This window comes from Dendrobium catenatum, unplaced genomic scaffold (genome assembly GCF_001605985.2).
Source record: "Dendrobium catenatum unplaced genomic scaffold, ASM160598v2 fragScaff_scaffold_416, whole genome shotgun sequence".
NCBI lineage: Eukaryota > Viridiplantae > Streptophyta > Magnoliopsida > Asparagales > Orchidaceae > Dendrobium > Dendrobium catenatum.
Genome location: NW_021318878.1, coordinates 183,791 through 242,633, shown reverse-complemented (window position 1 = coordinate 242,633; position 58,843 = coordinate 183,791). Strand labels below are relative to the sequence as shown.

General features: G+C 36.7%; 1 pseudogene; it reads right to left on the bottom strand.

Annotated features, from left to right (window-relative positions):
• Positions 1–9,905: 9,905 nt before the first annotated feature.
• On the bottom strand, positions 9,906–28,315 carry LOC110114397 (annotated as a pseudogene).
• Positions 28,316–58,843: the final 30,528 nt, after the last annotated feature.

The window sequence follows — 58,843 nt, the reverse complement described above, 5'->3', positions numbered from 1 at the left end:
GTCCGAGCACGTGATCAACTTCTTCACCCACAATGTCGTCTACAGATTTGGTGTGCCACGCCGCATAATCTCATACAACGGAACTGCTTTCAAGAGTACAAAAATCTGTAAGTTTGTTGATCGGCACAAAATTGATTGGCGGTACTTTTCCATTTACTATCCAAGAGCAAATGGCTTAGATGAAGCCTTCAATAAAACATTGGTGAAATTGCTAAAGAAGATTCTCTCTAAGAACAAAAGAGAGTGTCATAAGAAAATGGTAGAACCATTATGGGCGTATCGTACGACTTACAAAATGTTGACCAAAGCCACTCCTTACTCTCTAGTGTTCGGAGTTGAGGCCGTACTACCACTAGAAGTTGAACTTCCATCTCTTCGAGTTGCTGTCCATAATGAGCTTACTCAAGAATAAAATGCTCGTCTAAGAATGGAAGAGCTCGATGCACTCGATGAAATTATGTTACAAGCTCAGCAGAACCTGGAGATCTACCGAGCAAGAATGACAAAATCTTTTGATCGAATGGTGCGTCCTCGATCATTTCAGGAAGGTGAATTGGTCCTGGTGCAAAGAAGGCCAATCATCCCGCACAGAAAAATTGGTGGCAAATTCATATCCAACTGGGAAGGACCTTTCGTTATCGAGAAGATATTTCAAGGAGGAGCATATCAACTGATCAATCTGAATGGTCAAAGGCCCATGCCGCCGATCAATGGCCGATACATGAAGAAATACTATGCATGAATTGCTCAAGCAGATGTAATGTTTAATACGCTATACTTTCATACACGTTTATTTTTGTTTATACCCTCTATTTTAAAATTCTCGTGTCATGAGAACATATTTCAAAATTCCCCATCAAACTGGGGGCATTTTAAATATTTATTCAGGTCGACATCGTGCTGCGTGCCGAGATCCCCAAACAAATATTTAAAATCTCAAGATTTTAATTCTATCCTGAATGTCCCTATGAGACAGGGGGCATTTTAAATATTTATTCGAGTCGAAATCGCGCTGCATGCCGAGATCCCCGAATAAATATTTAAAATTATCAATTCAAATGTTACTTTATGCTAAAGAATACAAAGATTTCTTTTTCAAAGCATATGCAGGTGATTTTTCCAAAGATCGAGACAACACCTTCTCAAACAAACCAAGATTCAAAGGTCAAGAAAGAGACTTTTGAAACTACGCACTCCTACAAAATTGAGCCGGAAAAGCTTGAAGTCTTTCAACAGCCTGAAGCTTAAGGTTTGAATGGGTGTAACAGGTCGGATCCAACAAGCCCAAATATGGCCGGATCGCTGGCAGCTCCGTCTACGCAACAAGCCATAAGAAAGGCCGTAGTAGCAGAACCCCCACTTCATCAACCCGTCAGTAGGGACTGTAGGAAGCACGAAGGCAAATTTGACTCGACCAGTTCAAGTGATTGTAGTCTGCAAAGTTCTCCAAAATGACTGGAGAATCAAAGTTCCAGTGGAAGGATGAGTCTCGAGCAACTACAGAATATTCGTAGGCTCCAAAATCTAAAACCGCGAAGGATGACTCCAAATCTGTCAACTTCAGCAAAATCAGCATTGGGGAACGCAACTCCCATAGCTCAAGTCTGAAGCCTGAATGCGTGTAAAAGGTCGGATCCAACAAGCCCAAATCTGGCCAGATCGCTAGCAGCTCCATCTACTCAACAAGCCATAAGAAAGGCCGTAGTAGAGGAACCCCCATCTCAGCAACCAGAGGACGAAGAGCTGTCAAATCCCAGCTCTCCCGATCTGATAAACTCAAGTAATTCAGATTAGAGTCTTCTCAAGCGGTTAAAGATTAAGATACTACCTACATTCGGTGTTATCAACTGAATCCAAAACCTACAAATCTGTAAAGCACAAAGCGAGGATCGAAGGAATTTTTCTTCAACAAGTCCGTCAAAGCACAAAGCAAAAGGACCGAAGAAAACTATCCCAAAGTTTAAGAAAAGCATATGACTGAACTAAGAGGATTTCGTCATCAACAATTCCGTTACACACAAAGCTCTGGACCGATGACTTTTCGTCGTCGACCTAATACGAACCTAAGGGTTTAGGTCATTGGCATCTACTCTTTCATCAAGCCCGACAAAGCTAGAAGCAAAGGGCAGAAAGAAGACAAATCTTCTGACAAGTCATCAAAGACAAATCAGACAACCCTTCACCAAGTCCGCAGCACAAAGCACACGACAGAAGGATCAAGATCTCAGGGCTCCAATCAAAGCTACAAAATGAGCACCCTAGATGACATTTACAAATGTCCCTAAAGACTGGGGGCATTTTAAATATTTATTTGGGTCGACATCACGATGCATGCCGAGATCCCCAAATAAATATTTAAAATTTCATCAAGATACAACCAGATGATAGAAGAATCTTGAGCATATGTTATCCGCTAGCATCAATCTACAAAGTGATGCATCTAAAAGAGCCGTGGAGAAAGAAAGTTAGTGTGACATCCGAACGAAATTTTGGAGATCCACTAAAAGAAAATTCAAGTGTGACATCCAAATAAATTTTGGAGATCTACTAAATGAAACCCTAATGTGACATGTAGAACAAACATCTAGAGATCCACAGGGTCAATCAGCATACAACAAACGTGGCCCGCTCCAGACGCCTATCACATTTGTTGGGGGGAATTTGTTGACCAATAATAAACAAAAAAAAAGAAAGAGAGATCAAATCCCTTACCTGCCGCAGCATGCCGCACGATCTCGCACGACTGCCTTCTGTTCGGTCGCCACTCCTCGCACGACTCGACGTCGGCCTCACACTGCGATCGCTCGCCGAGCTTGGCGTCGTTAAAAGCGAATAGGAAGAGGCCTTCGCCTCTCTTCTCCGATCCCGGCTCGGCCTCGTTCCGCTCCAACTTCCCTCGAATCTTTCTCCCGATCTCCCTTCCCTGTTCGCAAATGCCCTTACCTCCGGGCGACTGAGCCCGCCGAGCTCCGTCGCCTCTCCGAACCCCTGTGCAGTGCGCTTCTCTCTTCGGCAACTCCGTCTAAACAAATAGAGAGAGAGAAGAGAGAAAGAGTAGATCTCCTACCTTCCTGTCCAAGCCGACGGTCTTCCCCGCCTCCTAGCGTGGTCGACCCGCTCCTTTCCACGCTTCCCTTCCTGTCAAAATCGAAAGTTGCAACTTTTGATCGGGCGGGGAAGATAACGGGAGTCTGCTTGCTGCTATAGGTAACTTTCTCACCTTGGCCTTCTTCGGCCAAAATAAAAAAAAAAGAGAGACCTTTTTTGTTTGTTAATTAATTATATATAATTATTAATTATTTTTAATTAGTTAATTATAGTTATAATTAATTAATTAATTATTATAATTAATATTTATTAATTAATTATAAATTATAATTATTTGGTTAATTATGATTATCTCGATTAATTTAAATTAATTATAATTTAATTAATAATTATAATTAATTTACTAAATATACATTAATTATAATGTAATAATTAATTTATATTATAATTAATTAATTATTACAGTAATTAATATTAATGTATAATTAATAATTAAGAAGCATGCCTCGCTCCTTGCCTCGGTCCCCGAGCCTCCGCCATCCCCCGGTTCCGCCGGCCCTGACAGGTATTAACCCTAATTACGATTTCTCTCTCGACGTTAGCGACGAACTAGCAAACCCCCGAGGCGCCCACGGGCGTGTAGGGAGGAAGTAGTGCGATGCCTACGACGAGGCGGAATCGCCTAGATTCTTTTCTCAATGCCAGCAACGGTGCCGGCAAACCCCCGAGCGCTCAAGTAGCGTTTACGAGGTGGAAACCGCGGTGCGATCCCTCGCAACGATTTAAGAATCCCTCTCAAAGCCTGCAACACGAACAGGCAAACCCCCGAGGCACCAAGTAGGCGTTTATGGTGGGAAAGCCGGTGCGACGCTTGCGGCGAAGGGGATAAAAAAAAATGTATTCTTTATTTTCAAGTAAGTACGCGCCCGAACGCCCCACAGTTGGTGCTGAGGGGGGAATCTGCTTTTTTCTGACTCGTGCTCCACACCTTAAACGCTTCACGTAGGCGGGCGGGGATTTTTGATTTAAAATATGCAACAGCCGGGTGTCATTTTTGAATCTACCTGAACGCGCTCACGTAGTGTCGAGGGGAAGGTTGCCTCTTGGTTTTTCCCTAAACGGGGGAGACGCCGGGAGGCTGCGAAATTCAGACTGAGGCATCGTGAACTTGAACAGAATTTTGGTCTATATTGTAGGCAAGTTTTGGACATAAGAAAGAACAAAAGCCTGCATTCAAATGAACATGGAACAGTGAACTGTCGATATTGGTTTTTGAACCTGATGCAGATCAAAAGATCAAATGGATTTTCTAAAATCAAGGTCCAATTAAAAATTCAAGACAGAACTGAGAATCAAATTCCAAATCAAAATTGAAATCAAAGCAATTCAATAATGAATTTGAAATATAACTTGCAACGGACTGGCAGAAGACTTTTGAACTAAGTGTATGGACATGCAATCAAACTCAAACCAGACTTGATTTGCACATCAAATAGGATTCACATATTTGAACATCAAGCAGAAACAATATATAGATGAGAGCGAAGCAACTCAAATTGAACTCAAGTGGGATTCCAAACTTGTCATGAGTATAAAAAGAACTTGAACTTTCAAGAACAACAACACAAGACCTCATGCTTACAAGTAAAGAATGTAGTAACTCTTCAACAGTCTCTAGACTTGGGTGCATCGTATCTGCAAGAATGAAATGCACGAATATCCATGCACTATTGAAATCTCCTACAACAATTCCTACAAACGCCTGTTGATTGAGAAGGCAATGTTGGAGGATCGGCAATCAGGACCCTTCCTACAAACAAGTACAATAACCACCTGAGATTGGTGAATGGTGGTTTCAATGCCAAAGCAAGGACTCTCCTACGAATACTACTAAGAGGTCATAGCAGATCATCACAAACCTCCAGCAAATAAATACCTGTGGATACAACAGTGTGTATGTCGTATGTAAAATGAAACACTGTGGACACAAGTACATCTCCTACGAATGGTTCCAGGAGCTCTTAGTGAATACAGACGGGTCTCCGCAAATACTTACAAGTCTCTTGTGGATAACAGCAGTGGATACCTCGTAGGCACAACGAACCACTGTGGGCACAAGTACAATCAACAACCCACCTGAGATTGGTGAAAGGTGGACACAATACTGATGCCAATGGGTCTCCTACAAATACCTCCAGGAGGTCGTAGTGAGTACAACGTTCTTTGCAAATGGCTACAAAACTTGTGGATAACAACAGTGGGTATATCATAGGCACGATGAACCACTGTGGGCACAAGTATGAATATCACCTATGACAACGGTGATCAAGATCTTCAAGTATTTTGGTACAATACCACCCGATGTACGAAAAACTCTACTACACTAAAGATCGTTGAAAGGAGTTTTCTCAAAGTGAAGCAACAATCAGTGACTTCAAGGTCCAAAGAAATTCCTTCCCGTGAATGAGAAAGGGGGAGTCAGTATCCAGTCCAATACTCCAAGTTCAGGAAGACCCTTCCCCGGTGAATGAGAAAGGGGGAGGAAAATCAAAATGCCTCCCCGGATCTGCAACACTGATACAAGCAGACAGAAGGCATCTACGATCTACAATCTAACGCCATGCGATCTGCAAAACTGATACAGCAGACAGAAGGCGTCTACAACATTCATATTCGGCCTTTAAGGCCTTCAACAAAGAAAGTTCATGAACAAAGGCATGAAGCCTACAGAACCCGATCCTTCTATACGGATCAATAGGAGTCGACAGGGTTCGAACTATCAAATAGATACATGGTTGTAGCGACCGGTGTATTTGTTTAAATACATTCTTTTAGGCTTCAATGCCTAAAAACCAAGAAAATTCATGAACAAGGCACGAAGCCTACGAGAAACCGATCTCGAGCAAAGCTTGATCGAGTTGACAAGGTTCAATCAACAAATGGAATATGACCCCAAAAAACCCGATGATGGCCGTGTGAATGCAGATTTCAACCGAAGGGGTTCATAAAATATTTCAAAAATGCCCTCAAACTTCTACAAAATTCAAGTATTTTTCAAGTGACTTCGAGGTCACCCCGATGATGGCCGTGTTGATTGCTTATCTCAACCGGAGGGATTCTCAAATATTTGCAAATGCCATCCCAAATGTCCAAATTCCAAAGATCCACCAAATATATTCTAAAAATCCAGAATCAATCCAAATTTCAAGATATTTAAAATTGAAATCAAATCATCAGTGCTCAAAACAAAATCCATCCCCTCCCACAACAGTTTGCCGAGGTGGACAAATTCAAATTTACTTCAGCTCACAAAAGAGCTAAATGCCTAGTCGAAAATATCAACTAGGATCCATTCTCAACAATCTCCTGCCAGTAAGGACGTGTACGTGTCCTCTAACGCGCGTCTGCCGCTAAATGGCCACCGCAGGATAACGGTTACGACGCCCGGGGCCCTCTGAACGCGGTGGTTCTCCGCCAAATGGCACCACGATATCTCGATTATAGCCAGAGCCAATACGCTCCTTACTGACATCAAATCCTTGAGATAGTGAATCAATAGAATATGATTGATAGGGCACAAAGCCCTCTGTCAGCTAAGGTGGATTTAAATTTGTCCCCTTAGACAAATTCACCCCGGTCTACAAGGTCCCCTTGGACGAAGCAACCCATGGCTGCCGACAAGGATCCTTCTGTCAGGTTGGGTCGACTACTCCTCTGACTAAGTAGACTAGGGACCACGATGGCCCGTGACGATGGAACATGGGATCTTGATCGGGCCCATCATCCATTCCCCCACCATCCGCTTTAAGTGCAAGATGGTGCAATTTCTATTTAAATATCAAATCTTTCAACCCAAAATCCAAACCTAGTTTCCAAATTCAATTTCTACCAATTCCCAAACCCTTGCTGCTACTATATGCCAGATAACACGTATTCTCTACGTATCTGATTGACGACTAGCCTTAATCGAAAGTTCTCTCTCGTGATCGGGAGGGGTAATTAACTATAGGGGCTTGCACCTATAGGAAACCATAACTCAGATCATAAGTCTCACAAAATGAGGGCGAAATCTCTGGGTAGTGTCTTATCTACAAACCCATCTGCCTTCCAAAATTTACCCCGGAACATAGTTCGTTAAAACTCCCTCGCTGAATAAGAAAATCGAGCGGAGGCCGAGGCCGAATTTTCGGAGCCCACATGTACTCATTGCTTTTCATATGCAATGCGCAATATTTCCTCAAAACATAAGGGCCACAAACCAAAAATTTTAATCGGAAAATTTACAAAACATGAAGTCATGAACTAATCACGCAAAACAAACTAGAAGTTAAATAGTGCTTGGATCCTTATTTTCCATAGAGACAATTGGTCTAAATTTTTATATAGCAGGTGGAGTAAAGAACAACATTTATACCTACAAATCATGGCAGATTAATGCAAAGTTGAATACCTTGCATCTATATGATAAATAAGTTTTATTTTTAACAATATATGATAGTATGCTTCGCATATTTGACATAAATCAGGTTCTGTACACACCATAGTGATATGAGATTATTCTAATAAAAAAAAAATTAAGTGGAGATCTGTAATAACATTTTGAGAGCATCCATTTCAACCAAATAGTTTAGTATCTTACCTTGTATTGTGCAATACAAGCTTCATTAGCATCAGTTGTATCAAGATTGATCCTTGTAGCTCCTCCTATGTAACCACGGCACTCAACAAAACCACACACACGTTTCATAGCAGCGGCACCAAACACCCTTAATCAAACGTGATTTCTTCACCCTTCTTGATATCCTGAATAGCAAACAGGCCAAAGCACATCCACTTTTCAGTTCGAATGTCGGGATCGTAACTCTCTCGAAGCAGCCTCTTCCAACTGCAGCCCAAACCGCCATCTGGAGGGTCTTCACGGCAGGGAACGAACATTAGAACTGGATGACCAAAATCTGGTATAAAGGCTGGTTGAAGTCTGTTGTACAAGGGAAATGGTGGCCAAATCTTTGGATAGATCTCCTCTCTTGAACATAGTATCCAAACAGCAGCTCTCTAATTTAACCGAAATCTACTGCAGCTTGCTTGGTTGGCTTTAGCAAGAGGATGGACCGTGAGGTATATGGCTCCAGGAGACATCTTGGCCGGCCCTAGTTCTCTTGATGGCTGAAATTTGTATAAATCCACCCTGTTTTTGTGGTCGAAACTATAGCAGTTTTTTTTTTTTTTATGGCAAAAACTGCAGTAAATCCATCATGCTTTGGTGCTAAAAACTGCAGCAGATCTAGCATATTTTTATGCTCAATACTGCAGATCCAACATGCATTTCTTCTATGATTTGTGTTGGAAACATTGCACTCAATCCCTGTCTTTAGGTACTGAAGTCGAAAAAGTAACAAATCTTCTTTCTTTTGCTTGGACGAGTAGAGAAGAGGAGAGAGCTGCTGCTTAGAGGCGCAAGAGGAATGGGAATCGCGACGTAGATGGCTCCCTTTGTCTCTTGGCCGGCCCTAGTAGCTTTAAGAACGGATGAGAGAGACAATCTCCTTCTCATTCTCTCGTGAGAATGAGAGGGAGATCCATACCAAAGGGCGGCTGCTTCTTGGAATGGAGGCGTGGAGTGCAAGCAGCCCCCTTGTTGGCCGGCCCTAACAGCCTCAAAACGTGACAGTGAGCTCCTTTCACTAAGGTGGCTGCTAGTGGAATGATATAGCCAGCAAGCCAAATCTAGCCTTCCATTTCCAATCTCCCTCTCATTCTCTCGTGAGAATGAGAGGGAGATCCATACCAAGGGGCGGCTGCTTCTTGGAATGGAGGCGTGGAGTGCAAGCAGCCCCCTTTTTGGCCGGCCCTAACAGCCTCAAAACGTGACAGTGAGCTCCTTTCACTAAGGTGGCTGCTAGTGGAATGGTATAGCCAGCAAGCCAAACCTAGCCTTCCATTTCCAATCCAAAGGTCAAAATTAAGTGCTTGATTTTTGATAGATTAAAGGGCTAAAGTTTAGAGGATTTTGAGGGATATTTAGGCATCAAATTGGTACAAAAGAATTGATAAAACATTGATGTTTGGTAGGCTTAATGTTTTAAATTAATTATTTAAAATTGATTAATGTTAATTGATGTTGATTAGACTTAAACTAAGCCAAGACATGTTAAATCGAGTCAATTGAAGCGGATGTGGATAAAATTTTGTTGGAATTCGTTCAATATAATAAGTAATTGACTCAATTTCAGAATCGATGACGACGTCATCGGGCTTAAATTGGCTCAAATCGAACTAAATATCCTCAAATGTAATGTGTGCAATCATATCGATCTTAATTAATATGTATGCAGTTCAATGTTGATTTCAAAGAAAGATCAACGAGGTCGATCACAAATTATATTGTAAGCGATGATGATTGAAAGGTTAATTAATCGAAATGTAGATCGAAAATTGAATGATTGAAAGTTAATCGGAACTTTGATTAATTGAATGGTTGTTGGTCATTGATTGATGATTATGACCTGGATTTAAATGTTGATTGAATGTTTGATTGAGGATTGAATGGGTCATGCTGACCTCATATAAAAATGAGGTCAACATAGGGTTTAGATTTTTTTTTCCCATACTACATTGATGAGAAATTCAATTTTTGTTTCTTTTGATAAGGGATTGAGTCATGCAACAACAACAACATCAAGCCTTTGTCCCACTACATGGGGTCGGATACATGAATCCTTTTTCGCCATTGTGTCATGATAAAAGTCAAATTTTCATTTAAATCTAATAAAAAAGATCATTTCTAATATTATCTAACCAAATCTTTTTAGGTCTACCTCTACATTTCTTAACATAAGTCAAATCTAATACCTCAACTTTCCTAATAGGGTCATCGGAAGGCCTCCGTTTAATGTGGCCAAACCATCTAAGACGATTCTCTCTAATCTTAACTTCCACAAGAGCTACTCCAACCTTTTCACATAAGGGGTTGAGTCATGGCGATGACCACATAAATTTTCCTTCTATTTTTCATCAGAGTTAAGTAAGAAACTAGAAATTGTTCATTGTAAAAGGCATGTGCTCATATTTCTTAGATAATCCGTATTGAGAATTGATAAAAGAGAAGCATGGAAAAAAGATCCGACTTTCCAACGCACAGAAGCTTGTCCTAATTCCACAGAAAAAGAAAAAGGCTATTAGTAAATCTACATATAATATAATACCTGGCCTTGGATGCCCATCTTCATTGCCACAATGGGGTCCAAAATTACCCCTCTTATAGGGCATCCCATCAGATATGCTGGAATAATTGAAGGTAAAGTTAAATTAAATTAGTCATGTATGCTTCGTTTGGGGTGGCTTTTTAACTGCTTCTTAAGACAGCTTTTTAGTTCAAAAATTTAAAATTTTGTACTGAAAAGTAGTTTTATGATGCAATAATAAAGCCGTCCCAAATGAAACCTTAAACTCACTATTTCAACAAAGAATATTGATTTAAAATTCATGGACTGCTGCACATATTTTATATCACCAAGAGGTCAAATATGCATATGCTATAAGATGGTTGGGATTGTATATCTAGCTTAAAAAGTCACCTGTTAGAACATGCCCTGCTTCATGAACAAGAACTCAGCTCCTGTAAGGAGGCCAAAAGCATAATATTTGTGCAAGACAGGTTCCCCCAAGAAAAACAGCATCAATAGAAGCCAAACCTAATACCGCTGAAATATTAGGCCTTATGTCTTCCTTGAGAGATCAGAAGATTAGCGCCACCTAAAAATTCAAGCAAGATAATCCTAGAGGTTCCAGAAAGACCCCACTTCTTAGGTGCAAGCTTCGAAGCTGTACAAATGACAAATAGATCACTTAGGATTTAAATTATTGCTCACAGGAGTACAATGGTTAAATTCAAAAAGGTAGAAGAGAGTTTAAAGAGGATGATAGGAAATACTTGAGTTCGCAAGTAACCCTAAGGTAATAGTTGAGTTCGCAAGCAATCCTAACCCAAATCGATAAGCAAACAGCAGTGAAATGGCTATTTGTACCAGGAAAATAGCAAAAACCTGCTGTTTACAGCAGGAAATAAGCACAATCCAGGGAAATCTGAGAGAAAAATCGATGCAAGACTTGTATTCTACTAGAAGATGAAACAAAATAGCAAAGATATAATTGTTCTTCGATTTGAGAGGAAGAACTACTCTCCAAATCTCCGGCAACGCCAAGAGCCCAAAGCAAGAAAATCTAGATCTCAAATTCCAATTCAAATTCAAGATTAAAACCTAATTCCCTCATTACTCCCTAATTAAAGCTAAAGGAAGGATATAAATTTCCTAAACACCCTTCTAATTCAAAATTTCCCTCCAAACGAAGTGTTTAGCGCATGCCTGGGCCCACACAATCTCCCCCCCCCCCCCCCCCCCCCGGTTCCGCCTAGTATTGGTCTGCCGTGTGTAGAACCGGACCGGTCCAGGCATAACAGAGGACAGTTTAGCAACTCAAGAAATTATTTAATGAGGGTGTTTAAAAAACTTATTTTAGATGAACATAATAAACCAAATAATGAGGAGCATTATGGACTAAAAAATAAAGCAAAGTTTGCTTTGACAAGACACGTAAAAGCAAAGTTTTAGACCTACATGCGAATTAAGAATAATAATAATATTATAACAAAAAATGACATACTTATAATAAAAATAATTATAAAGAACTGCAAAAAAAGGCAAAAACAAAAATATCATGATAACCAACTATGCAACATCCAATGGATCCTATAAGCTAAAAAAAACTCATTTAGAATGTCTTGCCTGAAGCCTTATGAATACAAGAGAGTAGAAATAGATTTTTCTCCGATTTCTGACCCATCTAGTAAATAGAATCTGGAACTTTTATCAACTAAAATTTCGACACTATGAATGCTCGCAAATGAATTATAAGTTTGCTAAGAATCTTGATTATTACTAAATTCTCAAATTTGAGGGAGCTCAGGTGTTCCTATAGTAGGTTGTTTAGTCTCAATGCTAATACTAGCTAATGATGAAGTACCCATCTTCATAGAACGAGTAGGGACCGGAATAAAATTTGGAAAATTATGAGGGTGAAGATTAGGTGGTTGTCAAATGGTTGAAGGATAAACATTTCATGGTAATAAAGAAGTCAAACTTATATCAAACAATAAAGCTAGGTAGGAAAGTAATGAAGATAGACTACGAAATATTAAGTCAGCTGAAATAATCAATTTGATTTCACACCAAGAAGAACTACCATGAAAGTGATTTTTATGTTAAGACAATTAAAAAATATAGAGAGAGAGCAAATAAAGGTACCCAATATGGGTTTTTATTATCCTTAAGAAGGCATATGATCGAGTTCCACAATGATTGAATTATTATGGAATAAGACAAATGTGTGCGGCAAAGTTATTCTGAAGTTGTTATATATATAGTGCTAAGCAAGTAGTTGGGGAATGACCAAAGACTTACCAATAATAATAGGATCATATTGAGGATCAATATTAAGTCCATGTGATAAAAATCTTCATGTTTATTTATTTCATCAAAAGCATTATATCAAGCAACGATTTGAGCATAACTTTTTATATTTGTATTCATTGGTCTATATTTTATTGGTTATTTATGTAAATAAGAACATGCAAAGATGGTAAGAGCAAGAGGGATATATTTTTACTTCAAAGATTTAGGTTAGTTCATATGATTTGGCACGGAGTCAATCTTGATTCAATTTAGCTTAATTTTCACAATGAATTGTTTCATTGGAATAAAATATATTTTCATTTATTTGCTATGTTAAGGTTGCAAGGCAATGGCTTATAGACTTAATCCCTTGTAATGAATTTGGGTAGTGACTGCTAGACAGTAGAGGACATACTTTACCTTCCAAGCCAGTTTGTTCCTTTAAAATTGTTGGTGTGACCTCTCTTGCTCCATCCATAACTGTAAAGCAAAAAAATATAAAGAAAAAAAATATGAAATAGAACTATTTTAAAAGAAAAATGTCAGTAAACGGAATTGTATACAGTGCCAAGCTATTTTTAGAACCATTGATAAAACAGAAAATGTCCTGCAAACATAAATAGCATTACCATGCCAACATGATCACATATGCCCATAATGAGGAATCGTACAATCTAAGCATCCACGAGGAATGCATGAGCTCCACGAGGTTACATTGCATATTCTTTTAAGGATTTTAGATTTAAAAAGTAAACGCTATCCTTGCGCTTCAGTGCGAAAGAATATGGCTAAGAATAAAAAGAGAAAATAACAACACATGGCTGCTTAACAAGGGATCCGAAATAGGTTGTGAGGTCATTTCTCAAAACAGAAAATATCATAATGGGCAATTGCATTGACTTTGAAACTATCCATTCTCCAACAAAGGACAGACTGACTTAGCGCGATATGGTTATTTGTCGTGAAGAAAAATATATTTAGTGTAAGTTAGAGCACAATTAAGTAGGTTAAACAGACTAATGGAATATGAAAATGTTCCAGAGAACAAGCACACTAATAAAATGTATTTGAAGCCTTAATGTATCTAACTCAAGCGCAATCAACTGTTGCTCCAAGCATGTATATTCACAACAGAAAGCAACCCTTAGTTGTAGCAAAATCAATAAGAAGTTTAACTTTTGTTTGACAGACAAAATTTCATTCTATCTTTTTTTTTTAAAGCAACCAATTCGAGAACCCTCTCCATCCCCAAGGAGTTCCAGCTACTTAAGCATGCATTTCTAAACTCTGAAAATGAAAAAAATATGTCCATAAAGTTTGAGAACTCTTAAGCTATAGGATTTAAGTATACTTCGATTCTCCTGCTTACCATAATACATGTTAACGCCTATTGGCATAGACAACAATTTTCAAGCTTGTTTCTCTCTCAAAATCATATGTTCTTGATTAACGAATTCGTCTTGTTTTTCAATTTTTTTATAAATAAGTCCACTTACAATAATAGACATCCTTTCATGTATCAACTTCTCTTATACTAGCCACTTTTCTTATTGTAGAAATGAAAGGAAATTTAAGCAGAGCATAAATTCCCCCATTTATCAGCTCTATGCATAGTCAAATATGCACCCATATCAAAGATTCTCTCGTAAAAAGGCATCTAAAATATTAAAATATGAGCCATGCTAGACATGGAGTAACATGCAACAAGACTTTATGGTCATAAAATGGCTTTTTTTATTTTAAGCTGCCACACTCTAGCATATTTAGATATTAAAAGCTGTTTCTCATCACAAAAAAATTTATGAAAAACTAAAAGAAAGTTGAAACCAAACATAAGTATGACAACAGTTTGAAAAGCAAAACAATGCAAAGGATGCCCCAAACAAACACTACATCCAATGATATGAATCCATTTGCGCATAGTTTAGTAGTTAACAGTGGATTAATTAGAAGGATTTAATTACCTTAAGACATTATATTCTATAAATACCCATATGGGGAGAACATTGATATGAGAATAATGAAAAAGTTTTCCCATCATTTTTTTTTTCGCTTTTCTTTTTTTCTTTAAAAAAAGATTTCATTGGAAAATATTAGAAATGACCTTTCTTTATTATATTTAAATGAGAATTTGACTTTTAACATGACACGATGGAGAAAAAGGATTCATGTAGCCTACTCATGTAGTGGGATAAAGGCTTTGTTTTTTTATGTTGCTTTCCTTTTTTTTTTCTTTTAGAAATGTTAAATAGTTCAAAATGTTCAATTATGATTGATGATCCAAATATTGGCGCTCTTGTTGAGAAAGCATAATATCACTAATTCAAGAAACCATAAAACATCTGATGAGGGCATCCGACAGTTAAAAGGTGAAAGTTTATCAGAGTAGGGGCTGAAGATCGACGACCATGATTGTACCACTTTATTTTGAGTTATTATTTGTATTTTTGTTTATTTACGCATTTTCTTTTACCCTCACTTGAGCGAGTAGGCTTATGTGACCCCAGGGATTCATGTAGCCGACCCCACGTAGTGGGATAAAGGCTTGATGTTGTTGTTGTTGTTGTTGTTGTTGGCTATTTATAGCTCGCTCCTCTTCTTTTGAGGTGATGGATGATTAGTAAGAAAAAAAATTCAGCTCTTTATTCTTGAGGGCTTTGAGAATTCTTATGAGAGATGAAGTCCCTAGGTGAGAGCAATGTATTACTCACTAGCCGCAGGAAGTGCCCGGGCTCATGGTTTGAAGTCCCTAGGTGAGGGCAAAGTATTACCCATCAGCCGCAGGAAGCGTTCGGGCTCGTGGTTTATCTTCTCCACCGACTCCCTCCCTTTCTCCAAGCCGCCGGCCCGCATCTCCACCATCGTGCCTCCTTTCTCCTAGCTGTAGGCCACCCTCTCTCTGTCATGACCCGGTCGGGTTAGCTCGTAAATACGAGGCGGGAACAGAATCAAACGCTCAAAACAGTTCAATTATCAAATTGCATGTATAAAAAATTTGCTAAAAGACTTCAATAGGAACATAAAAGTGCCTCTAAACTTTTCATTTCATAACAAAAGAGAGTTCATGTACAAGGTGGTTACAAACTTAAACTATTCAATCCAAAACCACCTAAAAGAAAAAGTAACTACAACTAGGAAAACAATATAAGAACCTGTCACCTGGTGCACGACGGCTGTATGTAAACCTCAGGTTGTCACTCATCTTATGTAGCAGGTTCTCCTGAAAAGTATCCCAACACGAGGGAATGAACTAACGCTCAATAGGAATCTCTAATCCTAAACATGCTCATATGTCTTATAAAATGAAATTTATATTTTTAAACTAATGGGGATATGCTTTTATTTCTTTTCCTACACATGCTAACTTTCTTATGTCTTAAGAATGATAGATATTTTATGCATGCCATGTACATGTATAATACTGATCAGGGTGTACTGATCAGGTACACAAACATCTTTTGGTCATTTATTTCTTTTCCTCCTTTGCCCCAAAGGGCCATATTATTCCTGTATTGCTCATAAGAGCCATATTTGTGCTTTTGCACCGTATTTGGTACACCGAAATCAATCATGCACAATCATTTCCATATTCTTTTCATATGAGTATAAATTCTTTCCTTTTCATATAATTTCATATATTTCAAACATGAACTAATGTTTGACATGCATACTAAACATGAAATAAATAAATATGAAGTGATTGTTTAACATGTGTTTTAGACTTGTATTTTAATCATGAAGTAAACATGAAATAAATGAAGTACATATTTAACAGGTATCCATTTCCATAAATCAATTTCATAAGGACATAATATATAAAAGTTATAAAAGCATGAAACGTCATGTGGTCATGTAAGGAAAATGATCATACCTCAAAAATACTATACAAGCATCCACTTCTCCTCTTTATTTGTACTTTTTCTTGTCACAACCTAAAGAAAGTAACACAACATAAATTTCTTGTCGAAATAAACATCTATATTACACTAATCCCCTCTTAAATTCCTCTTATAAGCTCCCTATATTCTTCATACTCATATCCTCAAGATAATTTATCATCATCCCCATACATATTTTGATTTTACATCAATTATTATCGGTTTTACATAAAACCTAAATTATGGAAACCTAAGATTACACTAATTTCATTCCAATTGCTTATAAAATACTCCTCTTTCTTATACATATATATAAGGCATTAAAAATTTCGGAATAAAGCATAAAAATAATTGGGAAATTTTATTTTTTCTCAAAATTTCAATTTCTCTTCATTAGAGACTTCCCTAAACCCTTTGGAATAATATTTGTTAACATGCAAGCTTAAAACCCCTAGATTAGGAAAAGCCCTAATTTGGGAAACCTAAAAAGCTTTAGTACATTTTGCATTTTTCATCATAAAACTTCTTCTTTTAAATTCTCCTAACATTCCTTACAAAAATAAATCAAAAAGGAGAAACCCTAATTTCGGATCCTATGCTTTCCCTTAAGAAATCTTCAAATTTAAGGCATAAAAAGATAGGTATAAGCAAGCCCTAAAGTTTTTCTAAAAAATTCTTCAATAAAACATAAACCCTAAATTTTTCTTCAAGAGAAACTCATGAAAAAAACTAAGGTTCTTTAAGAATAACTTACCTCCTAGCTTCTCCAAGTCTTCCTCTATCTTTTCCCTAAAACATCTTGCCTGAAATCTCGCTGGCCATCGCCCGCCGAGCTCTCCCGTCGCCACTCCTCCCTCTATCTCGCGTGCGGCCGAAGAAATCAACAAGGGACTGAAATGTTCTGTCCCTTAGGCGTGTGAGGGGCTTAAGGAGATGTATGAAGGGAAGTTATGCATGTGCCCCTCATCCTATCACCCTCCCTAATATATCTTGGGTAAAATGGAGAGAATGACTAATTGTTACTTAATCGAACTTCAGCGAATTTTAATTTCAAATTTGCGCAAAATTCGATATAAGTTCTTTATATCGTTTCGATCGAAATTTTGTGATGAATTTAATAAAATTTATTTCATCGAATTCCGACGACATTGAAATTTCGCCTAAGTTCATCGCGGTGCATCGAAATACGTGCGACGCACTCAAACGACGAATTTCGGGTTTTATAATTCTCCCCTCCTAATAAAAATTTCGTTCTCGAAATTTAAAAGAGAGGAAAACAATCATACCTTACACATAGAGATGAAGATAACACTTCCTCATTTCTGACGACTTCTCCCAAGTGACCTTTTTTTCCAAGCCATGATTCTATAGAACTTTAACAAAAGGGATCTCCCTGCTTCTTAGTTGCTTCACACTGAACTCCAAAATACGATCCGGTTCTTCAACATAAGTAAGATCTGGTTGTATGTCCATATCTTCTATTATGATCTTAGAAGGATCATCTGATACAAACTTCCTCAGTGAAGAAACATGAAATACATTATGGACAGCATATGTAGCGGGTAAAGCCAATCTGTAGGTCACCTTCCCAATCCTTTCCACTATCTCAAAAGGACCAATGTAGCGGGGACTGAGTTTGCCAACCTTGCCAAAATGCAGCACACCCTTCATAGGCCTGATCTTAATGAAAATAAAATCTCCTACATTGAATTCCACAAAACGGTGCTTAACATCATAATATTTCTTCTGTCTATCTGGTACTGCTAGCAACCTATCCCTGATCATTCTGATTGTGCTTTTAGCATCATCAACTAAATCTGATCCAATTACTTTCCTCTCACCTGCTTCTGCCCAACAAAGAGGTGTTCTACATTTTCTTCCATAGAGGGCTTCATAAGGGGCCATTCCTATGCTGACTTGAAAATTATTGTTGTAGGCAAACTGTATCAAAGGAATATGAGATTCCCAACTTCCACTAAAATCAAGAATACACAGTCTCAACAAATCTTCAAGAGTTTGAATAGTCTTCTCTGTTTGTCCATCAGTCTGAGGATGGAAGGCTGTACTAAATGTCAATCTGGTGCTCATAGCTTCTTGTACTTTCCTCCAAAGTCTAGAAGTAAATCTATCATCTAGATCAGATACTATGAACTTAGGCACGCCGTATAACTGTACAATCTCAGCCACATACAACATTGCTAGCTTCTCAACTGAATCAGTCAATCAGATAGGAAAAAAGTGAGCAGACTTTGTAAGCCTATCAATGATAACCCAATTAGCATCATGACCCTATCGTGATCGGGGTAAACCTGACACGAAATCCATAGCAATGTCATCCCACTTCCACTCTGGAATTGGTAAGGGTTGAAGTAATCCACTTGGCCTTTGATGTTCAGCCTTTACCAACTAACATGCAATGCACTTAGCAACAAAATCAGCTACACTCCTCTTCAACCCGAGCCACCAAAACAAACCCTTAAGGTCTTGATACATCTTATTACTACTAGGATGAATAGTATAAGCAGAGTGGTGACTTCATAAAGAACATCCTTCCTCAAGTCATCAACATTAGGTATACAAACCTTGCCCTTAAACCAAAGGAGATTGTCTTCATCAAGAATAAAATCCTCTTCATGCCCAGCCTTTCCTAACTGAATGATCTTTACAAAATCTGGATCCTTCCATAAGGCTTCAACTATCTTACTCTTCAAATCAGCTTGCACAGTCAACTAACTCAACCATCCTTATTTTTAGTTGTAAGAAGTAACACTGATAACTCCAATCTATCCATCTCTTCAATCAGCTTCTCTTGTTGAGTTAATAAACTATTTAACTTCACTGGCAATTTTCTACTCAAGGCATCAGCAACAGTATTGGCTATTCCCAGATGATACTGAATGTTTAAATCATAATCATTAAGCAGTTCCATCCATCTCCTCTGCCTCAAGTTCATCACTTTCTGAGAAAAGATATACTTCAGATTTTGGTGATCAGTGGACACTTCACAATGACATCATATAAATAGTGCCTCCAAATCTTCAAGGCAACGACTACTACAGCAAGATCCAAATCGTGGGTTGGGTAGTTCTTCTCATGAATCTTCAATTGCCTAGAAGCATAGGCAACTACTCTCCCATGTTGCATCAAGACACAACCCAAACCCTTCAGCGACGCATCACTGAAAATCTGAAATCCCTCACTGCCCAAAGGAATCGTAAGAATTGGTGCAGTCATCAAACGATTCTTTAACTCTTAAAAAGCTTCCTCACATTGACTGTTCCACTCAAACTTAATGCCTTCTGAGTCAATCTACTCAAAGGTGCAGCAATCTTGGAAAACCCCTCTACAAACCTTCAGTAATAGCCAGCTAAGCCAAGAAAACTCCGTATCTCTGTTATTGTCATAGGTCTTGGCCATTGAGCTATAGACTGTACCTTATGCTGGTTCACAGAAATACCATCTCCACTAATGACATGACCCATAAAAGTCACATTCTTCAGCCAAAACTTGCATTTAGAGAACTTGGCAAACAATTCATTGCCTCTTAGAGTTTGCAATACTGCCTGGAGATGAATGGCATGATGCTCTTCATCACAAGAATAGATAAGAATGTCATCTATGAAGACAATGACAAAACTATCTAACATTGACTGGAAGATCCGATTCATCAGATCCATAAAAGCAGCTGGGGTATTTGTTAGCCCAAAAGGTAACACTGTGAACTCATAGTGTCCATACCTTGAGCTAAATGCTGTCTTAGGGATGTCTTCCTCCTTAATCCTCAACTGGTAATATACAGATCTCAGGTCAATCTTGGAAAAGACTGTGGCTCCCACTAGTTGATCAAACAAGTTATCAATCCTCGGTAAAGGATACTTGTTCTTAATGGTAAGCTTGTTCAACTCCCTATAATCGATACAGAGTCGTATGCTACCATCCTTCTTCTTTACAAAGAGAACTGGTGCTCCCCAAGGTGAAGTGCTAGGGAGAATAAATCCCTTCTCCACTAGTTCTTGCAATTGAGACTTCAACTCCTAAAGTTCCTTAACCGCCATACGATAGGGTGCTTTTGAAATAGGCTCAGCACTAGGTACAAAATCGATTGAGAAATCAATCTCTCTAACATGAGGCATTCCAGGTAAGAGTTCAGGAAACACATCAGGAAAGTCTCTTACCATAGCAATCTCCTTCAAATCTGGCACTTGTTTTGAAGTGTCCCTTACATAAGCTAGAAATCTTGGGTACCCCTTCAAAATTAAACTATAAGCCTTCATAGATGAGATGATCATAGAAGATACACCTCGATCGCCCTGGAAGACAAGTTTCTCTCCTCCAAAAAACTTGATCTTCACCACTTTCTTACTGCAGTCTATGGAGATGAATTGATTAGACATCAAATCCATCCTTAGAATCACATCAAACTCCAATAGAGGTAATACAATCAACACAACATTAAACTCCCTCTCACAAATAGTAAGAAATGTTGAACACATATTCGTAGCAATCATACTAGACCCATCAGGTAGCAAAACTAATAATGTAGTAGGCATAGTGCAGACATCCAATGCATGTTTCTTAATGAACTCCTGACTAATGAATGAATGCGATGTTCCAGTATCAAAAAGTACTCTATTTGGTAAACATTGGACATAAATAATACCTGTAATCACATCAGGTGATTCTTTGGCTTTTTGTTGTGTAATGACATAAATACTTGGTTGCACAACAGGTCTCGCAACTGGATGACTAGGCACTGAAGCAAAATCAGTAGACTCTTGAGCTCTCGGTCTACCAACTGTAGGATGTCTCCCAGTATTCTGCTGAGGTAGAGGAGCACTAGACCTCCCTTCCCTTGGACCCCTTGGGCAGTCCCTAGCCATATGCCCAGACTGATGGCACCAAAAGAAAATATTGGAGCCAGACAAACATTCACCTCTATGCATCTTGCCACACTTGTCACAAGTTCTGGCACTGGAAGAACTCCCACCACTATCAGTTATGATCTTCTTTATACTAGAACCTCCATAATGAGTCTGGAAGCTCCTGGTCTTCTCAAAATTCTTCCTCTTATGTTGGAAATCTCTCCTCTTCTGGACAGTTTAAAAATCAACCTCTATCATCCTTGCTCTTTCAACCAACACAGTATAATATTCAATGCCAAGAGGAATCAGCGGCTGGCGAATTGCATCGCAAAGCCCTAATAAGAATTATAGCACTTGTCCTCAGCACTTGCAATAATCTGAGAGGCATAACGGACAGCATGATAAACTTAGCTTTATACTGCATGACTGTCCGATCACCTTGCACCAGTCGCATAAATCTTTCCTGCATCTGTCTCCTCGTAAAAGGAGGCATGAACAAATCTCTGAAGACTTTCACAAAGTCATCTTATAAGATCTGAGAAGCTGCTCTACCACCAAACTTATCCAATAACTGCCCCCTCTACCATCTCTCAGCCTCCCCATCCAGAGCAAAGGTGGCTAAAGTTACCCTTCGATCATCAGGACAATGCATGCCTTCTAAGATTTTCTCGGTCCTTAAAAGTCAGTTTTCAACATCTACTAGTTCTGCTACTCCAGCAAAAAGAGGTGGTCGCATGTCCTGAAAAATTTTCAAATACTTATCTACATGAGTCTCTCTTTTAGAACTAGACTGGGGCTGCTCCTGGGAATGCTGAATCAAATGTGTCACAGCCACCATCATTTGGGTGAAATTGTCTATGATAGTGCTACTACCACCAGCAGGTTGAACTACAGAGGGTACTGCTAGAACTTCTCTACCAGCTGGATCATTATTCCCGTTAATATTGCCATCAGTGGCATCAAGTTCCTGATCCATAGACCTAAACCAATTAAAAGAAAACCAATTCAATAATCATCACATCATCATACAATCCTAAAATGTCTAAGACTCATCAATCAGCCTAATGACGCTTTATACTAATTCAGATCCTAAACTTGTGCTCTGAAACCACTCTTGTCATGACCCGGCCCGGTTAGCTCGTAAATACGAGGCGGGAACGGAATCAGACGCTCAAAATAGTTCAATTATCAAATTGCATGTATAAAAAATTTGCTAAAAGGCTTCAATTGGAACATAAAAGCGCCTTTAAACTTTTCATTTCATAACAAAAAAGAGTTTATGTACAAGGTGGTTATAAACTTAAACTATTCATGCCAAAACCACCTAGAATAAAAAGTAACTAAAACTAGGAAAACAATATAAGAACCTGTCACCCGGTGCACGACGGCTGTATGTAAACCTCGAGTTGTCAGCCATCTCATGTAGCAGGTTCTCTTGAAAAGTATCCGAACACGAGGGAATGAGCTAACGCTCAATAGGAATCTCTAATCCTAAACATGCTCACATGTCTTATAAAATGAAATTTACTTTTTTAAACTAATTGGGACATGCTTTTATTTCTTTTCCTACACAGTCAATACACCGGGATTAGAGGACACATTGAACCCCTAGGCATTACACAATAGAACTGGAGGACCCGCTTTCTATGCCTAGCTTCGTGTAGCTCAGTCGGCCTGGGGGGTACCACATAGATCACATGAAGGCAAATAGAATGAAAAAGACACCAATTCCCCCTAGGTCCTTAGCCCTCGCGGTGGAAGCACCGCTCAGGTATACAGGGGAATTCAATTCACACTGGAAGGGTAGAACACATTTCAATTTCAGCGGCAACCCAGGGCAGGAGGGAGCAAAGACAAGTACAATGAAGATATTAAGATAAATTCCAATTTATGTATGCCATGTATATGTGTCTTATATATATATATCATGTAATGAATGTCATCTCATATGTTTGCTTATTTATCATATATAACCATATCGAAGAATCAGAGGTGTACTGGTTAGGTACACAAACATCTTTTAGTCATTTATTTCTTTTCCTCCTTTGCCCCAAAGGGCCATATTGTTCCCGTATTGCTCATAAGAGCCATATTTGTGCTTTTGCACCGTATTTGGTACTCCGAAATCAATCATGCACAATCATTTCCATATTTTTTTCATATGAGTATAAATTCTTTCATTTCCATATAATTTCATATATTTCAAACATGAACTAATGTTTGACATGCATCCTAAACATGAAATAAATAAACATGAAGTAATTGTTTAACATGTATTTTAGACTTGTATCTTAATCATGAAATAAACATGAAGTAAATGAAATACATGTTTAATAGGTATCCATTTCCATAAATCAATTTCATAAGGACATAATATATAAAAGTTATAAAAGCATGAAACGTCATATGGTCATGTAAGTAAAAGGATCCTACCTCAAAAATACTATGCAAGCATCCACTTCTCCTCTTTATTTGTACTTCTTGTCACAACCTAAAGAAAGTAACACAACATAAATTTCTTGCCAAAATAAACATCTATATTACACTAATTCCCTCTTATAAGCTTCATATATTCTTCCTACTCATATCCTCAAGGTAATATATCATCATCCCCACACATATTTTGATTTTACATCAATTATTTTCGGTTTTACATAAAACCTAAATTATCGAAACTTAAGAATACACTAATTTCATTCCAATTGCTTATAAAATACTCCCCTTTCTTATACATATATATAAGGCATTAAAAATTTTGGAATAAAGCATAAAAATAATTGGGAAAATTTATTTTTTTCTCAAAATTTCAATTTCTCTTCATTAGAAACTTCCCTAAACCCTTTGGAATAATATTTGTGAACATGCAAGCTTAAAAACCCTAGGTTAGGAAAAGCCCTAATTTGGAAAATCTAAAAAGCTTTAGAACATTTTGCATTTTTCATCATACAACTTCTTCTTTTAAATTCTCCTAACATTCCTTACAAAAATAAATAAAAAAGGAGAAACCCTAATTTCAGATCCTATGCTTTCCCTTAAGAAATATTCAAATTTAAGGCATAAAAAGAAAGGTATAAGCAAGCCCTAAAGTTTTTCTAAAAAAATCTTCAATAAAACATAAACCCTAAATTTTTCTTCAAGAGAAACTCATGAAATAAACTAAGGTTCTTTAAGAATAACTTACCTCCTAGCTTCTCCAAGTCTTCCCCTATCTTTTCCCTAAAAGATCTTGCTGGAAATCTTGCTGGCCACCGCCCGCCGAGCTCTCCCGTCGCCACTCCTCCCTCTCTCTCGCGTGCGGCCGAAGAAATCAACAAGAGACTGAAATGTTCGCTCCCTTAGGCATGTGAGGGGCTTAAGGAGATGTATGAAGGGAAGTTATGCATGTGCCCCTCATCCTATCACCCCTCCCTAATATGTCTTGAAGGGTAAAATGGGAAGTGACTAATTGTTACTTAAACGAACTTCGGCGATTTTAATTTCAAATCCATGCGGAATTCAAAAGTTTTTTATATCGTTTCAGTTGAAATTTCGTGACAAATTTAATAAAATTTATTTCGTCGAATTTCAACGACATTGAAATTTCACCTAAGTTCGTCGCGGCGCATCGAAATGCGTGCGACGCACTCAAACGACGAATTTCGGGTTTTACACTCTCTTCCTCCTAATTTTCGGCCCAACATCCACCTCCCCTCCTAGCCGCCGACCCAAATCCTTCCCCTTCCTCTCACCGCCAGTCTTCACATATCTTCCTTCCTAGCCATCGGCCCTACCCCTAATCCCCTCCTAGCCGTCAGCCACATCTCCCCTCCTTTGCCTCCAAATTTTCTAGTCTTACCACTTTCCTAAAATAGATCATGACAAATTTGGAAGGATACTAATTCAATCTTGAATCAATTTCAAATTTGAATTCTTTCCTAAGTTAACATGAGTTATATTTGGAAAGTTTCTCAATCAAATCAATTTAAATTTGAAATTAAATTACAAGAGATATCGACATTAAATCTCTTTTAATTAAATTGGCTTTGCTTGAAAACTATTTGAAATCTTCCTAACTCCTCCCTCCCTCCTTTAGCCGCCAGCCCTACCTCTCTCCTCTCTAAATCCTATTTCCATTAAGGCTCCTAATTACATTTTCAATCAATGTTTATTAAAAAATTTAAAATCCTTAATTAATTACTTTCCATATGTGTTGCATCTTAAATTAGGAATGATTAATTTCATATTTTAATTCATTTCGAATTTGAAATTCTTTCCTAAAATATGAGAAGTTATATTAGGGAAGTCCCTCCAATCAAGGCCAATTAAATTCAAATTTAATTTAGAGAGTCAATTGCATTAAAGCCTCTTTCTCTATTTAGATTGGCTTTGATTGGCAATCTATCTCAATCCCTTAATTTCCTCCCACATCCCCTCCCCACTCCCATAACCATTTACCCTCTCTCTCTTGCTCCCTCTTTCCCTTTTTGCTCCCTCCAATTAATTCCCCTCGCCCCCCCAATCAATTCCCCCCAAATTAATTTCAGATCTTCTATATGCTGGAACTAATTTCAAATTTTTAATTTTTAATCATGGCTTGCTTTTGGTTCTATATCAACATCATTGCATTGCACGAGCCGATTCAAGATCATCCGAAAAGCCATTTTGCTCTAGATCGCTCTAAACCAAGCTTCTTATGAATCTCATCGACAACACCATTATCTAGCATTAAGAACTTAAGATACCTTCGAAACCATGATTTCTTTATCCAATCTTAGGCTGTTAATTTCAAAGATTTTTTACCCACCTCATCTCCCATGGTTATGAATAGTAGCAACCATCACCATCCAACACCCACACTTTTTTGACCGCAAGCACGCTAATATCACCGTGTTAACCCAATCCCATCAATCTTTGCATCCTCTTTCTTTCAGAATCCACAAAATGCTCCTTCCCACTTGGAGAAATGTGCTGACATCTAAAGTTCCTAGAGAGGATGCCAACCCACTGATGATCTATTCAAGAACCATAACAACAAACACTATCATTATTGTAATATCTTTCTCGATCATTTGCATGTCCAATATCCCATCCTAACCTCGTTGACAACCCGATCCAAATTAGGCAACCAAGGTTCCACCTCTAACAACTCCATCTCCACTAAAACACACACACGATTGCAAACCTCATCATGTGTTGTTGGGACTTTCGTGTCAAGTCTGTGCCAATACTCATCATGCACAACATTCGTTCAAGCTTTTTTTATCCCAGTCACTACTTCACCTTAAGAATCACATAGTTCGCGGGCTCATATCTCAAACTCTAGGAGCATAATTCAATGCAAGCATCTTCTTCCATTTTGGCATACTAATTGCTCGATCTCTTGCAAAAGAGAAACAAGAATGTGCAATCAAATTTTCTTTCTCAAAACCATTGCATCTTCTACCTCATGACCATTTCTTCAAATTTTCTTGCAAAAGTCGATCCTCACGGCATAGTTGTAATATTTCATGGAGAACAATATCAATTGGATCGATGAGCATCATGGAAAAAATAAGGAAAAAATTCCTTCAAACACATTGATTTTAAATGACATGATAAGATGTTTAACGCACATGAAGAACAATTTGAATCACAATTACATCATAAATCAATAATGGAAGAGAGTTTAGTTAGTCATTCAAGAACTTTAAAATAGACATCCCTCATTTCAATGGAGATCGTCAATAAAAATGAATTGTTAAGGTTGCTTAGTTTTTTTTTTTTTAACCACAATCTGTCCAATGCATTGCATTTTATAATTGCCTCATTACATATGGATGGAGAAGCACTTTTGTGCTACCACTGAATGTATTTGAACAAACAAACGATGAGTTATTGGAATTCTTTCAATTAAAATTTCTTCGATGTTTGATCATCTTCTTGAGATCATTGAACATATACTTGAAGATCAACCTTTACATTGTGTTGAAAATGACATCGTAGGCCCGTGTGCTAATGATATTATAGAATAGTGGGATGTGCAAATGCTTATAACAACACAATTGTTGCACAATATTGATCAATTGGAATTTTGGCCAATGATTGGATGCCACATTCATGGTCCTAAGGGATGATGAACTCAAGGATTTCCTCAAATGTCTGTAGGTCAAAGGTTTCTCTGGTGATGCCACTGTTGTTCTAGCACACAAAATTAAACTGCTTGAAAGATTGTGGTTGAATGGATGGTTACTGCCTCATTGTATTGACATGATTGTTTGACATTGAGGACAAGTTCCTTGGCGAGGGGAGTGATGATGTAAATCTGCTTGTTATTAGTTTAGTAGTTAAAAGCGGATAAATTAAGAGGAGTTAATTAGCTTGAGACATTTTATTCTATAAATACTACATTTAGGGAAGATAATGAGTGAATTCCTAGTATCCAACTAAATGGAGGACCCAGTAAACTACACCGTCTTCAAAGCATGTTTCCTAACTTCAAACAAGCAAATGAGCTCGTAAATCAGAATCAAAATAGTAAAGGCAAATCATTCAGCACAAAAGCAAAAAACCAAAAATCAACGTAAGAAGACAACCCAATATCCTTTTGAATGCATCTAAACCTCTTCCCCATTACATGAATAATACTGAAAACAGTAGAAGGAGATTGAATTTTACAAATATTTCTGCATTTTCCAAAATTCTCCAGCAAACCACGATCTTTCAAAAACGCATAAGCGCTTCCTACCAACCTCATATCATCGGCATTGATGCACGTGTCTAACACCTCCCAGTCCTTTTCCAATCTGGGGAGGTCCAGCATATAAGACAACGAAAGGTTCAAGGGGGCATAAGGAAGATAAGCGGATGCAGGAGTTTGGAGAGGATTGGGAACGGTTTCCATGGTTTTCAGAAACCGGAGGGCTCGAATGAGGTCTTTCTCCCTCACGACATCCTCGTACTCTCGCCATTCTCTTATAGCTCTTAAGACCAATGAACGAGACAATTTCGCCGGAACTCTTTGATTTGGGATCGAAAATATAATTGGTTTAGCGATTTTGAAGCCGGGGAGCTCTGAACGATTGCAGAGGGGGAGTGTAGACAAGGCAGGAAGAAGCCATTACGGCGACTTATTGCGGATGAAATAAAATTTATAATAATTGTATATGTAATTAATATCTTAAGTTTTTTGTAAATTAAAGTTGTAAGAGAGCATAATTTTTTTACAAAAAAAAAATCTCAAAAACGAATAACATATGCGCTTTTGTATATTGGGGACCATATCTTAAATGTTCTTTAAATATAATTCACATTTATCTCCTAAAAGATATTCACTCAATTATGTCTCATATTTTATTAATTTAGGGGCTTAAATTACTTAATTTCAACCCATGTCAAATTGAATAGGAATTGGATGTTGACCCAAACGTAATTAGCCACTATACAACTATATTTATAATTGTTTGTATTCGCGACAGTAGAGAAATATAAAGTTTAACGTCTTAACATTGTACAAAAATCTGACACGCAATCAAATAAGAGAGTATGTAGCATTCATAAGAGATCAATATTTTTACGTGGAAAATCCCTAAAAAGGGGGAAAAACCACGAGGTCTAGCCCAGTTCGAATGAATCTACTAGTATAGCAGTCGATTACAAATGAGACCCTTCCTTGGAAGAAGGCCTTAGCTTGATATACATCTTATTAAGTACATTACATGATGGAAACATAAAGAATCACTGTTGATGTGTTTGTTTGGTCGGGAGGATCATAATCTGGTGACGGAGGTCAAAAGAATCGTAGTCGGTGGGCGATGGAGGTCATAAAGACCATTGTCTGGCAACGGAGGTCAGCATGACCGTAGTCAGGGTGCGACGGAGGTCGAAAGGACTGTAATCGGTGGGCGATGTAAGTCAGAAGGACATTTGTCTGACGATGAAGGCCAAAAGGATTGCGTTAGGTAGAAGTTCAACAATGGATTTAAATCCAGCATCGGATAGATTTCCATCAAAAGTCCGATAACCGGTAGAAGTCCAGCATCGTGTAGAAAATTGGCAATGAGTGAAGGTCCGACGTCGGGTAGGAGTCTGACATCTGTTGCTGGCCGAGGAGAACTTCGACATCACTTGGGCGGAGTTTCGGCGTTAGGGGGGAACTTTGTCGTTACTTGGGCAAAATTTCAGTATCCCGTAGACGTTGGGCAGAATTCCAGCGTCCCGTGGAAGTCAGGCAGAATTTTGGTGTCTCGTGGAAGTCAGACAGAATTCTGGTGTCTCGTGGAAGTCAGGCAGAATTTTGGCGTCATTTGGAGTTCGGGCGGAACTCCGACGGTGGTCGAGGAGGAGTTTCTTCCCTCCTAATCTTCTCTCTTCTCTTCTTCCTCTTGCTTTTCCCCTCTCATGAGAAATGAGGGGTCTATTTATGGATTTTCTGGAGCGGCATGGCCCGTAAATAGGTGAGAGATCAAGGGAAAATGTGGAGTGGTTGGATGGACGACTGATATTGAATCCCTTGATCATGTATCGTTCGTCAGGCATTTGAAGGCCTTAATGATATTGGAATTTGGCGATCTTAGGCTCGTTGGATTCGTCTTATCGAGCCCCTCGATTCAACTATAAGCTCATCAAGTTTGGAAACCATTTTGTAACTCAAATTGTGGTACAAACTTTCCAACAGTGCTTCAGGTTCTTGATTTAAACTAATTTGGGCTCGGATTGAGTCGAATTTGGTGTCATTGGGTTTGTATTTCCGAGACGCTCAGTTTTACTGTAAGTTTACTAAAATTAGAGTTCAGGTGATCCCAAATTTAATTTTTGAAGTTTCCAACTTGATTTTTTGCCTCGAGATTTGTGCCCGATCAAGTTAATGTTTCAATGACATATCAGTTGCCACCCTATTTTCGGACGTTGAAGCTCCAGGAGTCAGAAAATATATGTTATAGAACTTCAATTTGATTGAATCGCCAAAAATTGCGCTCCATATATTAAATTCTTGCTCAAACTTGATCATAGAGGCCCCATTGAGCTTCTAAAGTGTCAAAATTGAGTCCGAAATGTCGAAAAACATGTTCGGGGACCCCAAAAAAGTGGAATTTGGACCGTCCAGACAAAATTTGGCCCGAACATGTGTAGGCGGCCAAACCGGCCGGCCGGCGACGCCGCCTGCGGCACCCACGCCGCGCGCCAACAGGCGCATCCACGTAATGACCGCGTGGTTATGTTTTTTTTAAAAAAAATTTTGTGGGGCTCGCCGATTTTTAAAAAATCCAAAAAAAATCGAAAAAAAATCCAAGAAAACTTCAAAAAATTCTAAAAATTTCAAAAAAAAATTGAAATTGTTTTTAAAAATTATGGAAACTTCCAGAAGCTTATCTTTTCCTCCAAAAATACTATAAATACCGCCCAAGGCCAGGGGGAAACTTGCATCTTCTGCTTTTCTTATTTTTTCTCTATGTTAGTTGAGGCTTTTCGTTTTTTTTTTCAGTATGTGACTTTCCCTACTTGATTCGGCGCCCCTCCTCTTGTACAGAAGTTAGAAATTTCCCTTCTTTTTCTCATTTTGGCTTTCTAACAGTTAAGGCATTCCGCTATTTTTCATAGGTGACTTTCCCTACTTAAATCAGCGTCCCTCCTCTTATACAGAGGTTGGAATTTTTCCAATCTTTCTCCTATTTTTCTTCTTGCTTTAGAGGCCTTCCGCTATTTTTCGTAGGTGATTTTCCCTACTTAAATCGGCGCCCCTCTTTAGTGTAGAAGAAAAATTTTTTTCTGCTTGCATTGTCTTCTCCTCTGAAAATCTTCTTACATTTGAGGCATTCCACTTACTTTACATAGGTGACTTTCCCTATGTAAATCGGCGCCCCTCCTCTCATTCAGAAGTTGAAATTTTCTTTTCTTTTTGCTCCCTCGTTCAAGCTTTCTTACAGTTGTGACATTCTGCTATTTTTGTAGGTGATATCCCCTACTCGAATTCAGGGCATCTCTCCGTGTGTAGAAGTTAGTATTTTTGCAGTAGTTTATTTTCTTTCTCCTCCGTCATTCTAACTTTCTTACAGTTGAGGCATGCAACTGTCGGTGATAGGTGACATTCTCCTATCGAGCTTCAGTGCCCCTCTTTTGTATAGAAGGAGATGTTTTTTCTTCTTGTTCCTTATTTGCACTCTTCTTCTTGCATTCGAGGCATTCCACTGTCGGAGATAGGCGACATTCTCCTATCAAGTTTCAATGCCCCTCTATTTTGGAGAAGGAGTCGCGATGAGAGGCTATCTTGACATAAGAAGATCAATTGATTCTTGTATGCGAGGATGATTTGAGAAGATCTGATGGTAATAGTATCCATGAGAAGAATCAGAAGTGATGAGTAGATTGGGAGAATTTTGATGCTATTCGAGAAGAAGTTCATCGACGATAGATGACCAAATTGAAGTTCGTTGGCAGTCAACGATCGAGTGTAGAACTGAAGGAGAGAGTTCGAGGGTGTACTGCAAGTAGCAGTAGAGGGAGAAATTGATGATGGCTGATATGAAGTGAAGGGCCGCCAGCAAATATCAGATGAAGGGCCAATGATGGTGGTAGTCCAGTGGCATTTTGCTAATATAATATGCATCTATACTGAAGTGTACCGACATCAGATATCCTTGAGTCAAGGGGTCGGAGCAGTGTAATATATTAGTGGTCTGGCGACATACATATAGTGTCAACTGAGTTGAGGCCTGATGAAAATCAAATTGTAATCTTTCTTGAAGAAGAAGTTGCTGGAGATGCTTCTGTGTAGAAGAGAAGAAGCCTTTTAAATCCATAGAGGATATTTGACTGTCTTGAAGTTTCTTGTTGCTTTTTTAATAGTAGCTTGTGCAATAGATGTCAATGTATTTTTTAATTTCATCTTCTAGTGAGAATAAATGTACATTTGAATATGAATTTATGTAACTTCATTAATATTGTATATGAAGTTAAGAACTTATCCCTTAGATGAAGCTGAATAGTTATTGAATCTTTGAGACATGCATAATATACTTTTTTAAGGTTTTTTTGCCTGTTAAGAATCTTTGTAGAAGATGTCGAAAGAATCCATCAAGAATATATAATCTGAGGTCGTATGTAAGAGCCCTGCTCGATGACATTAACCTATGTGGATTACCTTTAATCGCATATTTGTTTTACTATTTTCTTGTCATTATTTCGGATTGCTATGTTACTCTAATGTGTAACTCATGCCAGAAGCAAGTCAATAACTATGAAAACTAAAAATCCTCACTTAGTGAAACATTAATCTTATAATTTCATTGCGAAAAAAAAAATCTTAAAAAAAATCCTGCTATTCCATTGTATGTTTCACATCATATTGGTATCAGAGCATGGCTAGCATGCGTTACATGTGCTAGAAGTCATCCTAGGAGCTCACATAACCATGCTTATGTATTGTTGCATACATATCATCACTTAACCTAGTTTAAATTACAGTTATGCTTGTTGTCCACATCATTCCTACACACATCTAGTGAATGCTAGGCAGGTTTCTTAGTTGTTTCGGTGCTGTCCTTAACTTAACAACCTTCCTAACTGCCTAGACCTCTTAAATCCCCTTTGTAGCATGCTGTCCAAAACGTTGTTGCGCCATCTAGTGACCTTTAGGTGAATATGATTAAATGTTTAGGTGTTGTCCTCAACCCAACAACCATCCTAATTGCCTAAATCAATTAAGTCTGTCTTGTAGCTTGCTGGCCAGAAATTTCTTGTATCATATAGCGAGTCATAATTATGTTTCCTCCTTGTAGAGTGTTTTCCCTTACACCCAATATTCTTTAGGTATCACTTAGCGCTTCCTAATGGACCCGATAGAACTTCAAAAGAAGTTGGATGACATTGTTAATCTAGCAGGCTCTATGACTAAAATCATGAAGGAGAAACATGTTGCCTCTCCCCACTCTAGGTACGTGCCCCATTCAGTCGATTATGCTAGTCAGAAGATGTCCCACTCCGCTTATCAACCTAGACCATAGACCAAGACGCAACAACCTCACTTAGAGTCTCATAACCTTCTGTCCACCTTTGATGGTTCCTCGAATCCTTACTACTTTAGGAAATGTGTTAGACAATTAGATGACTATTTTGAATCACGTGATATTCCTAAGTCCCACCATGTTAGCATTGCTAAGTCTTGCATGAACGGTAGTGCTCGTTAATTTTGGATGAGATTGGAAGATCATAAAGAGTCTCGTGGCGAATACCCTACTTCCGATTAGAAAGACATGAGATAAGAACTTGTATTAAAATATATTTCCCCTACTTGTGGCCAACCATCTGATTTTAAGATTAGCTCACCCCCTATTCATCAAACTTTATGGTACAACATTTTCAAAAACCCCACACATAAGTCAGTCCTACTCACTTGTTACACTTCAATCTGATATCGTGACTCCTAGTCCTCACCGAGCGGCAGTTACTCATTTCCCAACCTCTTTGGTTACCCCTAAACCTGTCCGACATACCACTCCCACTCACGTAGTGGCCCCAACACCTAGTAATTTTCATCTAGAACATCACCCTGCCTCTTTTGTTGGGACAACCCGTGGACATCACTGTGGTCGAGACCACCCATCCCCTAGTAACTTCAGGGTTGTTGCCCTACCCTGTAGGTCTTCACTTAGCCTTGATGGCCCCCTCGATTGGGTCTTCTGTTGGATCGGTCCCATGTGACTCCCCACGTGGGCCAACTCCTAGCCATCCCAACCCACCTTGTCTGAGCATGCATCCTCTCTACGTGGTGAAGCCTGATTTACCTCACCACGTGGGTGGCTTTACCACCTTTAAAATTAGTGAGGATTCTAAGACTACCCAACCTTTGGTATCCCCAATATTTGACCCTAGAAGTATAATTGCATCCAAAAGAAGCACTGCAAAGGATAAGTTCCTTGAACCTAAGACTGAGTGCATCCATTTTGTAGATAATAATAATATTATTGATAATGAGGAATTCTTTGAGGATGAAATTGAAGTGATTGAATTTGACTCCCGACATGACTTAAACCCTGATTTAGAAGATTTAGAACCATAAAGCATTGATACCTTAGCCCATCCTGATCCTAATCCCATCAAGGATATCCCGTTGAATAAGGTCTGTCTGGATGATATTGATTTGACCTCGAAAGAAACTGATCTGACCTTGAGCACATTGAGATTAAATTCGGAAGATTCTAATTTAATTATATCTCCTATTGAGTTGACTCCAAATAATTCCGCTTTAATTTTGAATAACACTGATGGTGATGGAGATAATTTTGAGTTAAAAGTGATTCAACTGAATTTACTACCTGATTTAAATGCCGATTTAATTGACCATGAACCCATTGATCTTATGATTATAACTAAACTTGACCCTATTGAGCATATTAATATGAATTCGAAAGACAGTAATTTGAATCTGATTGAGTCGAGCCTAATGGGAAAAATGAGCCTCATGTTTATTAGAATCTATTTTAGGAGTTGCTCCTTTCGATTTACCTTTGAAAGAGAGTGTCTGTCTTGATTGGATTTATCTTATTATTCATCATACCGACTTTAATGATAGAGAGAGTATAAGCTCATACTTTCTTGTCATCTCTCTAACTCTTGTGCCCACATCTATTTTGGACACTTCACCCCATCTTTGAGTCCCATACCTGCTGATGACTCTTTGGATTATTCCATTATGGTTGTGAGTCAGGACCCATCAATGTATCTTATTCCCGAGTCATCCGTTTTTCCCACTATATTCTTTTCCTTCCCTGTTATGGACCATCTCTCTCCTAATTGGATAAATTTGCTAAATTACATTGCTGCCCCTAGGAGACTATCTATGACCCTAGCTGAAACTCCCTATGGAAATGTTCTTTCTGCTAAGGATATCTTCATTGCTCCTACACTAGTTCCCTTAGACATGAACACTTTATGTCCTCTCATTTTGTGACTGATCCATTTTATACCTATCTATATGTGCTTGTGAGTTTGTATGTTTGTGTGTATATTTTATGTCAAAATTATCTTTGTTAAAAACTTTTGTTTGAACCCACAATTCTTGTCAATCATCATGCACATCAGATCTCTTGCATCCACATTTACATCTCATCTTCAGGAATTGCATAAGGAGATTAGTAAGAAAATTTAGTTAAGTAATGCTAATTAGAAGCTTAATGTGGATTTTAAGTAAAGATTTAAAGAATTCAAGGTTGGCGATTTTGTTATGGTACGGATTTGTCCGGAGTGGTTCCTACAAGGAACCTTTAAAAAGTTACATGCTAGAAGCGCAGCCTCGTTCAAAATAATATCCAAGATAAATAGTAACGCTTATGTGCCATACCTTCCCAAAGGTTTCAACTTTAATCCTACATTTAACATCGAAGTTCTAGTAGCCTTTAAGGGACCAGAGTTTAACCCTGCAAATCCAATAAATATTTAGCCTTGTGTGACCATACCTAGTGAGATCCCTAACCTATGTCCACTCCCAAAATTTTCTACTTTACCTAATGCGGAGGAGATGGAAGTAATACTTAGTGATGAAATCATCTCCACTAAAGATCGTGGGTGCCAAAGGTACTTGGTCCAATGGAAAGAGAAATTGGAGATGGATAACACGTGGATGGATCGCGAGGAGATACAGAGATTGGACCCCTACCTACTAGAGATATACGAGAGTTCATGGGATACTTACTCGACGGGGTCGAGCTTTCTCCCACCCGGGGAGAATGATGAGGACATCCACTGGAGATTCCAACGTACTTACCCTTGGCGGAATCATAGATCGATGACTACGATTCATACTCTCTATTTATGATGTTTTAGTGCATTTCTTTTATTTATTTATTTATTTTAGTTATTTGCTTGTACCCCTATGAGGGATGTGTGTATGTTGTAGCCTGAGGGCATTTGTGCCTTTTATATTTTGTGTTTTGGAGGCCTAAATATGAAGGCCTAGTCATTATATTTTTTTTCTAATGATGAGTTATGAAGAAAATTTCAACTTTCTTTGATCTCTTAGTGAGTTCTTGAGAAGAAACCCTAGGTGGGTGAAAGCAATACACATCAACCTTTGGAGGATTCCAAGGTTCACGATTCTATAATCTCTTTGTGAGTTCTTTGTTCTTTTATTTTAGTCTTCATCTTCCTCTTCCCCTATACTGTTGGGAATCCCCACCCTATCTCCCCAAACCGACAGCCTCAACCCCTCCCCTTGACTCCCCATTACCCGCCGCCCCTCCACCTAACAAGTCGTCGGCCACTTTATAAACCCGGGGGCCGTCCCCAGTTTTTACACTGTTTGTACATAGGAAATGCAATCGTATGAGACAATCGAGTACATACAAATTTGAATAATTACAGTTTTGGATGATTTTTCATGTCTTTTATATAAAAGGTCCACTTTAGACTGTCATGCAACCTTTTTTGTCCATTTGTCTTCGTGCAAACTGAAGGGAGATTGAAGGAGAGAGTGAAAAGGAGTGTTTGAAGGAGAGTTCTTACTAATGGAGCATGAAGAGTTCACTTGGTACTAAAAGGCAAGAATCTCCAATTGTGAATTGTGATTACTTCACTCTTTTCTCTTTTCCTTCTAGATTTTTCGTGAAAAGATCTTTCAAGAAGATCCGGTTCTTTACCGACACTTGGAGAATTGTGAAAGGACGAAGGTTTTCTACCTACATTTGGAGAGTGTGAACAGCGGAAGGTTCTCTTCCTACACATGGAGAGTGTGAACAGCGGAAGGTTCTCTGCCTACACTTAGAGAGTGTGAACAGCGGGAGGTACTTTGCCTACACTTGGAGGGTGTAAAAGGATGACGGTTCTCTGCCGCACCGGGTAGTGGTGGAAGAGAGTTTTTGTGAAGGCTTCTCCGCCTTACTGTGGGGGCAAAAGGAGAGACACTAAGTGGTAATAGTGCAATACCTGAAGTGGGAGACTTCAAGGAGTGGATGTATGTCGTGTTTGACCGAACCACTATAAATCTTGTGTCTTTTTATTTTCCACTGCTTTTTTACTTTTTACTTTTCTATTGATCTATGGTTGAAAAAACATTTTAAAAAATTTCATTAAAGTTTTAATCGGTTTAATATAAGAGGAAATTTTTTTAATTAGCAATTCACCCCCGCTCTTGGTTAGCCGTGGAGACATATGCTTAGGTCTAACAACCTAATTCATAATTAACAAGTTTCAACACAAAATCTACGTAGGCTCTAAATCTTCAACCACAAAGGATAAATCCAAATATAATAATTTTAATGGATTCAACATTAGGAAACACATTTCTCGTAGCTCAAGTTTAAAACTTGAATGGGTGTTAAAGCTAGATTAAATATGCCCAAATATGACCAGATTGTTGGCAGCTCCATCTACTCAATATTCCATAAGAAAGACCATAGTAGGGGAAGCCCCATTTTAGCAACCAAATAATGAAGAGCTATCAAATCTTAGCTTGCCCAATCTGACGAACTCAAGCAACTCAGATTAAATTCTCCTCAACTTGTTAAGGATCGAGATATTACCTATATTTGGTACTATAAACTAAAATCTAAAACCTACAAATTCTTCAACAAATCCATAAAGTACAAAGTGACGATCGAAGGAATAATTCTTTAATAAGTCCATCAAAGCACAAAGCAAAGGATTGAAGAAATTATCCCAAGGTTTGTATAAAGTTTAAAGTTTAACTAAGAAGCTTCCGTCATAAAAAAAGTCTGTTATGCACAAAGCTCTGAACCAATGAATTTTAACCACCGACCTGATATAATCCTAATGGGTTTAAGTCACCGACATCTACTCCTTCATCAAGCCTTCCAAAGCAAGAAGAAGGTAGGCAAATCTCCTGACAAGTCAGTGGAGAAAAATTAGATAATTCTCCATCAATGTCCGTAATACAAAGCATATGGTAGAAGGAACCAAAATCTAAAGAATAAAGCTAAAGCCATGAAATGAAGCTTCCTGAATGACATCAAAAAATGCTATAAATATTGGGGGATTTTTAAATATTTATTTGGGTCAATATCGCATCACGTGCCAAGATCCCCAAATAAATATTTAAAATTTTCTGCCAAAATATAACTAGATGATGGGATAATGAAATATCCTCCATAAACTAAATGTATAATTCAAATTTGAACAAGATACAATCAGTACGCAAGGCAACAAAGTTCCACTGGCTGATGAATCTATAAAGCTTGGATAAATTCTGAATAACTCCAATAATTATATAATAAGAATATCACATCCATATATGACTACGACAAAGAAAGATGCGAGCAATTACAAAATTGCTAGAAACTAAAGTGACGATGGTGGAAAAAGAAGAGCAAAAGGTGTCAATGCTACATACTACCATTAATCTATAAAGTGATACTCAAAGAGCCCAAATGCTAAGTACTCTATCACTCCCATGTTGAGTCTAGTGAATAGGTTGTTAAACCTAAGTTAATGTCCCAAGGCTACCAAGAGGGGGGGGGGGGGGGAATTGATATTTTAATTAATTTTTTCCTCTTTTGATAAATTTAATCGAAATTAAACTTTAATGAATTTTTATAAAAAAATTTTTCAACCACAATTTTTAAAACACAAAATTAAATGCAGAAAATAAAAGCAGTAAAATAAAAAAGACACACGATTTATAGTGGTTTGGTACTAACCAAAACCTACATCCACTCCCCCGAGGCACCCCTTGATATTGCACTAATACCAATAGTGTCTCTCCTTTGCGCACCCACAGCAAGGTGGAGAAGCCTTTACAAATACTCTTTTCACCACTACCCGGTGCGGTAGAGAACCGTCGTCCTTTTACACTTTCCCTAGTGTTGGCAGAGAACCGTCATCCTTTTACACTCTCCTAGTGTGGGCAGAGAACCCTTCGTCCTTTCACACTCTCCTAGTGTGGTCAGAGAACCCTTCATCCTTTCACACTCTCTTAGTGTCGGCAGAGAACCGAATCTCCTTGACAGATCTCTTCCCAAGAAATCTTGAAGGAAGAAAGAAAAAGAGTGAAGTAATCTCAAATCACAAGTAGGAAATCTTACCTTTGAACACCATGCAAAGTATTCACGCTCCAGTGGTAGAAATCCTTCTTCGAATGCTCTCTCTCACTCTCTCCTTTACTCTTCTTCCAATAGGCACGAAGATCAATGAGCAAAAATATTAGGTGGCAGTCTAATTTGAACTATATATACAAAAGACAAGAAAAACTGCCCAAAAATTTCAAGTTTTCAGTGGATCGTCCGGTACGATCGTGGATCGTCCTGGACGATTTTACTTAAAGTGTTGGAAACGATCCTAATGTATATTGGTATGAACTATGTTTGTACACGCTCATCGTCTCGTACGAACTAGGTTCGTCCGGTACAAAACGGTTATTACATAGGTCGGTTCCAAAAATTCTACAGCACGTAACCAACTGAGGTAAGTCTATTTAGTTCGTCCTGGGATGAACATGTTTCAACTTGGGATGATTTTAAACAGAGAGTTCCGTCCAGGGACGAAAATTAATTTTGTCCTGTACATTCTCATACAGAGAGTTTCATCCAGGGATAAAAATTTATTTCGTCTTGTACGATCTCATACAGAGAGTTTCGTCCCAGTACGAACCATATTTTTCGTGTGGATGAACAGTGCAAGGTGAGAATCCAGAGACGTTCGTCCTGAGTCGAATATTAATTTCGTCCTGGATGATTAGGACTTAGAAAATTTTCTACCCGCCTGTTCGATACATTGCTCTTCCGAGGGGTTAATTGACATGATCGACCCGTATGAACAAAGTTCGTCCCGTACGATCAGTTCACAAAAATTGTCCCCTAAGAGTGTGTGTTGTGATTTTTCACTCAATTACAATCACTCCCTCTCATTTCAAAACTTATAATTTACAAATGAATAATTTGAAGTCTTCATCGCTTGGAGTTGATTTTCCTAAAATGTTAGTACACACTAGAGCAAAAACAAATCTTCCAAAAAGTGTTTGGAGATATATAAAACAATAATATTTGAAATCATCAAAATAATATAAGTTGCAAGAATGTAAAACATGCAAATAACAACTCTCTCTACATCCCATGGATCTCTACTTCAGAAGAGTTAACATGTCAATCTTATTGCTAACTACAAGTGCATATAAATATTTATAAAGCACAGAGATAGACTCTTGGAGATCTATAGAATGAAAATCTTAGCATGGTATTTAAATAAGCTTTTGGAGATTTGCTAAACAAGAACTTTTATGTGACATTGATAGCAAATATTTGGAAATCCATAGGATCAACCAAGTTACAATAAATGTGATTTGCTTTTGATGCGTACCATATTTATGGGGGGGGGGGCATTTATTGACCTCTAAGTGTTATACAAAAGATATATATATAAAAAGAGAAGCTTAAATCTCTTACCTACCTCTGCCAGATCCCGTGAATCTGACTAAAACCCTGCCTGCCTTGAACTATCGAACCCAAAAATCCTGTGTATCTTCTCTGCTTCATGATCTCTTCCCAGATATCTTGCAAGCTTTCCTTAATCATGCATCCACTTGCATCAATAAAATGAAGATAAAGGGAGGGGATTAGTTCTTCATCTTATCGTTATATTCCCATCCAAGTTCCTTCTCCTAATCTCCACTCTTCTTCTCATAGCCCCATCTCTTCCACTACCAAATCTCAACATCTAAATCCACACCCATTGCTGACTTTACCCCATCCAAACCTATGTTATAGCCCAGATCTCATGACACCTGCAGCCAAAAGAATCCAAATCCATCTTTCTCCCATTCAATCAAGTCTTCGATTGTTTTCATTTTGCCGACTTACCTCACACCACTCTCGTGCCTATCCAGCCACAGATCTCCATCTGCATCTCAACCCACTTCCTTCATATGCTCTTCACCAAGATGGAGCCCAACCCTTATATGTGGCTGGCTTCCTTGTTGACTTCCATAATCTCGTTGCCCCTACCTATAAGAAAAGCTTACCCGTCTCACATCTCTCTGTTTGAACCAACCCAGGAAGATGAACAAGATCTGATGCTTCTCACCTAAGCAGCCAAATCCAATCCTTCATCATCTCGACCCTTAATAAAGAACTCTACCATTAGATCATTCCTTGATCTCTTTGATTCAGGGAGGGAGAGAGAGAGAGAGAGAGAGAGAGAGAGAGAGAGAGAGAGAGAGAGAGAGAGAGACTTCACCGCTATCTTTCGCATACCACATGTCTGTACTGACCTAGCTCCATCTTATCTAAACCATCATCTTCTTTTCATTGCCCTCTCTACCTATACTCAAATCCTCTTCAACTCCATAGCCACTTCCCTACCTGAGATCTCATACCCAACCCCTAGATATATGAACCATTTAATTTTTCTTAGTTATTATTTGTTGTATGTTAATGTTATTATAATTAGTATTATTGGTTTAATATATATGTGTGTGTGTGTGTGTGTGTGCAAAAAAAAAAAAAAGAGAGTTGCCAAAAAAGGAGAGAAAAAATTTCAAAATAGAGAGTGAGAGAGAGGTGGAGGGAGAAAACAAAAAAAGGAGAAAAAAAAAGATATTTTCAAAAAAAAAGAAGGGGATATTATAAAAACACATCATTTTATTCATTCTGTGAGTTGTGTAATCTCCACAAACATAAGAAAATCCATTTCGATGCTTGCAGAGTGGCAAATAGAATTCGTTACGATGCTAACGATGAGGTGGGTAAGCCCCTCCTAAAGTCCTATTTTTGGTATATGTGGCGCACCGAGGGACCCCTTATGCACACTTTTCTCTAGCATGGTGGGAGGGAACTCAATGTAGCGCTTACAATAAGGCAGGCAAAATCCCATGCATGCTTTTCTCTAGCATGATGGGGATGAATATAAGATTTCTCATTTTTGAACAGGTGTCTGAAGACCCATGCAAGCCTTCTCTGGCATGTTGGGATTGAAAGGTTTTGGCCTCTGAGTCATTCAACATCAATCGCACACACTTTTCTCTAGCATGGAGGGAGGCCTAGACTCCTAAACCTTCTTCTAAATAGGGGAGACGCTTGGAGGCTACCAAAATTTTACATGAAAAGATAAGGACCTGAACTCAAAATAATAGTAGGGGACTAAATGAATTTGAAAATACACGTGAACTCGAACAAATGACCATGAATTGGACTCAAACAAATGTTAAATAATGACATTAAAATCATATGAATTTTTATATAAGAGAATAGCACTAAATTGAGAATCATCTAAGAATAGAAATTACAATCAAATGACAAATGGTCAAAATGATGAATTCATAAGGGATTTGTGATATCCAAGCATTGAATGAAAATTATAATCATAATTATTCAAACAAGGATAAAATGAAAATGCTGATGAGAAACAATAGAAGGATCTTCAAATGAACATTAAAATGGCCACTTTGGTCATTTAAGTGCATTCAAACAAATATCATGCAAGCAAACAAGAATTTATGTATAAATTGATTAAAAACCTTAGCATGGAATTTTTTGATGACTATACTTGACTTGTAAGAGTTATGTGGGTTGGAATGAAGACATTGATGATAATATCATGTTCATTATACTTATTGTAAATCACCTTTAAAGGTAAAGAACTTGCAAGTGGGGTTTGTTTGCAAAAAATAAGATGATTATGAAGTTATGATATAGGAACCATTAGAGCCTAAGAGATCATTCACAACATCAGACATGATGTATCCTCAAGCAACAATCAATAGAAATTGTGAGACATGTGACGGCCCCACCTACTAATTACCATGTAATGGTCCTTAATGAATGTTATGGCTAACGTAATATAGAGAACTGTTTGTAGATGGAAATTAAAGATATACAAACACATGCATGAAGGAAGAAGTAGTGAAATGTAATTTGACTAGTGGTCAATAACAAATCATAGATAAGCACATTGACTCGCATATGAGTGATGAAAGGGGATATGTCACAAATATGATAGGTTTATAGTGCACTTAAATACCATGTAAAGTGTTATTTGCAAGCAATAATGGGCGACACTTTGCATAAAGGATAGTACACTCACATGTGGAAAGCATCAACTTACAAGCAGAGTACCAATTCTCTCATGAATGATAATAATGGACAAGCTACAAATCTAAAAACGTCCCTACGATCGAGGCCAACAATCTTGCAAGTATACACGCCGGTCCTCACAAATGCCTAAATACAGGCGAGTAAACTGCGTTGGTCCATTAGTTAAATATATCAATATCTTGCAAATAGAAGTGTTTAATGATATTACAGGGGACCTGTCCCATATCAACATGACAGCTGTAACCATAAAGATTTGATGGACAGTAAAAATGATAATATGATTGCTTGATTAGAAAGTAATTATTTTTGAAAAGGTTAATTATCTTTGGGTGATTTAATTTCTTGAATTCTAATTTTAAAATTGAATGCATCATTAGGAATCCGAGCTACAAGAAAAATTCCTGCTGCGACTAGAGATGAGTATACCGTTCCCTAATGGGTTCAATTTATAGGATTAAAATTTCATCCTTATTATCATAGTCAAATTTGAGCAAGAACTACATATGACCTCGGAGGGTCAAAATAATTATTCAATCAGGTATTTAATTATGATAATTTAAATAAACTATCATTAATTTTATAATCAAAGTTATAATAATACTTAATATGTTCTTCTTTAAGGGAAGAAAATATCAATCATTACTAATATTTTGAAAATGATGATAATGATAATTAATTTTGACTTAAATTTTCCCAAAGATAATTAATTATGGGTTATGAAAACTTTAATTTTAAAATTTATCTGGTCAGGGTTATAAATCTCCTACGAGCACAAGCCCCCATAATTAACTATATTGTAGGAACTAGAATTTAAGAATTCAAAGTTTGATGTCAAAGGAGGCAAGGGTTAGAAAGTTTAAATGGGATTGGATCAAAATTAGAATACTTATTTTTGGAGTCAAAGGAAAAAGGGTAGGAGGCACCTAAGATTCTGAAATAATTCAGAAGTGCCCCAGTCTATCTTAAGTGTTGGGCTTAAAATTGATTGAAAGAGATTTTTTATTTGAATTATCAATTTTATTAGAAAGTTGGGATTTAATTCCCAGAGGTTAGGCCTTATAGCCTAAGCTTGCCTCAGAACCTAAGTCTAAAATAAGTACTAAAAATTAGTAACCCGAACCTAGCTAATGTAATATAGGATCTGGAATTACCCCTACCTAGATTGATGAGCCAACTAAATCACCTAGGTACTTTAAAACTATATATCTAATCTTTTATGAAAGAGTGGTAAGGATATTTAATTAGATTGAGTTTAAGGAGTTGGGGCTGACATCTATAGTAGATTCCTAATTGGCCCTTTGACTTATGTTAGGTATTTGATGCTTAAGAGTAAAATGTAATTATGTTTTAGACATATTTTAATTAATTTCTAATGCGATGCATACTAGTTGACTTGATTGAATGCTTAAATTGAATATGAAGCAATTTTTTTTAAAAAGGCTTAAAAGAGATTTTATCCTAGATTGCAAAGATTCCACTTGATAGATCTACACCTGGTCTGCCAAAACCCACAGGCGGGGAGGTGCCTAATAAGAAAGAGATTGTAAAAATATGCTTTATGCAAAATCTCGAAAATCCCAGGCTTACATCTTAGATCGTTAGATTTTATATGTTATCTAAAAAGTTTATTTTGATTTTAGTAGACAAATTTTGGCATACCCTCATGAGCCTCTGGTCGTTCCAGGCTAAAATAAAATCGACATGTAAAATCATATAAAAACTACTAAAAACATGCAATCCTATATCTCATATCAATAAATTAATTATCAATCAAATTAATATTACAACCCAGTGTCTACAAAAAATAAAGTGGTCGGGTACCACTAATAAGAGCCCAAATTATATTCCTAAAACTCAAGTGAATTTGAGAATGGGATTCTTCTTGATTATTACTTCTTCATCCTTCTATGAACTTCTTGGATTCTTCAGGTCTGAATATCTAAATGAATTGAAACTCCCCCTTGAAAGGAATATTTTCTTTTCTCTTTGGATATTTAAAATTATCTTAACTTAGTCTTCCAAATGAAGGAGAACTCTCCCCTAAGGAATCTTCTTTGCTCTTTAGAATCTAAGTTGGATACTTATATATCCCCTCTCAAATGTCACTTTGATTTACAACTCAATAAATTTAAATTACATTTAATGAAAATAAAAAATCTATACTTGAACAACCTGCAAGGTTATCCTAAGCAATTATATTTAAATCATCTCAAGCAGTTAATATAATAAAATTTAAAATGTTTAAACCAGCCACACTTTGTTATGCTCTTTTAATTTTTAAAGGGGGACTTAGCATTTTGGAGCACCTATAAAAATTTGATTAATTTAAATTTAACTTTTCCCCCTTTAGTTTCAATGCCCTGTATGAGCATAGTCACTTGCACAAGATTATATTAGCATTTAAATCACCCCTATCCTAAGGGTAAATCTAACGCACAATTAATAAAATCATATAGAGAAGAAATTAAATAAAAAATCATAATAATCATTGAATTCTAATAACCAGAATGCAGTGAAAGCTTACAAAACCTGGCACATAACAAAAAAAAAAATAAACACTAACCTAGCCTAGATCAATAAGTGGTGCCCTAGCAAACCATCTAAGTGTGTGTAACAGGCTATATGGTTTGGATATTTCTTATATTGCGAAATTGGTTTAAGTTGTCGAATGTTCATATTTGTTAAAGGCTCAAGGGTAAATTTAATTAAAGTTCAAATGTAAATTTGTTAAGGTATATTTTACAGTTGGATTTTTTAGGTTGATTGATTAAATGGATTTAATTAATTAGAAGTTAAAGAATTAAAGTAATTTTAATTAATTTAATTGTTTGATGATTTTAGATGTTAATTTAATTTATGTTTTCCATCAACCGGTTCATGGCGTTGTGCCACCAGGCTCGAGGAATGAATACTCCTTAAGACACGTAGCCGCACAAGCCCGGAATAGTCCATCCTAAAAACCTGACTGATGTAGTTAAATTAAGAATTTTTATTTGGTTAAATTATTAATAATTAAATATTTTAAAGTTTTACAGTCCATTGAATCAATTCGTGGCATTGTCCCACAAGGCTATAGTAATAAAACCTCCTTAAGACGCGTAGCCCCGCAACCTGGAGTAGTCCATCCAAAAAAATTCATCTTTGGAGTGGTTGTTATGTATTAAGGGGTTATTCAATTGATTTTATTAATCAAATTAATAATTTCTAGGATTTTGATTTACTATTAAATTTTTGGACTTTTATGGATTATTTTAATCATTGAAATTAAGGGGTCAAATTTTGACTTTTAGATTAAAGATGATTTCTAGAATGTTAGCATTTTTATAAAATATTAGATCTTAATATGATCAGTTAGATTATAAGTTTACTGAATTCAGATTTATCTTCGTTTACTTATGAATTTTTGAAGTTTTAGTTGAAATTTTAACAACAATTAACCCAAATATTGATCTTTTGATTTTCAGTGATTTTTAATGATTTGAGATTTTTAATAAATATTACACCTTACTTGGAGTACAATGTCTTTGAGTTTTCTCAAATTGGAGTTTTTTTCAAATTAGTTATGATTTTTTAAGAGTTTATGTATTTATTTGAATTATTTAATTACTTTAATTAAGGGCATTTTAATGATTTTGCTCCAAATAAACTCTCAACTCCTTGAAATCAACTCCAAAAATTAGGAATGACCTAAGGAGAGATTCCCAAGAGTTTTGGAAAATTTATAGAATTTTTTTAATTATTTTCAATTAAATATATTAATTAAATATTTATTTTTTACTTAAAATTAAATTATCATAAAATTTCAAGTCAAATTAAAGTGATTTTAATTTTATTTTATTAAGGAATGAATTGTTGTTAATTTCATATAGTATTTTAAATTTTAGAATAATTAATTATGTTTTTTCAAAGTTTGGTTAATTAATGAATTTTTAAAATTATTAATTAAGGATGTTTTGATTATTTTGATCCAAACTCATCCTAAAGTGTATGAAATCTTTCTCAAATGTCCGTAATGACTCATAAGAATGTTTTAAGGAGTTTAAAATTTATTTAGAGTTTTTAATAATTTTTAAATATTTTATTTGATTAATTGTTGATTTTTTACTAAAACATAAATTAAAGTTAAATTAAAAGTCTAGTGATGGATCTTTTAATTTTCCTAGCTGAGGATAAAATTATGTTCAGTTTGAGATAATATTTATAATTTTTTAATTTAATTTTGATTTATTACAATTTTTTAAAATATATGAGTCCTAAAAAGGGCTAAATTTTAACTTGTTAAATTCGCTGACCAAATGATCTCCAAATTCAGTGAAATTTGAACCTAAGGTGTGGAATGTCTCTAAATTTGATGCTTGGAAGTTTCACCCCTATTGGGTGTGTATACAATTTCCTAGATTTTTTTTTAATTTAATAATACTTTTTTCTTAATTATTTTTCCTAGATGCATCTAGTGTTAAAATGGGTTTGAAATTTTTGTCACCTAGCCCTGGGACATATTCAAGCACACTATATAAAATATATACCTAATTTTAAATAATTAAAGAGTTATGAATTTTCAAATTTTGGGATTTAAAATGAACCCATTGTCTTTAAAATTTATATCACAACAATTCAGTGGGTGTCTGACCCTAGAAAAATTACAGAAGATACCTAATATACCCAAAAACATTTCACCAATTTCTGAGGTCAGTTTAATCCCTGGATTATCAAAAAATTAGAAAAAAGTGATTTCCAATAAACTAAAATATATCTCAATCCATTGGTCAAAACATTTTGATTTTAATTTTAATAAAATTTAAATAATATTTTCTTTCCAATGAGCCCAAAAATAATAATTTTAGCTAAAAAATGAATTTTCTATAAATTTTGGAAATTCTAGGCTATAAATTGAGTTTTGAAATCAATTTCATATTAAATAAATGGCAGCGCCATATCAAAGGCTGATATGTGTCCTCAGATGCATCGAATCAGAACCATGGATGCTGTTTTGTCTAATTTGAGTTAGCAATGGATCTTAGCAGTTGGATCCAATTCAGATTTTTGATCCGAAGATTTAGATCGTGCCACGCTAGCTCCTGCCAATTCAAAATGACCCACACTCAAGTCACATCCCAGCCATGCAATTTTGGTTAGATCATGCGGCCATTTGCTGACCGTCCGATCTAGCAAAGGGAAAGATTGGATGGACCAGATATGTCCAGGATCAACGATTTAAAAATGAACTAGAATTTTAAAAACTCATAACTCTCACTCAACCAATTTAGTTGAAATTTGAAACACATGATTAGGGCAATATAATCTTCCAATACCAAAAGATTGGAGGTTTCATGTGTTGTAGATTTCCTGTAGTTTCAAATTGATTTTTTTATAAAAAAGTGATAATATCTTAAAATCTTGTCCATGGATTTGGATGATCTTGGACTTGTTGGAAAGATATTGTAATACTCTACAACTTCCTTTAAGGGTCCCAAAACTTTTGACTGCTGGATCAAATTCTTCTACACCAATTATCTTCTCTCTCTCTCTCTCTCTCTCTCTCTCTCTCTCTTCTCAATTTGGGCTCTCAAGATTTTTAACAATACTTTCAATGGATGGGAGGGATTTATTTATAATTAGAGAAGCTGGGGGAGAGCTGGAATGGGATAGATTTTGCTGGGATTAAATATTTTGGAAATAGGGAATAAAGCTAACCTTCTTGAGTTAGGTGGGAAGTATCTTCCCATTCTAATGATTATAACCTCTTGATTTTGAGAGAGAGAAAGCTTAGGGTATTGCCAAGTATCTACTCCAACCACCAAATGCATGAGAGTTTAGATTTATTAGGATGATTTGGATTGCCAAGGTGGCAAAGTCACATAAGCATGAAATTTGACTTGGTTGACTACTTTGACCAGTGAGCTATGCCTTTTACTGATGAGGTGGAAGTCAAATATTCATGCTAATTGGTTGGAGTAGTCTTGAAGAGCCTCAAGGCTATGGAATGAGAATTTTGAATGTACTCATATGTATGAAAAGAAGATTGACCAAATCTAGTTGAGTTGACTTGGTGATTTAGTCAAACTAGCTAGCATTTAATCCAAAATAAAATTTTGAAATGTTTGAATCATGATTTTGATTGTTTTGAAATGAATTTGAGGGTTTAAATGGTTTGATTTTGTTAAATCAATTGGATCAACCCATTTAATCATTAAAGGATTATTTAGTCAAACTAGGTTGACCTAGAGCATGGGTTTGAACTTAATGAGTTTGGTTTGATATTTTGAATATGTTGGAGGTGGTCCCAAGGTTTGGGAGGATTATTTTGGTTAAAATGACCTTTTTTACCCTTAAAATGCATTTGGGTCAACTCTGGTTCACTTGGTTAACTAAGTTGACTTAGGGGCTCAGATTGGATCCAATAGGTTTGTTTCAATATTTGGAATTGATTGGAAGTGAATCCATCCAAAGATATGGTCATTTGATTCAAAATGATTGTTCATACCCTAAAGAGGTATTTTGGTTATTTTGACCCCTAGTCAATTGGGGGTCAAAGTGAGTCCACTATTATGCATTTTAGTGTTTAACATATGATAATCAAGGTTCTATATATGATCAAAGGGTTTGGAGAAGGCTCCAACATCAAAATTCACTAGATGATAGGTCCAGTGGCATAGGCCATAAATGTTTGAAGATTTTATAGCTGTTGGGTTTCAATTCAATTTATGGGGTTAGAGACCTCAAAATGAGTTCAAATTTGGAGGGTAGACCCTAGGAACATGCCTAATAAATATGCAATTGATAGATCATGAATCAAATGTCATTTAATTAGGGTTTGAAGTGTTTGAAAAATCACTAGAAAACACTTTCAAGATGAGGCCTTTCACCCATGGATTTTGGTTTAGAAATCTAGATTTTAAGCATGATTTTGGGTTTGATTGCCTGAATTTATATTATCCACATTGCTCACAATCTTTTAGATGATTGTATATGGATGGATAGGATTAAGTCTTAGATTGGTCTAAGATTTAGATTGATCCTAGGGTTTAGATGGGTCCTAAACCTCAAACAAAAATGAGGTCAACAATGATACATCTGGATGCATTCAGTTATTAGTTCAAAGAGGTGGACCCCGATTTCGACATATAGGGCAACAATAAGAACATAATCATTAAAGGTTGAAATGATTAATTTTTTATTTAAGCTAATAAGAGAAAAATAATTATGATGGCATAACCTAAGAGCTGTCTATCAATTTTTATACAAGTTTTGGGAATAAAAAGCTAGAGCAAATCATTATTTTCAAAGATGGAGTGAGTCTCGACCCAACCAAGTTCTGAACATTGAGATGGATAAAATTATTGAGGTTTGTAAGATCCTTGATGAATAGTGGTCAAGCATCTAACATACCACCTATGTAACTATCAAAGCTCTAGGACCGACATAAGTTTATACGGGTTTCTACAGTAGGCCCATCATATGTCTAAAATGCCCCCGTACATGCACCGCAATTTATATACACATATGTACACTAAATGGGCATATCTAATTACATACCAGTGTAGGTCTCGGTTAGCATGTTTTGGATACATACATGACATTTAGTGATGCTACACTAGTCAATAAATGAATGTAGTTTGAACCCAATCCTTCTATATGGATATATAGGAGTAGACATGGCTCGAATTATTAAACAGATATACGATCAGGGTGTCGACCAGAACATCTATTTTATATGTTCATATAAGGCCTTCAAGATCAATGACAAAATAAATTCATCGACAAAAGTATAAAGGATATGAAACTTAATCCTCTATCGATAACTCGATAGAGTCGACAAGGTTCAATCTACAAATAAAAATGACCCCGACTACTCCGATGATGGCAGTGTTGAATGCAGATCTCAACCGAAGGGGTAAATTCTAAATATTTCAAAATTCCATCCCAATGTTTGAAATCCAAAATTTTCAAAAATCATCCAAGTCTAGAATATTTATAATTAAAATAACTCATCTAATCACTTAAAGCAAAATCCATCAACCATCTACAACATTTATTGCGATGGACAAATTGAAAAGCACATCTCACAAAGAGAAAATGTTTGGTCAAGAATATCACTATGATTCATTTTCAAAATAGTCTCATTAAGGATGTGGTACATATCCTCTAACCGAAAGTTTCACTATCAAATGACACTACAAGTAAACGATTATGACCCGGGCCCTCTAAACCGTGTGGTTTTACCGCCAAAAGGCACCATAAGATAACAGTTATAGCCAAATTCAATATGTTCCATAGTGGAATCAAATCCTTTAGATATGAATCAATAGGATATAATTAATAGGGCAAAAATCCCTTGGATGAAGCAACCCATCGCTGTCAACAAGGATCCTTCTATTAGTTTGGGGGGACTACCTCCTCTTACTAAGTAGACTAGGGACCATGATGGCCCGGGATGATGGAACCATGGGATCTTGATCGGGTCCATCATCCATTCCCCCACCATATGGTTTAAGTGCAAAATGGTGAAATTTCCTATTTTAAATATTAATCCTTCAAAACCCTCAAACCCTTGTTGTTACTATATGCCACATAATATATATTTCTTTGTATCTGATTGAAGACTAGCCTTAATTAAAAGTTCTCTCTCATGATCGAGAGGGGTAATTAACTATAGGAGCTTAGGTCTAAAGGAAACTAGATTTTAGAACATAAAGTCCTAACAAAATAAGTGCAAAATTTCTAGGTAGTGTCATATCTGCAAACCCATCTACCTTCCAATATTTACCCCAGAACTTAATCCATTAAAACTCCCCCCAAAAAAGCGATGGGGGAGGCTGGGACCGAATTTTCAGAGCCATGTTAATCTCAACCTTTTGATCTAAGATCTAATAACTAGAATAAATTGGCTTCAAAGTGCAAATGGAAGTATATAATCCTTTTTGACTCAATTTGGGTCATTATTCCAATTTAAATTAGATCAACAACCCTAATTTTATCTTTAACCTCTCACACAATTTCTCAGTTGAGTGTAAATTTTTGCTTAATCCAAGAATCCAACTAGGAAATCTTACCCAATTTGTGTTGAGATTGTTATTTACATGTTTTACATTCTTGCAACTTGTAAAGTTTTGATGATTCCAAATATTATTATTTTAAAGTTTTATTTTCTTCTAATACTTTTTAGAAGAATTATTTTTTCTCTTGTGTGGACTAATATTTCAGGATAATCGAACTCCAGACTAATGAAGACTTCAAATCAAAATTCAACATGAGATAATTTATAAAATTGAAGCTTGTACTTTTCATTATATTGAGTTTTAGAAGGAGTGATTGTAATTATGTAACTTAGCACACATACACTTAGAGAGATCTTTAAAATTCATACTAATCGTAAGGGACGAACCATGTTCGTACGGGACGATCAAGTTAGTTATCCCCTTGGAAGAGCAAAGGAACGAACAAGAAGTAAGAAAATTTTTCTAAGTCCTGATCGTCCAGATGAATTTTTCTATTCGTCCCAAGACAAAATGCTCTCTAAAAAAATTTCATTCAGATGAAATCCTGTTCGTGCAAGGATGAATTGCTCTCTGGAAAAATTTCATCCAGACAAACTTCAATTCGTCCCAGGATGAAATGCTCTCTGGAAAATTTTTGTTCAGACGAAATCCTATATTCGGCCCAGGATGAAATGCTCTCTGTAAAAATTTTATCCAGACAAACTTCAATTCGTCCCAGGACGAAATGCTCTCTGGAAAATTTTTGTTCACACAAGTTCCTATTCGGCCCAGGATGAAATGCTCTCTATAAAAATTTCATCCAAATGAACTCTTATTCATCCCAAGACGAAAATGTTTTATTATTTTCAATTTTGATAACTTCATGTAGTTTGTCAAATTGACCCATGGTATAACTGTTCGTATCGGACGAACTTAGTTCATACAGGACGATAATCAGGTATGAAGTCAGTTCGTACCAACATACATTGGGTTCGTATGCAGCTGATTTAAGTAAGTTCTTCCAGGATGATCCACGATCGTACGGGACGATCCACTATGTACAGACTTGAAAATCAGCAATTTTTTGATGGTTTTTTGTGTCTTTCCTATATAAAGTCCAATTAAAATTACCTCTTAATCTTTTTGCCTATTAATCTTCGTGCCTACTGAAAGGAGAGTCAAGGAGAGAGTGTGAGAGAGTGTTTGAAGGGGGATTCTTACAACTGGAGCATGAAGGTTTCACTTGATATTCAAAGGTAAGAGTCTCTACTTTTGGTTTTTGATTACTTCACTCTTTTCTCTGTTCCTTCTAGATTTCTTGTGAGAAGAACTGTCAAGGAGATCCGATTCTCTGCCAACACTTGGAGAGTGTGAATAGTCATAGGGTTTTCTGCCTATACTTGGAGAGTGTGAACAGCCGACGGGTCCTCTGCCCACACTTAAAGAGTGTGAAAGGATGAAGGGTTCTCTTCCTACACCGAGAGAGTATGAAAGGATGGACGGTTCTCTGCCAACACTGGGAAGAGTGTAAAAGGATGACGGTTCTCTGCCGCACTGGGTAGTGGTGGAAGAGAGTTTTGTAAAGGCTTCTCCGCCTTGCTGTGGGTGCAAAAGGAGAGTCACTAGTGGTATTAGTGCAATACTCGGAGGATGCCTCCGGGGAGTGGATGTAGGTCGTGTTTTACCGAACCACTATAAATCTTGTCTTTTTATTTTCCACTGCCTTTTAATTTTTACTGTATTAACTTGTGATTGAAAAATCTCTTTATATAAAATTCACTAAAGTTAATTCTCGGTTTTAAATTTTTAAAAGAGGGATTAATTTTTAATTACCAATTCACCCCTAATTCATATTGAACAAGTTTCAATAATTTGAACCCAGTGGAACATTTGAACATGAACTTCTAATCCAATGGCTAATTGGCCATACATTAGAGGTTATATTTGTATTTAACAAAATTTATCCTAAAGTGTGCTCAAGTTTGAAAATTATATCTATCTTATTCTTAATTGAAGGGGTGTTTTGATTTGGTTAAGTATGTTTCAATCCAAGGAACAATTCTTATTCATGTTACAAAGGTAAAGACAATAAAGAATTTGATCTTTGTATTCAGCTAGAAGAGCTTGTAGAGCTTGTAGAGTTTGGAGAAATTTACACAAGTAGGCTAGAGGACTAGTCGAGCTTAGAGGTTCACTCTAGAACTTACATATGTGTTTTTGAATTTAAAAATAAAACTATTACACTCTAAAGATGAGAGTATTTATAGTGTTTTTAAAATTATATAAAATATCTGCCAAGTGAAGTGGCACTGGGTAGCATATTCAGTTAGATACAAACCAATAGGTGCTAAGAAAGAGTTCTCAAAGTTTTGATCCCATGTGGTTTATTATGGAGTTAGTTATGAATAAAGGCTTTCATGGGCTTTTTTTAAAGATTTTGGCCACCTAGTCTTTGGTGAACTAGAAATGTGTATGGGAAGTTTATGAAGAGTGCTATCAACATTACTTGTAGGTTGTTTCTTAGTCTTTCAAGGAGAAGACTCCACTTTATGGCCAATAAATCCATAATGGAAGCAATGATGAGAAAGACCCTCATACTCAACTCTTTAAAAAATCTTCCATTCAAGCCCTTAATCTAAAACCCCGGAGAAAGTTTTGTGAAAACTTAATGCAGACACAGACTTTAGCAAAAGAACATTGACCCCAAGATGATGAATGCTCTCTTAACATAGTTTCTACTTAGTTCTTGCATGTTTAATATTCTTGCAGCTTGTATGTTTTTTAGGATACCAAATATTATTGCTTTGATTATTATTTCTCTTAACATATTTTGGAAGAATTATTTTGCTCTTGTGGTACTAACATTTAAAGGAAATCATACTCCGGATTATTGAAGACTTTAAATCAAGATTAGTTTAGAGTTTATTGTAATTAAAGTCTAGATTTTTCATTTTATTAAGTCAGAGAGAGTGTGATTGTAATTGAGTAGATAGCACACACACACCGGGGAAGAGTTTAAAATTCATATTTTTTTTAATGATTGTACTATACAATATCCATTAGTATGGGATAATCAAGTCAGTTATTTTGCCCTATGAGAATTCATATGAATAGAAATGAATGTTTTTATAAGTATGGATCGTACGGGATTATCCCAATTTGTACATGCTTTCACGAGTACAAAATTGACGTGTTCGTTCTCGCTCAAAAATTTTTTTCTACGTTTAGATCATACAGGACAATCCCAGTTTGTACATGCTTTCACGAGTATAAATATTTTGGGTCCATTCTCACTCAAAAATATTTTTTTCTAATTATGGATCGTATTGTACGAACCTAGTTCAAACATGCCTTCCAGAGTACAAAATTTTGTGGTCCCATTTTGTCCTGATGTTTCGTTCAAATGAATTTGAAATTTTTGTAACTGATCATATCGGATAATGACATCATCGTACGTGCACCATCCAGAGTACAAATTATTGGGGTTCCTTTTCGTACAGACGAATTTTGAAAATTTTCATACTATTCATCCTGGACAAACTTGGTTCATATCGGACAATGATCATGTACGAAATGATTTTGTATCAATTCACAATAGGTTTATACGCAACAGTATTTGAACTATTCGTACATAAAAAATCTGATCGTAATGTACGATCACGTATGCTCAAAGTTGAAAACTTCAATTTTCTAAATGGTTTTTTGTATCTTTTGTATAAAAGGTCCACTAAAAATTGATGTGAAAAAGTCTTATATTCATGATTTTTCAAGGACAATTGAAGGAAAGAGTGTGAGAGAGTGTTTGAGAGAGATTTCTTGCAAGTGGAGTGTGAAGGGTTCACAAAGTTACTCAAAGGTGAGGATCTCTTTGTAATTGTGGTTATGACTCTTCCTCTTGTTCTTTTAGATTGCTCATGAGAAGATCTTTGGAGAAGATCCGGTTCTCTGCCGACACTTTGAGAGTGTGAATAGCCGACGGTTCTCTACCGACACTTGGAGGGTGTGAAAGGATAACAGTTCTCTGCATACACTTGGAGAGTGTGAAAGAACGACAGTTCTTTGCCGACACTTATAGAGTTTGAAAGGAAAACGGCTATCTGCCGCATCAGAGATTGGTGAAAGAGAGTTTTTTAAAGGCTTCTCTGCCTTACTGTGGGGGGAAAAGGGGAGTCACTTTGGTAATAGTGCAATACCTGAAGAGGGAGTCTTCAGGGAGTGGATGTAGGATGTGTTTGACACAACCATTATAAATCTTTGTGTCATTTAAATTTTTGCATTTAATTTACTGCAAGTTTTTATTCCGTAGTTAAAAATTTATTTTCAAATATTATTAATTAAATTTCTACAAATCTTTAAAGGTTTTCAATTTTTAAATCCAAGAGTAATTTTTAAAAATTACCAATTCACCCCCACCCCCACCCCCACCCCCCCTCTTGGTTAGCCTTGGGACATTAGCTTAGGTTTAACAACCTAATCAAGATTCAACAAGCTCATCCATCCAAACAGGTTCACCAATCATCGCAACCATATGAGCAATATTAAAATGATCCCAATACATCAGAGTAAGCTGAGGAAATCAGACCCAAACTAGCGAGGAGAACCCCTTTAAATCCTCAAGAGAGAAGAATATGACCACCGTTCAATGCTAATAATGTTCGCAGCTACAATCTAAGGACCACCCCTGAGGATGGTTTCTCAATCATCAGAGTTTAAAAATATTGATGAAATAATTTTGAACAATGGTGATCAACTAAAACTCTCCAATATGCGGCCATCGCCTTGATAGTTCTCCTTTGAGATAAGCAAAAGATACCTACTTTCCTAGAAGCTTCCCAACTATGGAACATTCCAATTTGGAAATATTTTAATGAACTTTGTCCAAGTTCAAGCTCATACAAATGCCATCCTCATCAAGCTCCTCATCTTTAATAAACTTTTCTAATGGCATATAAGATGGCTTCCTCCAAGCAATATAACCTGGGCCTGATCACCAAACACACGAGACTTAGGGGAATCTTGAATGTGAAATTGTGGCTGATCATCAGCACCAACAACACCCAAATTAATATAAAATCCCTTTGAGGAAATAACACAAACATTAGATGAGTACAAACCTAAATAAATATCCTCTTGAGCTGAAACTATGTGATTTTTAACACACCTGCATGAAGAACAAGCCATGCTCACATTCAAAACATTTACGATAACAATCAGATCTATTGTAACTCAGGTATTGAGATTGATATTTTGATTTTTTAAGATAGCAAAATATTGTTGTTCTATTAATTTTATTATTTCTCTAAGCATGTGCTCCACATTTCTGTTTGTTATTTATGTGTATTAATATTTTAGAGAAATCATACTCTAGACTGCTGAAGACTTTAAGATAGAGTAGATTAGGAGTTCATGTAATAAAGCCTATAAATCTTTATTTTTTATTTTCTTGAGTCTAAGAGAGTGTGATTGTAATTGGATAACCGTGCACACACACACAGGGGGAGAGAGTCAAAACATAAAATTTTAAAATTAATTGTACTGTACGACTTTCAATCGTACTGTATGATTTATCATATTTTTCCTTCAAAATGCAATTAATCAAATCATGGCTTGTACTTTTGAACTACCCGTATTATATGATGTTAGTTGATACAAATGACTAACAGTGTATAAATATGGGTTCATACTAGTTCATCCCAAATGCCTTCATTTATTTTTTGTATTATGTGTACCATACAATGTTACTTCATATCGATGACTAACATAGTACTAAATTGTGTTCGTTCATGATTGTACCAGATAAAGAATGATTTGTATTAACTATTCATATTATATAATATTAGTTCATACAGACAATTGATAGTGTATGAAATAAGATTTGTAACTGTTGACCTCATTTTTGTATGAGGTCACTCTTGATTCCTTTCTGAGTCCTAGATCCTAGGATCTTCCAAACTCCTAGCCCTTAGGCCCAATCTAAATCTTAAATTCAATCCAAACCCAGAATCCTTAGGCTAAAGACTTAGGTCCTAAAGCCCCTTCTAGGTGAGTTTTCCATCACCTTGAAATCCTATCAACTGGCATCCGATTCAGGGTCTACCAATTTCATATTGAAGTGACATGTCTCTAGTGTCAACCCTCCAAATTTGAGCTCATTTGGATGACTCTAACCTCAAAAACTTAATCCAGACCCAAAGGCTACAAAACCTTTAAATATTTACAGTCAATGCCACTGGACCTTCCACCTAGTGGAATTTGACCTTTGAGCCCTCTCCAAAACCCTTTGATCACCTCTAATACCTTGATATTGATTTGTTGAACAATAATCTGCATCTTTTCAGACTCAACTCGATCGAGAATTGACTCAAGGCCAAAATGACCAAAATGTCCTTTAAGGGGATTTTTGGACTTTTGGCTTGGCCTAAACTTGATGTGGTGTGACCACCAACTTTTGAGATTTATCTCTAATGCTTTCAAATGATTTTTGAAATCATTTTGACTCAATTCCAACCTTAGATCAACTTGGTTGATCAAGTCAACCTAAGTTGACCAAATAACCCTTGAAGGGTTAAATGGGTCAAATCAACTCATATGATTAAATCAAATCAATTGAACTCTCAAATCCATATCAAAAGATAT